The sequence below is a fragment of the Aythya ferina genome (assembly GCF_964211825.1).
Source record: "Aythya ferina genome assembly, chromosome: 1".
NCBI lineage: Eukaryota > Metazoa > Chordata > Aves > Anseriformes > Anatidae > Aythya > Aythya ferina.
Window position 1 is genome coordinate 102,127,010 of NC_140296.1, and position 72,089 is coordinate 102,199,098.

At 41.2% G+C, this 72,089-nt stretch overlaps 1 protein-coding gene across 1 annotated transcript; it reads right to left on the reverse strand.

Annotated features, from left to right (window-relative positions):
* Window positions 1-49,644: 49,644 nt before the first annotated feature.
* ADAMTS1 (ADAM metallopeptidase with thrombospondin type 1 motif 1) lies at window positions 49,645-58,152 on the reverse strand. The gene is made up of 9 exons (XM_084528209.1): window positions 57,002-58,152; window positions 56,441-56,793; window positions 55,867-55,999; window positions 55,262-55,429; window positions 54,678-54,964; window positions 54,236-54,422; window positions 53,958-54,133; window positions 52,883-53,058; window positions 49,645-52,502 (listed from the first exon to the last, which is right to left on the reverse strand). The coding sequence occupies exons 1-9, from the start codon at window positions 57,558-57,560 to the stop codon at window positions 51,761-51,763; spliced, it is 2,781 nt and encodes a 926-aa protein (XP_084384335.1). The 5' UTR covers window positions 57,561-58,152; the 3' UTR covers window positions 49,645-51,760.
* Window positions 58,153-72,089: the final 13,937 nt, after the last annotated feature.

Sequence of the window (72,089 nt, forward strand, 5' to 3'; positions counted from 1 at the left end):
TTTTTTACGGATTGTGTCATACATCTCTTGCAATGCTTTATTTTAATCCTACCATTCATCCTAGAAGGTCCCAGACTATTACCATCTGCTAATCTCTCCCTGTCAATGGAGGGCAATATCTCTACAAAGTAAACTGTGACAAACACTGCACTGTGCAACACTGAGAGAGGTGGGAGGAAAATCATCATTTTGAACCAAACATAAAGGTTGATGACCCCTTTTTCTCATTAACTCTGTCACAGAAGTTTTAATAACGATCCAGAAAACACAGCAGCTAAAATATTAAAATCTCTTAAAAGATTCTCCTTAATAGCTTCGGAACTGAATATCTAACCTTGGAGCAAAGCTGATCCAACTACAGTATGAAAACATGGTTTCAAGGAGGTCTTCCCCTGGGAAAAGTGAGAAGATAGTCACTTTCTGCCCATGACTATTGCTGATTAACATATATATATTATTCACATTTTATCTTCTCCTTTATCCCTGCCACTTCACTTCATTCATTTGCTGTCTCTCAGCCTTATGGTGGTCATTTTTTCTTGGTTCTATGTGACATTTTGTGCAAGTTACTTAAAAGTTATTTTGCTTATTCGCAAAATGCAGATCTCAGACAAAGAACATATCAATTGAGGAGAGAGGCTCTAGTGAAGCTAACAGCCCTGTCCAAGGGAGGTGTTTATGTGGGTGGGAAGATGCCTTAGTGTAAGGGCATCTGTCTATCTGATCTCATGTAGCAAGAAGGTCATTCAGGTAGAAGTGATATGACGATGGTAGCAGAGACAGATGGTGGGTAAGATGAGGGAATCAAAAGGCAGTCTTATTTCAGCACACTTTTGTCTACTTCTGCTCTGATCCCTGTCTTAGAGGGATCCTGCTGTGAGAGACCTGACCAGAGCATCTCCAAGAAGTTGTCCATGGCCACCAGGGCAATGGAGTTACAAACACCAGAAGGTATCACTGGGGTCCTGTTTCTTTGCCACACAAAGCCAGCCACAGTGGGAGTTCTGTCCTCTTAGCCACAGCATCAGGCACAAATAGAAGTAATTTCAGTCATTTGATTTTTATTTGCTTTCTTAACTGTCATCTCAGTGATGCCCTAGTGTTTCTATGTATCTGCGATACCACAGGCTGAGTGCAGAAAGATACAGACAAGGGTGTGTCCTCTGTGTGAAATTGCATTTAAGGTGAATGTTTTCCCCCTCTGACTGACTTTTAGACTGTAGAGCTGGAGGATGAAGGAATTATTCTTTCGGCCATGCCTGCACTCCACTTATATTTACCAATGCCTTAATACATATTTTAAAAAGCACACTGTGGCAAAATCTGTTTTCAACTTTTTTTTTTTTTTTTTTAACCTTTTGGTTGTCATGAACTACTAGCGAGTGTCTGTTCCATGCTACATAAGCAAAGCACCTTACACAACCCCCACGCAATCATACCATGCAAGTTTGGAGCTGTACCAGACAGAAAGAAAAATGGGGAAGACAGGCTAGAAAAATAAAGGTGTATGGGAGAACATGCAGGAGGTGATTTATTATGATGATTATTTCACATAAAACAAAGGCTATCCAAAAAAGGCTGCCTCTACTCTTGTGTTTATAAAAGAGTTCCAGCAGCATACTAGAAATTTCCCAAATCTCTTATAGCTCATACTGGGCTGCACTCTTCTCACACATCCTTAACAGCTATCTCTGTTACTATTAAAGATGTGAATAAAGTCAGGAATAGAAATAGGGAACAGTCAGTTCTACACACTGCAAGTTTTTCAGAGCAGGGACTAACTTGTTAGTGCTCTTCACCTGTATGAACGTGCCCAGCATGGTAGGTCCTACTACCAATTAGAGCCCATGGTTGGCTGCTGCAATAGAAAGACCCACACAATAGAAAACCATAATAACACCAGGGTAAGGAAGAGCACTAGGGAAAAGAAAGAAAAGTGAAAGAAATGACTTTGAGGAAGGCGTTGGAGGAACAGCAGAAGGTTGCTTAGCACTGCTTTTCCTGTGTGCCATTTTTGGTGCAGGGAATAAAACAGTAGTGCCTATTTATTAGATTCCCATTCTTGCTAAGCAGACTAAATCTCAAGTAAATAAATAAATAAATATTATTTTATTGGCAAAGAGTTAGAGATTTGCTGAGACTTGACATTAAATAACTAATCTTTATTTCTCATTATCACCATATGCAAAGTGTTGTCTATACTACAGTTTGGTCTTGCATATGCTAAATAGCTGTATGAGTATCTGCTGGTGCAATAGCTTCTGCTGCAGTGATTCAAAAGTAAAAAAGGAAAAAGAAACAATTTAATAATTCTGCAGCCTCAGATCTGAGTCTTTTCATCCCTGGCTATATTCATTACCCTTCTGTTGCATTCACATTAGCAGTAGAAGAACACAGCATTTGATTCTCACTTATGCCACATTTGTGCAGACAACTAAGTCTTAAAACATTCATTTGTTGAACATGGCATGATCCCACAAATAATAGTTATGGCACTAATTTCAGAAAAGATCACACAGCAAGCACTAGCCTACAGCAACCATACATTTCATTTCCTAGTATCTTTTTTTTCAGTACAGGCTGTACTAAATGACCTAAATGGAAGGCTTTTGATGAAAGAAAAGCTAAAACAAGAACCCCAGATAGTTCAAACAGAGCACATGAAATACTTAAAGTCTGGAAAAACAAAATCCAAACCAAATGGCACCATACTGAGCACTGCTAAACCAGGTTGTTTTACCTTAAATGGCACTCAGCTGATCTTTCTGTTTGCTTGTTCTGGCTTTGCAAAGTGCATTAGCTGCATGTGATTTCATATTGCAACCATTGATCTCTCTTCATAAATTCTTTTTTATCATTTATGACATTTATTGTGATTATTTTCTCTCTCTCTCTCTTTTTTTTTTTTTTTTTGGTTTTGTTTATTGGACTAGGAATAGGGGGAATGGAAAAGAAGTTAGGCTCTGTAACACCTGTTCATCATTTTTTACATGGGACAAAGACATTTCATCTTTCCCAGACAGACAGAATCTAAAAATTCTGAGTATGAAGAACAGACACACACATACACACACAAAATCCCTATATGTTTCTAATCAGTGATTTATAGATTTAATCAGCAACTCCTGCAAGCCAATTGAAATTCACTTGAAGTTTGTCTTCTTAGGAAGCTGAATTGGAAGCTTCAAATCAGCTTTCAGTCCTGCTTTTAAGCACTTGTTACCTGTAAATTTAAAATCAATCCCTCTTTTTCTCAAGCACTGATGAGTCCTCATAGCGAGGCTGAAAGGAAAAACATGATGTTTTTTCTTTGAAACTCCACACTTGAGAAGTGCTAATGGTGGAACTTGAAAGGAAAATTTACATTTTCGACATGGCCTTGCTTTTAGTACAGAACAACACCTAAGGAGCAGAAGAGCTGATTTTCACTGAAGTGTTATTAGACTAGTATGAAAAATTCTACTTCAGGGGAAGAAGAGTTTTGTCCAAGATCAAACCTCATCCATGAGCTAACAATGGTTTATTAAACTCTTATTAGAGATTTCTTGACCTATCTGTATCCAGTGCCTGATGACTTTCTCAAGTTGTTTAAGAAGCATTTCAGGTTCAAGTAAAATTTATCAGAAGATAGCATAAGTTTCAACAACTCAGTTTCACAAGTTTGATGATCCTATCATATGTGACCAGCAAAGCTCCTTTTTGAGACAGAGAGAAACAGAATTATAGCAACAACCTGACCCAGCTGAGGAGAAAAAGAGTAATCAGATAAAAAAGTAATTTCCTCTGACTGTCTTAGTACTTATATCTGTGTTGTGGTGGCCTTGTGTACCGTTGCTTTGTGTAACTACCCCAGTTTTAGCACTATCTTAAAAATAATGTGAACAAAAGTATGAAATAAAATAAGACATTTTTGTAGGAAACTTCCTTTCCCTTCCTAAATCCTATCCTATCTCATCTACAATGCTTTCTCTCTCTGTAGCTTTTTACAAGCTTTGGGAACTTTACATTTTCAGTTATGCAAATTAATAATAGTTAGACACTCGCTTGCTGACCTGACTTGCTGTCTTCGCAGGTTTGCTGCTACTGGGAGTAAGGAGGACTCTAAACTGGGAAAGGCAGGGTAGAGAGATTAAGGCTCACAGTAAGGTGTGGTAGCGGCAGTCACTTGTGGAAGCCAAGGAGTGCTGGGTGACAGTGACAGGGGAGATCTCAGGAATGGTAAAATAGGGCAAAATGATGCCCACTTCAAGCTGCAGTCTGGGGAAGAGGTAGAAGGAACAAGAGCTCCACCAAATTATGATATTATTGGGATAACTGTGATGTCATGAGATAGCTTGCTTAGAGGACTGCTGTGCTGCAACAGGTAGATACCAGCTCTTCAGGAGAGACAAGCTAGGAGGACAAGTGGGACTTGCCCTCTACGTGGTGGAGCATTTCAGACACAGTGAACTCTGCTATGGGCTAGACAACAGCCTGCATGAGAGCTTTTGTGTCAGAACCAGGAGAGGCTGGCACCTTAGCAGGGCTATGTTGCACTGGTGGTAAGGTTAACAAAGCCTTCTTTAAATAACCTAAGGAAGTCTCTGGATCACAGATCCTGGTAGACATACCAGGAAACCAGTTTGGCTGAACAGGGAACTCATGGCTGAGCTCCAATGCAGAAATGGAGTGTGCAGGAAGCTGAAGAAGGGACAGACCAGGAAGCAGGCGTTAAGAAACATAAAGACGAACAATGAAAACATGGGTTCGTTGATGAATGGGACAGGTAATTTAGTGACTGTAGGCATAGATAAGGCTGAGGTACAGCATGCTCTCTTTAATTCACTTTCCACCAGGAAGGTCTCCCATGTATCTGTGTTCAGAGGCAGGCTTTAAGAAAGGAAAATTAAATTCAAGAGTTTGAAGAGAACTGTCTTCAAGGCAGTGGAAGAGAATGAAGTCAGGAATTACCTGACAGGACTTGAACCATACACATATGCAGCATTTGAGGATGCTGAAGGAGCTGCCCAGTGTCACTGCTACGTTACTTTCTGTCATCTTCAAAATGTTGTGGAGATCAGGAGAGGTACCCAATTAAAAACTATGAAGACAAACAAAATGCACACGCCGAAAACAAATAAACAAAAAACAAAGTAGCAAACAAACAAACAAAAATAAACCCAGAGATCTATCCTTCTGTCAGCCTCATTTTGGTCCCAGGAAAATCAAGGAGTGAGCGAGTCATCTGCAAGTACTTTTCTGGGCACATGGGTGAGAAGATGTTAAGGAACAGTCAGCTTGGACTGAACAAGGGTATGATCAATCATGATTGACTGGCCTGAATGGCTTCTGTGGTAAGATGACTATCATGGGAAGGTGACAGATAAGGTGATAAGGATGAAGGGAAAACAGTGGACATTATTTATCTTGACTTTAGCAAGATTTTTCATCACTCCCACATCACCCAGTATCTAGTTTGGGATCTTGTGTCTTGGATGGGTGAAACAGTTGAACTCAGAGAGTGTCATATGGGATGTATTCCACCTGGATGCCAGTAACAAGTGGAGTACTTCAGGGGTCTGTCCTGGGGCCTGTCCTGATTAACATCTTTGTCAATGAGCTGGGGGAGGCAATGGAGTATACTCTCATCAAGTTTGCAGATGATGCCAAATTTGGAGGAACATGTGATATGTTCAAAGGCAGGAGAAATGGACTGACAGGAACATCATGAAATTCATCAGGGATACAAGTAGGGGGAAATTCTTTCACCTGGGAAGGAATAACACCTTTCAGTTATACAAGATGGAGGTTTACTCACTGAAAGAAAGGATAGCTCTGTAGAAAGAGCTCTGGGGATCTGGGTGGACAACAAACGTAGTGTGAGTTAGCAGCATGCCTAAGCAGTAAGGAAGGTCAATTGCATCCTGAGTTGTATGAACAGGATCTGAGCCAGTATACCAAGGAGATTGGTCCTTTTTATTTAGCAATTATCTTTTCACATCTAGAATACTGCATCTGGTTTTGGCCTCTCCCAGTACAAGAAAGACGTGGTTAAACTGGAGTGAGGTCAGCAGTGGGCCACCAAGGTGGAGCACTTGCCCTTTGAGAAGAGTTTGGAGCAGGTAGGGTTTACTCAGCCTGGAGAAAGGATGTCTGTGGGGAAACCTGTTTGCCACCTGGCTGCAGGGGAAGCAAGTCTGCACATATGGGGAGGCCAGCAAGAATATGCAGCTGAACTCTTCATAGCAGTGAGCAGCACGAGAACAAGAGGAAAGAGACAGAAACTGAGAAGAGAGGTTCAGACTGGATATAAAAAGAAACTTTTCCCCCATGAAAAACAGTCAAGCAGTCAGACAGGTTGCGCAGAGAGCCTGCACAGGCTCCATCCTTGGAGGTTTTCGAGACATAACTGTAGGAAGCCCTGTGTAGCCTGGTCTGATCCCCGTCTGATCTTGCTTTAGGCAGGAAGCTGGATCAGAAACATCTTAATGGTTCTTCCTACCAGAAGGATTTTGTTGCTAACTAGACAAGGTAGCTGAGGATAAAGCTCGTGTCTCCCTGCATTCAATATCCCTTTGTTCAATCTTTCCCATTCGGTAAATAAATTATACAAAGGGCCACACAGTAGCTTTTCTAAAGAGGAAAAAGCAACAACAAAGTGCTCAAAATGTCTGAGTGTTTAAATGTGTGTTGTCACAGCATCTGAGTTGTCTGATAGAGGAAGAGTGATGTGGGGCATCCAGAGTTGGGATCTAAATATTTCAGACAGGTAAAAAGTACTTGAAAGTTCAAAAGTGTTTTTTTTTTTTCCAGAACTGCACAGGAAAATAATTGTTTTATATGTGTAGCTTATGAGACATAGCATCCTAGCAAGGAAAAGGTTATTTACATGCCAGTTAATATGTGTACACTACACTCTGCTATGAATTACAGGTCAGAGTCTTGTTACTTCCAACCAGGTCATATTACTCTATAGTGGAACAAAGCAGCCAAAGCATGTCACATCCCATGGTTCCCATATAATTAAGGGTATCACAGTCTTAGCCTATAGGGAATAGAGAATCACTCTACAGATGGTAATTCACGGAGCATTCAGTGAAATTACCAATAGGTATGTCAACTCCTACAAAATGCTTGCAGTATGTTGTAGCTAACTTTAAATTAAACCTGGGAATGGTGCTCCTTTTTTAATGACTCCTGAAAAAAAAAAAGGGGGGGGAGATTCTCTGACATTTACCCTCAGTAATCACCTTGGGGAGTTTGGCAAGTCTTAGTCTGCAGGAAGATGAGGGGCAAGATATGGCACATAGCAGGCACAGGGCTGCCACCAGCCAGTTGGGGTAGTGGCTTGGAAAGACCTGAATTTTCCTCTAGATTTTTTTTTTTTTTTTAATTTAAATGTTTGTTACATATTAAGAGTTTGGGAAAATCTGTTCTAGGGAGTGTGGAACAAGGAACTTTTGTGTTCCTATAACTTCAGTGCAGCAAGAAATCTGATAAATGGGTCCATAGGTCCATTCAGCCTTTTTAAATGATTTCCAGTGTCTCCACACTAGACCTCTGAAGGGAATGGGTAGAAAGATGTGGAGTTTCAAGACACTGATGTCCACATCACTTCACCTGTTTGAATCTTACTTTATTTGGTTAATGGAAGGATGGCACTGGGACTGTAAGAACACAACAATATCACGTAAGTTGCATTCTTTCTTCTCTTCTGAACAGATCTGCGTATTTGATGCCAGTGGGCTTTTAAAGAATGTATTTCAAAACCTGCCAGAATGGGTTGAGAAAAGCATACGAATGAAAAGCTAGCATATGGAACACGTTTGTAATATCAGTTCTCTGTACCACAGAAGACAGAACCGAGAGCCAAGTTTTTAGAGTTTTGGAAAACATCCTATTTAGTCTAATCTTTGCGAAAATTTTGGGTAGGAAATTTTTTCCAATCGAGATTAGAAAGAAAACAAGAAAAAATTACCAAGTTTTCCATGCTAGCTACCATAGTATTTTTATCCTTTTTTATCCCCTTTTATCCATTTTTCATCCATATCCATTTTTATGGTTTCCCTTCTACTTCCCTTTCTCTTCACTTCCTTGGGGGAAAAAACAAAAAAAAGAAAACAACGAAAAAAAAAAAGAGAAAGAAAGAAAAGAAGAGAAAAAAAAAGAAAGGGAAAAAAAAAAAAAAGAGGCATGAGAGCAAAAGCAAGAAGAAATGGCAAAGAAATGACACATGCACATTTCAGAAAGGTACTGGTTGCTATCAGAAATGCAGGACATACAGGTACAGAAATTACTAAAGCAAAGGAATATAAGAATCTTCATCACAAGTCAAAACACAATTACCCTTTTGTTTTGAATAATTTCATAGGTGGAGTTTGGTGAAAATCTAATACTTCACGTTCCCACTTTGCATTCACACACGTACTCTATTTCTTTTCACCCTCATTATGCAAGTCTTCATAAAAAAAGCAACAACAAAAGTTCTGCAAACCAAAAAGAAGGGGGGCAGCTGTATAATACCAGCTCTCCATCTTTGCAACCGCACTGACTGTTACTTGCGGAAACACTGTGGAAGATGTTTAATCTGTCATTGCTTGATAATGCCAGAGATAGTTCCCTCCAGGAAAAGTATCTCCTGGAAAAAATGTGCAATGCCATAAATGGTGATATTAGATTTAGACATCAAGGGATGATAAACGGAGGCTCTTCTGAAAAAATCATATAATAGCTTGGATACAGCCTATTGCAAGACTAGAGGCTGGCTTTTACCACTAACACAGTGCATATAGTATTACAAATGTATGCTGCAAGGATTTTCTTATGTCTATAAAATTGGTTTTTTAGATAAAAATTAACAGACAAACGACAGAGTTTTGACATGTCTGTGACACAATTAACTTTCTCCAAAAGCTCTATTTATGCCCAGTTATGAAAAATCTTTGGTAAACTGCACATATTTCTGCACTTGATTATATTGTCATGCCAGCACAGTCATTTAAAAGAAAAAAAAAATCTATATTGCAATGCTTGTAAAAAAGGATTGGGTTTGAATATAGTTTGATATGTTATTTACTACAGAGAAATTCGCATACATCTAGGAAATTAAATAATAGCATCTAATTCTGTTCATTCAACTATTTAGATTCAGTTTTGTATTCTGAAGTTGTATCCATAAGTATTTATGTTCTTCTGCATGTATTTTTCTTTAATGACCTGTAAAAAAAGTCATGGCAAGAAGCATTCAAATAATAGAGTCATTTTTCCTTTAGCAGAAGTAATAACACATCTGAAAAATTTTCAATACCTTAACCTAAGCGAATACAGGTAAGACCTCCAGAGAAAATAGTGAAGAAGCTACAGTGAAATACTAGTCTGGACAACCAGATATTAATCATTATTGTCTCTTCCCCCTGTTCAAGTGATATTTTTAGGAGGTTTATGAGGATTCAATGCAATTACTTTCTGGACTGGTCATCAATCAATGGACATTTCAATGTCTTCTGTGCATAGCCTACTGAGATACCTCTCTTTAATGTCTTCTCAGATACTTCTCTCACTAAAGGAAAAAAAATAATCCTATCTGTAGTTTATCTTGGGCTACTTGCATAAGACTGACATGCACTTTAAAAAAACAAACAAACAAACTAACTAACAAACAAAATAGCTTTGTATAATCATACATCCCACTTTCTCTTTGTTTTCTAAATAAGCAAACAAAACCCAACAGCCAGCTCTGAGAAACACCTTACTTTGGTCTTATTACAGGTGTTCCAAATCATGAATATATGCATTCCTACTGCCACATTCCCTTATTGTCTTTAAAAGGAAATGTGATTATTTTTGGTAAATTAGTAGCTTCCTGGTTCTTCTATTTCTATTTACACATTGAAATATGTTTTTACTTTCTAGTTTCCTTCCAGACTCATGAGGTTTGGAAATTTTTAATTTTTTATAAATGAGATTCTCATATCCACATAATCCAGCAGGTATGATATCAAAGCAAAAAGTGGAGCCATAAAACTCAGTAAAATTGGCAGTCAATCACAGCACTGTCAATCAAACAGCAGGTGTACTTACAAAATTAAGTAGTGTGATTTCCCATGTGCACGGAGGTGAACTAAAAAAGTACAGTAATTCTCTGGTGCTTTTAGGAATAACGTGTCTGATCTGATTGCACTGTTAAGTGTTGCAGAACCCCTCACCAAAATGAACAAAGTTAAATGAAAGGAGACTGTGCAGGATCACCTATGTGTACCCCTAGGAACAGTAAAACAATGGACTCCAAAAGAAGCATTCCCTTAATCTAGTACCAGTTGTTTATAACAATGGAGAAAACCTCAGTCTTGCCCTGCAACCATCCTGTTTTACCTGAGAAGAAGGTCAACGTCATTCATTAAAATTTGTCTCTGCAGAGAAGAGGAGATGCAGGTATAATCCAGAAGATTGCAGAGGTTTTGCCAGGGGAGGCAGTTGTGAGTTTAGAGGCAGAGGTGGGGCAGGGAGAACCCACCTCAGCTATTGCTGGGGACTTCATCTGAAGAAAAGGAAATTATTAACCTCGTTTTTTCATCTTGGGTTCATTTTGTTCTGCTTTTTTTGAAGGAGCTGTCTATGCCACCTGGCCAATTATCAGAGCTCCAAAAGCCAAACCTGCAGCTGAGGCTGGACCAGCTGAGCTTGTCATGGCTGGGAGCTGCAGAAGGGGAGGGAGGAAGGTGCAGCCCAGCCCTGGATCAGAAAAAAGGGTCGGAGAGGTCCATCCAAAGCCCGCAGCCAGTGAAGATAAAGGGACAGAGCCTTGGGACTGGAGAGCTACTTTTGATGACACTCAAGAGGCAACATCCAGCAACTACACTTCCCATTACCAAACATTTAAAAGTTTTGCATTTTACAATGTTTAACTCACCTTGAAATAGGAACTTGACAAACTCATTTTGTCAATGCTCAGGTAAAGTGGAGAAAATGGCCATAAAATATGAATAAAGTAAAGCACTTGTGTAATGAGTAACTCCAACGATACATACAGAATGATAAGCATGTAAATACCTCAGTACAATGGTAGGCACATAAAACAAGAAGATCTAAACTGCTTCTGGCTCATCCCCTCTTTAAACAGAAATGTTAGAGCAGTATCATCTGTAAATGGGCTAAATACTACTTGGGTCTCTTCTGATGAAGCTTTTCAAAAACACTAAGCCCTGGCCAAATTCCGATCTCTCTGAAACGTTCAGTAGCTTTCCATTGGTGTACAATGCCAGGTAACACTGAGCATTCAGCAGTATTTCAATAGAGTGAAGAATGTCTTTACATTTTACAAAGGATCCATTCTGCAAGAAGAATTTTGAATGACTAACATAGTCTGAGGCTATGCTATATTTAATAAGCGTTTTTTCATCCTTATTGCACAAACTGCCACATGTTTACTTACAGACTATCGTTTACTATAAAATATGTATATGAGGTGACTACAAAGACACATTCAATCTTTTGAAGAAATAGCAGTACAGAATAGCTGCCTCTTCAGAAACAATCATCCGAGTGCTAAATGCTATCATTTAGTGCGGTGAATACCCAAAGCTGAACATATTCTGGTACTAATAATATCAATCCAATTATTTCTATATGAAATTACAGTAATTTCAGGAGAGACCATTTTTAAGAAGGGAAACTACAACAGTAGAAACACTGAGAACAGAGCTCTGCCAGCTTGAATGCAAATCTCAGGCAGGAGAGAGGTATGGATAAAGCTGTGTCATGCCGACTGGCTGCACAGAAATGCAAGTGTGGCTGAGCCAGGCAAGCATATTTTGCCACTGGTCTCATAAGGCTGTAGTCTCTGTAGTTATTTCCCTCCCCCCCCCCCCAAAGCGAAGGGCAAACATTTACCAACATCGGAGCCTTCTGTTTCTACACAAATTGTTTCCTTCTTGGCTTGACAAACTGAAAAGTGGGGTGGCCCCCACGCCCACGTCAGAACAGCAGATCAAGCATGGAAGCAAGCATGAAATCTGCCTGCAAGGGCACTGCTGCCATCCTGAGCCGTGCCCATGTTTGTCACGCAGCCCAGCACACGCTGCACACCTACGCACTGCCATAGCCACGTGCAGCCTTCGGCAAAGCTCTTCTCTCTGCTCCTTTAATTTCCGATTTACCCATATTGCTGATTCCCCTGACCACTTACAGAGATCCTGTAATTAAAATGGCCTCTGAGATCACTCATTTCATTCGAAGGAATTCAGCGGACAATATTTACCAGCTGAGGTTGCGCTGCACTCCTGGTATTTATCTGGCATTCACTGTAATAGGAGGTGATATTTAATGCTCTATTGATCACTGCAGCAACAGGTCTCATTCTGGGGAGAGTGATGGGATTGGGTTTCACTGTATTCATCCAAGTTTGAATGATGGGACCTCAGTATTCAAATGCTCTGATCCTCTGGTATGTGTGATACACTGAGCATTGCAGAAAGGTGTTGCTGCAGTGAAGCTGGAAAATGTATATACTCTTTGGGAAGGAAAGCTGATGAAATTAAAGAGACTTGACGTGGTTTATCTCCACTGATATGGCACAAAATTTACTACATCTACCTACTAATATAGGTTCATTTTTATTTCACTGAACTCATATGGAGGCTCATCTTTAGTCCAGATATCAGTGGGAGGGTTTTCATTAATCTCAGCAAGCATTAAATCCACAGTTCTCACCGTGCTTTTCTCTGCGAGAAGAAAGCAATTGCAGGTATTAGACATTCTGCAAGGGAGGCCGTGGGACTCAGCACAGCATTTCCTGTGATCAGCTGAATATGAGAGATCAGTTCAGTTTATAAAAATAACCTTACTGTAACACACAGTGTGTGTGTAAACTAAAATAAATTCAACCTTCATCTGAAACCATGGGAAATGAAGATTTTCAGAAATAAACAAGGGATTTTTTTTCAGGATTTTCCATGAGAATCAGCTAACTGTCCTGTGAAAATGTATCCCCAGAAGTATATGCTACTTCTTCCATTTCCATACACTACATCATTTTCATTCTTCTGAGCTTCGCCTTTTGATCAAATTAATCAGCCATTTTACTAACAAACAGCTGTGGAAAATATCCTTATGTATGTTTTCAATATTAGCTGAATCAAATTAATTAGTTTTAACGTTCTCTCCCCCACAATTCTATCAAATCCTCTTCCCCTCCCGTCCCCCCCCCAAATATCTTTAGCATCTATTTTATTATGTTTAAAATCATCTGTTCTCACCCATGTGGGAATTTTACTGGGAGTCTTACATCTCCCCTTGTTTAGAAGTTGTGCAAGCAACCCTCTGAATTATTAAATGGGACTAGACGTGACCTGACAGCTTCAAACTGACAGTTTCTTCCTTGAGCAAAGAGTTTATTGCTCCTCCCAATCTAGAATATAACTGCCTCTTTGCACTTGTAAAGTTATAAAAACATTTGGAAGGACTTCTTGACTTCTCTGAGCTCCACTGATGTAAACAATTGGAGTATGAAGATGAGAAGAGTGATTATTATAAGAAAACTTAAAACATTACATTGAAATTAAAGAAGTTTCCCCAAGGGAACAGGCATTGCCAGAGTCATCCAGTTCAGACTGAATCAAGTACTTGAGAGTACACAACAGATACCAAACTTTCTTGATTGGGTGACAGGATGCTATAATTATAAAATATTTGGAAAATGATGAATATCCTTAAATTCATTACACAGTTTTCTTATAACTGATAATTGGTACTAGCACTACTTTTGGCAGTGAAGAGAGGTAGGCAGGGGTAAAAGGGTGTCCTGGCAGACAACTGACACTTTCAGGCACTTCACAGCCATCCCCCTAGTGCTATTGTATATATATATATATATTATTATTATTATTATTTTCCTGAAGATCTCTGTAGCACTGTGGAGAACGCATTAGTCCCGTGAGTATTACCACTGCTGGATATGTACCAGGGACACCCAGCTCTATGGACAACCTTTACATTTTATACATTTTAGCAACAGTTCTGTTTCCCTTGTGTCAATGCTGGTAGTTCCTTCACAACAATGAACCTGACAGCCATTACGTAGATTGCTGAAAAGAATTTGATGGATTAGTTTAGTCCAATGTTAAATTATTCCTGAACATCTTTGTATAGAAGAAATCACCACTCGAGCAAGAGAGTAGGTCTCATCTATCACTCAGTCACCTTTTTCTACAACTCCAGAGAAGATCGTCTGCAGACAGAAATAGATGCTGGGGAAGAAAGGTGTGGATTGACTGGTGGGCACCTAACCACCAGTTAGTGGGGAACACCAATGACAAGGTGAAAACAAAATATCCTGAGATTATTTTACCAAATGTCATTTAAAAACCACCACCACCACCAACAACAAAAAACACATTTCAAGTGTCTCTTGCTGTAGGCTGTTTATAAAATCCAAGCTTGGAAAACTGGCAGAAAGGCAGAGCCTTTCTCATAACCATAGCTACCATAGCACATGCCACCATACATTATTTTGCAACACAGATACACAAAGAAATAAACAAATCCATAACCTACTCCAAAACTGATGAGGGGAGGAGTTATCGCTCGGCTTTATAGGTCCTTTACCCTAAATACTTTCCCTATCTTCATGTAACAGAGAGCTGTCAGAGCACTTAAGATAGGAGTCCCTTTGAAGTTCACATGTATGGTTTGGATCTCCTAGGTGGGTACTGCTACATTTTTTACTTTGTTGGTTTTCTAGATACCTCTCTTTTCCCCAGCAGTAGTGATTTTAGTACTTCTAAAAGCAAAAATATTGAAAATAGTATACAGTTACTACATTTTTACTGTGCATGACCCATGGAGAAAGCAAACTAAACCCCAAAAGTCCATGCTTGCCAATCAGCTATTATACTTAATTACTCAATTCACACAGCTGGGCTAAGGAGGCTGAGATGACCGGCTTCTCTAAGATGAAATGGGCCATCTAATTATGCAGCTTTATATCTCATTATACCTCATTTTGAACTTGAAGCACAAATTAATTCAGAGGAACTTAGTGGCTGTGTTAAACTGAAGGCCATGTTATTTAACCATGAAAACCCTGGTCGGTATTAAAGATATGAATTTATGAGTCTAACTTAAATCCATATGCCTTGACATTCAGCACTACTATTTTTAACAACGTGTGCCTTGAACAAGCTTTTTGAAGCTGCAGCCTGGTTGGTCTCTGTTTTTTGCAGGCATGGTATGAGCATGTCTTGCTGTTGCAGAGAAAGGCAGCCCTTGTCCCAGAGGGCAGCTATTTATCATCCAAAAGGCAGTCACTAAGTGGCCAAAGAGAGAGGTTGTGCCAGGGAGTAAATGAGGCGTCCTGCCATGACTGTACTACTGCCAGATACTTCCATGGTAATTTACTACCTGTGTGATGAGCCAGGCCAGTGGCCTCAAGGCGTAAAGCCAACAGGATGACCAGCTGCTGCCTGGCCCTCCCACTTGTCAGGTCACTGTGCTCCATGGGTTGCTCCCGTGGTGGGAGAGAAAACTGTTTGCCCACCAATTTGGTCCTCACCTCCTGTGATGTCAAGGGAGGGGTTGCAAGCAGCAGGCATCAACCCTGAGTCAAGAGTCTCATTGGGTCATAAAACTATAGAATATTCTGAGTTGGAAGGGAACCACAAGGATCCTTGTGTCCAACTCCTGGCTCAACACAGGACCACCCAAAAATCAGACCATGTGTCTGAGAGCATTGTCCAAACACTTATTGAATTCCATTGGGCTCTGTGCCGTGACCACTGCCCTGGGAAGCCTGTCCCAGTGCCTGACCACCCTCTGGGTGCAGAACCTTTCCCTCACACCCAGCCTGATCCTGCCCTGTCCAAGCTCCATGCCGTTCCCTTGGCTCTTGTCACTGTCCCCAGAGACCACCTGCCCCTCCGCTCCCCTTGTGAGGGAGCTGCAGGCCACCATGAGGCCTCCCCTCAGCCCTCCTTTAGATACTGTCTAATAGTTTTATATCCTTTTTACACTGTGGCACCCAAAACTGTACATACTGTACACAGTGCTTGAGGTGAGGCTACACCAGCACAATGCATAGTGGGTGTGGTGGTTTTACTCAGCTGGGCAGCTGAGCTCCACCACAGCCACTCTCTCACTCCCCCTCCTCAGGGGGGAAAGGAGAAAAAATATGATGGAAAGGGCTCAGGGGTTGAGATAAGGACAAGGGTGATCACTCAACAATTATCATCATAGGCAAAACAGACCCTGTGTAGGGAGATTAATGTAATTTATTACCTATTACTAACAAGCTAGAACAATGAGAAACAGAAACAAACAAACAAACAACAACAACAACAACAAAAAACCACAACCAAACCAAACAAACTAAAAACACCTTCCCCCCATCCACCCTCTTCTACCTTCTCCCCTCAAGTGGCACAGGGGAATGGGGAATGGGGGCTGCAGTCAGTCCCTGACACCTCCGTTCCTTCACGGTCTCTCCCTGCCCCTGCTCCCTGTGGGGTCCCTCCCACGGGATGCCGTCCTTCCTGAACTGAGCCTGCGGGGGCTGCCCACAGGCAGCAGCTCTTCAAGCACTGCTCCCACACGGCTCCATACCACAGGGTCCATTCCCCAGGAGCAAACTGCTCCAGCACGGGTCCCCCACGGGTGGGTGGCAGCTCCCCCCAGACTCCCTGCTCCTGCGTGGGCTCCTCTCCACGGGCTGCAGCTCCGGCCCGGGGCCTGCTCCTGCGGGGGCTCTCCATGGGCCGCAGCCTCCTCCATGCCACATCCACCTGCTCCACCTGGGGCTCCTCCACAGGCTGCAGCGTGGAGATCTCCTCCATGTGGGACCCATGGGCTGCAGGGGGACAGCCTGCTCCACCAGGGGCCTCTCCGCAGGTCAACCACAACATTGGTCTCCCCCTGGGCAGCGGGGTCTCCAAAGCCTCTCCAGCAAAGGCACATGGTAGCTCGTGTCTTGTGCCCACCAACACACAGTGCTTGGAGCAGAGGAATTGTAGCAGGGGTCAGGCTGCTGGTTGGAAGGGTGCCACCTGGAGCATGGAGGGGCACAGTGCTTTGGCATCCATTTTGCGCCCTGAGTACATAGGTGTCATTGGGTTTCTGTGGTGGCTCAGTCATTTTGGAAAACTAGTTTCATTAATTTCTGTTTCAGCACACAGTAACATAAAAATGGATTTTTGTTTCCATGCCCAAAGGTGTAGTGATACCAGGTATGACATTTTAGATTTCATTGTTGTGGGAAAAGATTTGCTGAAAAATGTCTTTATGAGCAGAATGAATGGATTGCCTTCTCATCAAGCAAATTGAATGTTTCAGTTTTAACATCTGAAAGTCCAAATTCATTTATTTATCCTTTGAGAGCATGCAGTTAAGTTTACTCAATGCATGTGATGTTTATCATAATTTTCTACATCGATTAAACTCAAATTACTCTTAGACTTTCTTTCAACAGCTTCTGAAATGCGGATCGCGGCCGGTGTGCTACAGACCGTCACAGTCCCTGTGCGATTTCTATCTCAAATGAAGATTTCTGGAGGAATCCGGGTTCTGCTGGCCGGCGTGCTGGCGGCGCTGCCGTGCCGAGCCGAGCCGTGTGCGAGTCCCGTGTGCCACCCCGCGGCCGCTGCCGTGTCCTCCCCGAAAAAACGGGGCTTCAAGTGCTCCCGAGACTCCGCAGCAACCTTTTGAATGAGTCAGCACTGTCCTCCTCCTCCTCCTCAGAACGGCCGAGATTGTCTTTAGTTCATTAACAATGCACTTTGAAGAAAAAAATGTGGAGTCAGGGACACCAATCATATAACTCTGAATGCACAGCCTTCTCTTTTGGAAAATAAAAATGCTGTATATGCACTAGTTTGTAGCTGTTAAGAAAAAACACAGTCAAATCTGTGAGCTGAACCTATTACTTATCAACATCTTCTGTGCATGTAAATTGTGTATTTTATAATTTCTTATGATTAATTAAATTTGTACTGATTTAATTAGAAAGAATGAGTGGATTCGGTTTGCTGAGATATCTAGCTGATTCTACAGATTAAGGAAGGTTATAATGGTGAATGTGTCACCAATACAGCTGTGTGTGTGTGCATATGCTTGCGTCTGTGGCTTTCTAGGATTTTTTTCTTCCCTCCCACAGCTAAATGCATCACAGCCATTTGCAACCACACTTGAGTAGACAACAGCTGGGCCCATTTCAGCAAGCTCTGTGCAGTGCATGTAGATGCCTTGGGTAAGAATTTATTATCTGTACACTGACTATCTGTCATGAGCACTTCCCTGGACTTTCCTTTTCTAGTCCTTGCCACGCAGACATTGCAGGAACATATTTTATTAGTTATGTATCAACATAACAGAAAACAATTGTGACTGTATACTTCATTACTTTGCATCAAAATAGATAAGTCAAAATATACAACTAGTCAGTGATTTGGGGAACGTACTTGAAACTTAACAAGAAAAATCTGGTTACTCACCTTGCAAATAAAGCATTTTTTGTGTTTGATTTAAAAGCCATGCTGCTGTCATGAACTTTTCATGTGACTACCTTAAATAGAGGCTGAATAGCAACCAGATCAGCAATTAGATGCCAATGAACAGAAGCGAATAGAACATCTGCCTTTCTTACATGCTTCGTGTGCAGGCATAAAGGTTTTGCAGTGTTTGTGTAGTCATTCAAGCAAATAATGAATGAAATTTCAATGCAGAGGATCCTTTTGCTTTATTTACAGTTTTACAGTTCATGATGGAGTTTTCATTTTGATAAAATAAATATCAGATGCCGATGCTGTTTACCAAATACCCTCTGTTCAGATTATTATGCTACAAAAAGCTACAGAGAAACAGCAGCATTTGCCGATAGTGGTTAGTATGACAAATCCTCTGTTTGGCAATAGTAGATGAAGCTGTCTCAGAAAGCTCAGAAGCTCTTTTCAAAACCTGCAAGCCTCTCTACAGCAGAATTTTTATCATTAACTTCACCCAAGACCAAGGAACTACTGAAACAGGCACAACACCTAAACAGACAGTGATTGCCACGTCCATATTGATTGGTTAGTTTTGCTGTCCGAGGGGAAACCAACCATCATTTCCAAATTTGTTCAACCTTCTTGTGAGCAGACATCTCGAGCCACTTAAGTTCTACTGAAGTTCAGTGTAAGTGATAAAACCACAGCTGGTCTGAAAATTCATCCCAAACCCACATGAATCACTATATCTTAGGCTAGTTGTTGAGCAGCCTGTTTACAGGTTTTCTAAGAAGTACTTTGAAGCCAGAGAGAAAAGTGAAGGCATTCCCTGTCTCACACCTGAATAAAGGGACATGAATAACTTCAGGGCCTTGCAAGTTGCCTATGTACAATTCACAGATGTTTCATCAGTCTGACCTGGGTGAACAACTCACTCCCCAGCTTCCATTTGTAGTGAATGCATTACTTGATGCCAGCTGGGCTTTCCTGTACTAGAGGCATTGCTGCCTCCCTCACTGCTTGCTACCCAGTAACACAGCTAACAAAAGCCACTGAGCAAGGGCACTCAGGTGACAGAAACTGACACAAAGCTGCAGTACAACCCTCATTATTTTCCTTCTTCTCTCTCTCCTGAAAAGACAGCATGGATGACTTTGCTTGTCTTTGATGCATGAGTATCTGTATCTACAAAATTAAAAACTCAAAGTCTATGCTTAAACAGTTGATGTTATCTATTCCATTTTTAAAAATCTTTCAGAAGCTGCAATGCATTCTCAGCATCCTATACTGCTCTTTCAGAGCAATTGATATTCACATCCAAAATAATATATATGTTTGTTATTGGCTGCAGATGAATAGCTGTGTAGAGAAGTCTAATAAAATACTGCTTAGATTTCAACAGATACGATTTTTCCTTTCAGAAGAAACAGACTTCTCCAAGGCTCTTACTGTAAAAGTTTGGATCTTCATTTTCAAATGCACTTAAAAAAACTGGAAGAAGCCTGTTACTGAACAAGCAAGGAAAAGAAACAGAACAAAAATAAGTGCATGTGTGGGTATTTCTCAACAGATCTAAGAAGTCAGCACTTTTTTTTTTTTTTTTTTTTTTTTTTTTTTTTTCTTTCTCTCTGTTTCTTGTTTTCCAGTTTTGTTTTCTTTCTCTGCAGTTTGCCTCATTCAATTTACAAGTGAGATATTAGTCTGTCACAATTAAAACAGAAATGATGATGTAGGACTTTCCTTCAAAATCCGTGAAGGATATGTCTCTGGGTGTACTGCTTCTATCACATTCATATCCTCATGCCTACTAAATGAAATTGTTTGACAGAAGCAAGTATGCGTCTTTTTTTTTTTTTTTTTTTTTTTCCTTTTTTTTCCCCCTTTCCATCAGCTAACATAGAATATACATTGTGAATAAATTCCTTAACTTTATGTAATGAATAAGCTTCTGCTATGAAAGCTTACTCCTATCTCATGTGTAATGTCTTCTACCTCACAAAGAATGGAAGTGGAAAACACTGCATTTGTCTAGGTATAAAGTTTCTAATCAGAATTTCCAAAAGAAAGAAGAAAAAGACATGCAAGAAATTAGTGATACAGATCTGCTGTGCTTCTGCCTGAAGAATTTGCTGCCCAAAGTAGAGTGTTTTAACAGTGGTAAGCTGATGGTCCTGCCCTAACTTATTAGTGATGCAAAGAGGAACTCTCATAATAGCTTTCTGAAGCATGCAGATAACCATAAAATACATGTATATCCTAGAGGAATGATTTTTCAAGAGCCATTTACTTACTGAGACTAACGGATTATGGTAATAAACTTTCATCTATTTATTTCTTAAGTCTTAAACAACAACAAAACAAGTAAAAAAAAACACCATGATTTTCTAAAATGGTGAAGCAAAGTACGTGACAAAAATTTTGCAGTCATTACAGAAATAAAGGCGTGCACAATATATGCAGATATAGAACCATGAGTATCTATGGTGATATACAATGCTTGTAGAAAGAGGCCATATCTTTTACTAGAACAAAAGACAGCTGGAAAAAAACTCACACAGGCTCTTCTTCAGGTTCGAAATGGATAAGAAACTTTGCAATCCTGACTAGAGTTGGCAAACTTCTACCAGCAAATCGTTTATTTGTTGAAAAATGTAGTTTTAGGGCAGACAATGCTCTTTGCCAAATCTGAACTATTCACCATGAGTTACAGCCAAGAACAGAAAACTCTGGAATGTCAGAAGGATTTATCTTATTTTTTTCTGAAAAGGAAACAGTGACTGAGCTCATAAACAAAAGTCCTGACACAGCCACATGGCCACACGCTCAGAGTTAAGATTCCATTCACAAAACAGCAGACAACCCTCCACAACATAAAGCAGGGCGTATGGGAAGCTTGTGTTCAAATATTGTTCTCATGTTTGGTACATCTGAGTTTTCCATATTCTAGAGAGTATCCTAATGATATTTTGACCACTTTGAAGTACAGCTTTCCTAATCCCACTGATAACCTGTGTTATATTTTAACCTCACTAGACCTGTGAAGGGGACTGAGCCAAAAACAGATTTCATGTGATATATCTGACAGAGGGAAACAAAAGGAAGAGAAAAAAAATCACAAATATAAGAACAGACAAGCAAAGAACCTCACCCCCCAAAAAAGAAAAGGGCACAAAAAACATCACACAAAACCCCCAAACAAGCCAGCTTCCTTGCATTTCTGTACCACAGATTAAAAAATAAATAAATAATAATAATAATAATAATTTGGCTTAAAACAAAATAAAACAAAAAAAGTAAAAACAAAAAAGTAAAAGATTTTGTAGAGGCTTTGACTCTTAACTTTCCTAAGTTAAAAATATATTTCAACATGATGTTCTAATATACAGGCAACCAAACATCCATATGCAGCAGTTTCCTTCTTAGACTAGAAAATAAAGATTTCTTTTTGAAAAATGTCCTATTTTCAAGCCAGTATATAATTTCAAATATTTTAATATGATTGGAAAGAAAAGAGAGTCAAGGTGAACTAAGAAAGAGCATAAAAATATTAGACACTTAGATGACATGATTTATTAAATAAGACTAAGCGATTTACTGTTTGCAGTTTGTAAGAAGGAAAACAATCACAACAACATTACAAATCTTGATTTCTGCTGTATTTTTAATCTTAAGAGATAAATGATGTACAAAATGAACAGAAATAAAAACATGCAGCACATTCAGTAGTGAAATACAACTACCCCTGGGATGGGAAGCAGTGAATGCAGATTGGGACAGTAAGAACAAGTCTCAGAGGACAACAGGGGTGGTAATTGTAAATGCAGCAACACCTGCTTCGACGGTACAGGGCTGGGAATGACTTTGTCAGGCCCTAGACTAACCTGAAACACTGGCAGTGCAGAGACAAAGGCAGACAGTCTTCCTGAACCACTAACTCTTCTTCCTCATCTGGCACCTGTTCCAGCTCCAACAATGTTGAGATCTAGCTAGGGAACAGAGATGCAAAACTAGCAGAAAATAGCAGGTGAAACTCCCAGAGATACTTTTCTACAGCTCAGAGGGTGACCTCCCCTGACAATGAGAGTGCCAGACCCCTAAAAACAGGGTTTATTACCTGGAAGGTGTTTCTAAGATACACGCTAGCTGCAGCTGAACCCATATCTCCTTCCCACCGGTTCACTCCCCAGCTGGATCTATTTCACACACACACACACATATATTTATGTGAAGTACATATAAATATATGTGATATATATATTTATAATATATATAATACATATATATATATAATATTTATTTATTTATTTATTTATTTTTTCCCAGGACTTCAGACTAAGTCCCATTTCTCTGTAGTGTAAGAAATAGCATTGGTAAGGAGGACAAGACCTTACCATGCTGCCATGTGGTAGTAACAGAGGAAGAAAGGGACAAGTGAAATGGGACGCCAGGGACTCCAACCCACAACTGATGGACAAACCTCACACCTTGTGTTTAACATGTCCTTCTCCCGTCCTGTCTGCTGGTTGGTGCCCCTTTGGATATGTGTGTTTGTGATGTGTGTTTTTTCTTCGGGTTAAACACTTACATGATGATAGAAGCGCAGGAACATATCAGGTAATAGAGCGGGCTGCAGCTTTGCCTTGCTGTTTTGCCCCAGAGTTTTCTTCTTGGCCTCCGAGCAGCTCAGTATCAGAAGGGAGAGCAACTGTGCAGCAAAATCTTGCTCTCTACACCTCCAGCATACATCAGATGAGGAAATCAGCTTGCAATAAGAAGAAATATTTCCTGACCCAGATTCAGGCATTTTATAAACCTCAAGCCTCTTTCCAGCTGTAGAGATAAAGCACTGTAGCTGAAGCAAGAAGCAGTGATATCTGTCAGAGACAGACATCTTCGCCCTTTGTCACTGTGTGTGGCACAACCGTTCAGAAAATTTATACGGTGTTTCACAACAGAAGTGAACATGTGTTCCAGTCCTGAAAGCCTCTCTACTTGATTTGTTTCACTGTTTCTGCTGAGCAACACACTGCTGACTGAAAAGCCAGGCTGCAACGCAAACTGTTACACAACGAGGCCTTTGCCCAGCCCTCCAACAAAAAGACACCTAAGTAGGGAAATGGCATCCTCCCAGTTCTAAAGTCCTTCTGCAGGCACAGACTGGCGCCTCCAGGCTTACTGAAAGGCTCCCACAATATCTCATTGTGCGCAGTGCTCGTTGTCACCCTGCCTGGCTGGGAGATGAGCAGTGCCTTCGTGCCTGCTGGCCCGGAGCGCGGCAGTGACATCCTCTGCAGCTGCTCAGAGGCCTCTCTTAGGAAAGACCAAGAAGCCTTTGAAAGACAAATGTAAGGGTTTCTTTAAAACAAAAATCTGTATTAAGTAATCCCCATAAATCCTGGATAACAACTTTCTGCAGATAGCAAAAACGCTAATTGCACAAGACTATGTTATACTTTATTTTAAAGCAAGAAATTACATTTAATTCCACAACATTTTATTTTTTTTAAAATGTCTTCTAGGAACAGATGTCCACTTTTTTGAAGACAGTGATGTGGTTCATTATTGTCCTCTTTCACTACCCATAACAAGAGGGTCTTTATACATGGATACAACACAGATGATAATTGACACTTCAGAGAAATACTGCTAGAGGGAAAACTCTATGGAAGTGCTTCAAAGTTTTTTTTTTTTTTTTTTTTTTTTTTTAATTAATAAAGTTTTCTACAATTATTCCTTCAAACCAAAATGTCTTTTTAAATGAAATTCTGATGATACTGCTGATGGTACTTTCTCCTAGATCATGCACCTCGAACAAGCAGGCACTACATTTTGCAGTCACAGTGCAGAGTCACTGCTTGTTGGACACATTTTATGGCATCTGTTGTCACCGCACTGACATCATGCCCTCTGCTCAAAAACTATGCAAGGGCAATCAAAGGGCAATGCTAAATGTCAACCTTAACTCCAAATTGCTTTTGCTAATTTAAAGATTGAGGTGGTGGGGTGGCAGCAATGCCACTGGGGATTCTGGTGATGCTGAGCAGTGGGGAGCCGGCGCCACATCCCTGCTGGCTTCCAGTGGGAGCCCACCACAGACAACTGTGGCCATGAGGGTTGCTGGAGCACAGCCATATGTCAGCTCTGGGAAAACTCCTCTTGCTTTCCCCATGGCAGGGATATATATATATTCAAATAAAATCAGAAGAAAAAAAAATAAACACAACAAAACAAACAAACAAAACCCAATAAAACAACAACAACAACAACAACAATGCATCAGGGGTTGAAAATGACCCAGCTGAAATAGTATAATTTGATTTGGAAATGGAAAGCCTGTTTCAGAAGAAAATTCCTGAGATGCTTGTTTTTAAAGTGGTAGAAGCAATCTCAAGAAAACAACAACGTGTCTGCTAGAAAATGAAGGGTAATATAAGGCCTGACCTCAGGACTTACCTCAGGAGAACCGAGCTTTGTACAGTTCTGTTGCCCTGCAAATACCTCACGTAATTGAGAGCAAAATCATAATCAGAATAACAAAATCAAGGTAAACTGCTGCAGACATTTCTAAGCACAATTTGTCACACAATACAATTCCTACTGAGGTAAAATGGGTCAGGAAGACAACTTTCAGACAGCTAAGGCAGGCAATATTTTTGGGCAACTTTTTAATATACTCTGAGATGCTAATAGCTTAAACAACCAAATTCCAATGCTGCTTTAAAGGTTTATTAATTTTTATTTTCTTTTTCACTTTTTTCTTTTGTACTATGCAGATGAAAGAACAGAACTCTGTTTATATGGCAATACTATATGCTGGCTTCAACTGAGCCTGGGGAACTACTGTGCTAAACACACTATAAAACAAAACCTAGAATAAAAGACAGCTTTCCTGAAAGAGTTTATAAGTCTGAACAAACAAGATGGTAAAAAGTATTACTAATAATGCTCTCCGTTCAGAGGAAGGGACTATGGCAGATGCTGTCTTACATCTAAAATGAAAAAAAATTCTGGGAGATGGCGTGGTTTTGTTCATAGAGAAATAGGATGAGCCAAAATTAGAGACAAATTAAGAGATGGCAATGTGCTGAATGTTTCTATTACCCAAGTGATTTCTTCAGAGGGCCAAATTATTTCTAGCCTCTGGAGGGATTTGGTTTATTTCACAGTATCTGTAGTCTGTATGAGAAAGCCAAAGTTAAAAGGTGCCTTACTGATGGATTCAATGAGTGTTTCTGCATATCACTGACTTTTTTGAAGCTGAAATATTTGCTTTTGTATCAGCTGATTTGCTTTGAAATCCTCAGATCACATGTGTTAATGAGTTTTTTTATTGTACATGAAACACACAGAGGGTTGTTGCTACTCGGCTGAATAAATGCACAGAAAGACTGAATTTTCCTCATGATGTTTGTTCCCCTGAAGCCATCACCTGTAAGCCAACTATATATGACACAAACTGCAAATTCATAAAGGCCATGTAGACAAAAGGAATGCTGCATAAGAGTTTTCAGTCTGGACATGAAAATACCCTGTGTTATACAGAATTTACTAGCACTAAGGGACAGCTCTGCAAGAAAAGAAAAAACAATGGATAAATATATGGCAAATACAGACATAATAAAAAAGAAAAGGATGATAAAATCTCTGGACACCAGCAGTTCCAGTGTATGGCTTACATTCACTTTTTACTACACCCTCTCTTCCTGTTTGCCTGAGAGCTTATCTTTGACAAAAAACACAAACATTGTTTAAGGTCTGACTAATACCCACAAAAACAAGGACAGTCAGAGAAGGACAAGATAACTCACATTTCTTTGCATTCTCTGGTGTCTTATGAATTGGACAACACTGCTGAATGAAGCATTACATTTTGATCTGAACCAAAAAAGATCTGCAATTGCTCAAGTTAGATGTTTCATTTGCCTGGAATAGGATCACTTTTTACAAGTATAGCTAAAATTTATCACCAATTATAAGTGAATCACTCTTAGTAGATTACTTGCAATGACTAATAAGTATTCAGTATTCCTAACACCCTTTGGTTTGTATTTAGGATGACATATAAAGCAGGCTTTTTCTTTTAAGAGCTGAGTGACATTTAAACTCAAGCATCTCAGCAAGCTCTTGTACTTAGGATTTCAATATTTACTTTCCATAAATAACCTCTTTAAAATGTTCTGTTTCTTTGCACTTCTCTGCAGGAAAAACAATTTGCTAATATCAAGGTAAATGTGCATGAGGTCAGGCAAAGTAAATCTCTGTTTTGTTCAAACAAGACAGTCCCTTCCTCAATTTTTGACCTCCTCCTTTCTTTGAAGACCTGTAAGCTATTAAATTTGATTTATATCTTTTGAATTGAATGAAGCAGAATTTCTCACCACCACCTCCAACTACCCAACTTTGGGAGTAACCACATACAAATATACACCCAATCATCTCAATATATATATAAGAGTTTAGCTCCAACTATTGCATATTTGTCTTAAATTGATCTACTGCTGTATAAAGTTAAATGAGTCTCCAAATATTTAAAGAATCAGAGGCCTTGCCACTAAGTTTACAACAATACTCCATTGCTTCTTTGAAATTCTTTCTATCCTCCTTGGTACGCTGAATGCATCAGCACGCCGTGTTCTCCATCATCAAACACTGCACTGCAAAATCATACTGCAATGTGACTTTTCTATTTGCAGTCCCTTTGATAGGTTTGTTATAGGACATGTAATGAAAGGACCAAGATACTTCACCAAGAGTGAAAAAGGCGTTTTAAAAGAGTTCTGCACTATGGTTAATTGGATCATTCATCACTAAAATTTGTCTTTAGAGTATAGTTAGTATTTGCTTCACAGTTGATCGCTGGTAATTTTATGGGGATGAATGCATTTATTAAAAAGATTATTGGTCTATAATTTCACAGATTTCTGCATGCAACCAATTACACAACTGGTAAGTTACTATTAATAAAATTCCCTTCCATAAATCAACCAGCTTTAAAAAATATTTCAGTCTAGCTTCTGTATTTTAACATTTCTAATGTTTTTGTACTCTGCATTTTTGCAACCCGTGTTATTGATGGGGAAGGAAAAGTAGGACTTTGACCATCTGAAACATGCTCCCAAAGTTGTGATAGCTAATCCCTTTAAAGAATAACCTAACTGGTCAGGGCAATCCTATAGCAAAGCAAAGACTTAGTAAGCTAACTTCATGGTGCATCTAGCCCCATCAGTTCAAGGGGCAAGAGACCAGAGGTCATTGCAGAACCTTAACCTCTCTCACAATGGCATGCAGAACTGCCTGGCCAATTTCCTCTGGGTTTTATTTAGCAGGCATGTGGCCAGCATGGGAAGCAGCCTTTCCCACAGATGTTTAGTATAAAAGAAGCTATTTGTCAGTGTGAGTTATACAGTCAGACTGTGATCAGAATAGATCAGGTCTGTTTCTTCAGCATGTAACACAACAGTTCCCATGTTCTCTAAAACAAAGGGCTACAATGACTAAATTAAAACTAATTTCTGCCTGAAGACTGTTTGCTTGCATCATTGTCTTTTAGAGGACACTGTTTTACACCCACTTCTCACCTGGATTCATGCTGACTGGGAGGACATGAAGGATCACAGGGCAGATGGCGGTACTGTCCAAGGTGACTGGCTGTACAGACCTCAGGAAACACCAGGGTTTTTGGACAGACCCAGTCCTATCTCAGCTAGCCCTTCCAGCAACTCCCTTTAATGCAAGCATTTTTCTTCCCTAAAAGTCCTCTAATTGGTGGTCTTCTTGCTGTCTTTTTTGTTTTAAAACAACAACAAAACATATGCAAATCAGCCAAAGTTCCTTTTCTCAAACACCAGACTCTCTCCTCTCACATATTTGTCATGTGTTATAAATACCACTGTGTTTGTTTCATATACAAAAAATATCTCAGATATAAGTCATTAGGTTCCTCTGGGACCAGAAGGACTAGAGGTATTAGCCCATGGTAAGAAATTGTCAGGCTGGACATATTTGTCATTAGTCCTATAAATGTCTCTGACTATATGACTTCCATCAAATGTAATGATTAGATATATTTCTGATGTTTATCTTTGCAGCACATTGAAAAGCATTTAGATTCAGTCTGCTGTCTCTTGTTTATATTTATGTAAGATAGGCAATTTTATTTCATTGCCATACCTTTGTGAAGGCAGTGGTGTTCAGCAGCCCCACGAGACCATATTAGAATCTTTCTTGCATGTAGTAGAATCATAGAATGGTTTGGGTTGGAAGGACTTTAAAGATTATCTGGTTCCAACCCCCTGCCATAGGCAGGGACACCTCCCACCAGATCAGGTTGCCCCAAGTCCCATCCAGCCTGGCCTTGAACACCTCCAGGGATGGGGCATCCACAGCTTCCCTTGGCAACCTGTGCCTCACCACCCTCACAGTAAAGAATTTTCTCCTTATATCTAATCTAAACCTACCCTCTTTTAGTTTAAAGCCATTATACTCCTTGTCCTATCACTACACTCCCTGACAAAGAATCACTCTCCAGCTTTCTCGTAGGCCCCCTTTATTAGACTGGTACTGTTGCATGGGTTATTCTTAGATATACCCTTCACTCTAAAGCCACATGGGTTATTTATCACTTTTTTTTTTTTTTCTTTGAGATTATAAATATAATCAAATTTTATGTAATTGTACTGATTAAACTAGAAGCATTGTAAAATAATGCTTCTAGCAACTGATGTGAGTTTAAGCAGCACACTTATTTCTGGAACTGTGACTGAGCCATCCTAAGACTGGACATATCCAGAGTCTGGTTTTAGACCCAGCCCTTGCAGGGAGAATTAAGGGATGGATGATTTTTACCTTCATTTTCTTAATTTCTAACACTTTCAAAATTTTCAGGCTTTATTTTGAGTTAGAAAAAGTAGAGGTTCCTGGATGAGATGTACAGAAATCTCCTTCTTCCTGAATCAAACCAGCTCTATCCTTTTTTTCCCCCAAGGACTCAGTAATCCAGTCAGTGCTTATGTTCCCCACACTTAGGCCGGACGGTCCCTGCTGGTTCTTGGTCTGTTAGAGAGACTGTGAGACCTGGGAGAGCCACAGGCTGCTCCAGCCCTGGATCTGTTGCTTGATGCAATGTTGCTTAACTCTGAGCCTCTGAACCCATGGAGATGGAGTGTCAGAGCTTTGGCCAAGAAACCCTAGCGAGTTTCAAATTAGCATAGAGGAACTGAGATGCTTCAAAGGCTTATGCATTTGACCACATTTGGGCAAAATTTCATGAACAAAGCAGTTTTTCCGCAGAGACACACAGGGCTCTCCCTGTCCAGAAGTCAAGTTGCTACTACAAAGCACAATGATCTTTGTCCTGTCCCAGTAGAACACTTGTAAGAATTTGGGGACATGGGAAAATGCATCATGCTACAATTATCTTGAGAACAGACGATTTTTTTCTTTCTTTCTTTCTTTCTTTTTTTTTTTTTTTTTTTTTTTCAAAAATGTAAAAAACAAAACAAAAACACTTCAGTAACTGTAAAACAAAATAGCAAGTATTCACCCTGAGGCAGAAGCCTGGCATAAGAAATTTCAGAACACTGAAAAATAATTTAACCCAGCAGAAGCAGGATTATACAATGGAAATTGCTGGCCAAGTGAAACTTTTGGCAGTATTGCCAGTTCCGCTTAGAAGAAAAAAACGTGCTTATGCAAATCAGCCAGTTCTCAAGAATCTGCAAACCCCAAATGTTATACCTAAGTCATATAGCTAACAGGAAAGTTCATTACTTCAAGAGAGGCTAGCCATATTTTGAGTAATGTCTTTTCAGGAAAAGCTTATAAAAGATTATGTGAAAATAGGACTCACCTGGCAGTGTCACTAGAAGACTTGGTAATGCCTCTAGCTGCTCCCCTACCTCTTTTTTCTACTCTCCCATTTTCAATAGAGTCATGTCTTTCAGGATAAGGCCCCTTCAGGTTGGGACTGCTACCATATAGTATCTATCTCCTCTGTTTCAGCACAGCTCTGTCAGCTCACCTTGAAAGCAACCATTCAAGCTTCTGTTGCACTTGAGCCTACCCTCAGCCCATGCATGTCACCACAGTGTCATTTCACAAAGGACCATGGAGAATTAGGGCTAGGGCATGGTTTGGTCCTCCTCATATGCAGACACCTGCCATGACCGCTTCCTTTGTGGGTGTGGGCCCCAGTTTTGCTCAGAGGGAACAGTGAGCATCATACAATCCCTTTAGCACTTAGAGAAGCAAGACAATATTATCTTTCTCTTATTTTCTCTCCACTCTCTCGTAGTATGCATAATATACAGAAAAAGCACTATAAATTTCTACTTTGTCAGACATCAAAGGATACACTAGGGCTCACAATCAAGGTACAAATACATGTGAAACTCATTGCAGAGGTTTTGCCGTGCCCTGCTATAATTTGCTTGTTACTTGGGAAATGTAAATGGTGGTGATGTAGGCTAGGGGTGCACGGGACTGCACTTTCAATTTTTGCCAAGTCCGGACACAAAAAATCTTTCATTCACTTATCACTGACCACCAGGAGAGTGCCCCATGTAATAACTTGTATCACAGGACATCATGTTCCCACTTCTTTGGCAGCTTTTGTACCTGCCCATATTACTTCCCACTGTGTTGCAATGAGGAGTTGCTAAGAAAACAAATTTCTTGGATTGACCTATTTTAAAATACACTTCTGTTCTCTTGCTTCTAGCAGACTCAGTGTAGCAGGCACCTGGTCTGTAATCTCCATAGGTTGGACTCTTACCCATTTATGAAGTCTGGAATAGTAGGTCTTTGTCTTTTGCCATTCACCCAAGTATTTATTGTATATTTCCACATCTCTATCCTGCTTAAAAGAGTCACCATAGAAAAACCATGAAATAATAAAGGGGAAAAAAGTCAATAAAGGGAGAGGCAAAAAAGAAAAAGAAGGATCAGCTCATTTTTGACAAATAGAAAAATGTAACAACTAAAAACTCTTCAGATCCTGAAAGCAATGAGAATAATTTGACAAAGATAAAGCTATATGTTTCAAGGGTAAAATAGAATGCACTTTAATATTTTTAAGCTAGCTCATCTTTCTTGTGTTGTATTCTTCCAATAGACAGACACGTATTGTAGCATTAAATGCATTTTCCCCAATAAGCGCTTTTATATTTTACACACAATTTGAAACATCTGGTAAATGAGTTGTTTTCCTGAAGCACAGCAGAGAGCATGCTTGGATGATCCTCTGCTGTTTGTAAAATGTTTCTCTCTGTGGAACACTTCCCTTCTTCCATTTCCTCTCCATTTTTGCCGTTTGCTTATTCTGAAAATAATAACATTAATGTGAAAGCACCATAACAGATTAGAATATTGATTGCACCGTACAAATGAAACAATAATATGTAACAGATGCCTTGCTTTACTACCGAAAGAATGCATTCTTAGACTGCAGTCTTAATAAGATAGGTTTTTTAGAAATATATATGGTTCTCTTGGGAACGATGAATTGAGATGCCGCACTACTGAGGTACAGACCATTGTGCTATAGCTTATTTTGAATTTGTCATTTATTTTAGAGTGGTTATTTTTAGAGAGCTGGCTTGGTATGGAGGTGTTTTCTGACTCTTATCATTAAGGCCATGTCATTGAATGACATTTGTCTTTTAATATATGCTCTTACCAGCTTTCCTACTCATTTCTCAGATACCTGAGAAATTTCAGTTTTCAATTACAGTTACAGGTAGATTTTAAAATTAGTTTGACTTTTTGTTGCAGTAAAACATATAGCCTATTATGTATTGTATAACCTAGTAATAGATACTGTTTTGAGAATGCCACCATCAGCCTTGCAATAACTGAGAAAGAACATAATCATGAACAAGATTGGACTTACTGATAGCTAGCACTGATGAAATATGTTAGGCAGAATGTTGTGGGAGCAGTTCCCCTCTGCCTTTTGACTAGAAACACCGTAAGAAATACTGGAAAAAAAAAATAAATCTCTGCAATACATTTATATATCTAGCAAAGTGTTATACTGAGTGCTCATTCCACTACTTAAGTCTTACAAGCCTTATACTTATTTTTTTTCTAAACAATTTTAATTTTGAAATTTGTTACATTGTTAGCAATAGAATTATATCAGTCAGCATGCTTGAAGAAATTGCATTCCCGTAAGGCAAAATAATACTGACCTTATAAAAGACTGTATTCCACTGAGTCAAATTAATCACTTCAGTTATTTTAGTGCCACCTACATGCTAGCATACACATTTTTTGGGGCTAGAAGAAAGTAAGAATAAGGTGAGCAGAAAGTATCAGCCACCGCAAGCCCAGTCTTGCAATCTCTTCAGGAAAGATCCTCTCTTGAAATGAGCAATTTATAGCAGTGGGGTTTTGCATGTATAAGTCCAGTGAGTGAATAATCTGAGCACGTATGTTTCTGGCCAGAAATTCTTTTCCTTGTATTTTTGTGAGAATATTTCCAAGCTAAGCTAACATTAAAGGCTTTTACCACCCCGCCCTTTAAATAAATATATATATATAAATATGTATTTTTGCACATGACAAACAGTTCAGGAACTAAACAGGAAATGCAGAAGTACAAACATTTCCCCCTAATGAATATGACCACTACATCAAAAGCAAAGTACATTTATATGATTATTATTTTAGAAAGTCTAGGGCCAAAGGGAGGGGTAGGGTGTGTGCAGGGGAGGGTGTAGGCAGGGCATGTGTGGAGTGAGGAGAAATTATAAATATATATGGCCCTTTAGGCAAACAATGGCCTGTGAAAAAAAATTACCCAAACATTAATTACCATGAAATTCACCTGGGCTGAGTAATGACCATAGCTACTCTCAGGTTATGTTTCAAAATACAAACATACTTTCAGAAGTAGAGCTAGACATGAGAGGAGAAGTGATGAGGCTATTGAAACAGGACAAGGAAGAATCTAAAGAATCACTGTCTCTCTACAGACCATGACAATTAAAGAAACTGAAATCACATAACTGGATTGCATTTCCCTGGTTAAAAAAAAAAAGAAAAATCTGATGAGTTTTCCCAGATTGCATATTTTCTGACTTGCAACTGTTATCTTCAAAAACATAATGAAAATAGCACTTCAGACAATAGGCACTTGCTATTAATTTTATGTTGTGAATGTTAAGTTATTCTCTTACCAAAGTCTGTAAAAATAATAATAATAATAATAAGTGGAAATTTGAGAGTCTAGATGAGTTTTAAATGTTCCAGATATTTTCAGATGTTTTGCAAAGGCAAAGAAGTAATCTAAGAACTTCAGGTCGTTGTCAGAGAAATGGGCAAAGGGAGGAAAGGGAGTGAGGGCAACCACAAGGACATCAGACTTACAGAGTCCAGCTTACCCTGTCCTCTCTTTGTGCCAGTTGGCACACTGAAGTTGGTGAGAAACAAAGGCCAGCGATGAACAGAAACAAACAGAACGGAACGTAATATAACAATTTCAAGCTGAATAAGAGATCTGAAGGGAGAATGCCATATTCTGCATATTTCTCTTCAGTAATCTCTTGTGTCTCATGGCTCAGAGACAGCCCATGTATTCTAGGCAAAGCCAGATTCCAAATTAATTGCCACTCTTTTTCTTATGAACCAACCATGCTAACTTAAATCAATACCAAGTTTCGTTGCTGTTATGACAGATTTCTTAAGAGGTCCTTGATAGTACTTTTATTCCGTCAAGTCAGGATGACAGTTTATTACTCCATTTGTTGTTAGAAATGATATAGACTATTGTGCAGCAATCTAAAGCTCAAAGAAATGGTAGAGATATCAATTAATGTTGTATAGACTACACCATAGATAGAAAACTAAATTGGTGGAATAACTTACATTAAACAACACAAAACAAACAACAACAAAAGAATACACCAAAACAATCAAACAGGAAAATCCAGAAAGACTTTGGTTAGAGGAGTATATAAATTTAAAAATAAATCTGTAAACACTTACAGATTAAGAACTGTGAACCTTAATTATACTAAAGCACAAAAGGAATTTATCCCCTCACTGAACACTACCAAGACTCAGTGAAGTCTTCACTCAGTTCCAACATGAACTAAAATTGTTTTCTCTGTAGTTGAGGGCACCTGCCATGAAGCTGACCAGTCATAGTTCTTTGAAACTGCTTGTATAAATAATATACCTACTTGTCCATTTTCCTCTTTGTTTCATTTTGCTGTGGACAATGCGATTGAAAGGGCTTCCTTTCCAAGCTGTAAGTGGGTCAGAACAGCTTTATCTTCATGTATCTTGTGCAAGCACAAGAGGTGAGTGAATTATCTGTAGTGGCAGTAATATGAAAGCCAAGATGTGTAATTAGGAAGGAGTGAAGTCCCTAGGTGGCAGCTGTGTTCACTGACTAGAGCAAGATTTGGTCATTGGAAACCTACAGAGATGATTTGTAAGCAGAAAACCTCAGCTTGTACGTTTTTTCCATCTCAACACACAGATGTGGAAACTCTGAAACAAGTTGTCATGAAAATATCAGATAATACATTGAATGGATTCATAACACTTAACGAGCCCTGTCAGAGGAGTCAACGGTCACTTATCTCTCAACAATCCAGAAAGGAAAATGGAAATTGCTGTCAGAAACACAGGGTAAAACCAAAACTTTTGATATAATCAGTCAATCACTGTGGAAGCTGGAGGGGTACATGAAAGCTGTCCAATACCAGAAGCTGTCAATCAAAGAGCTTGGGGGAAAACTTACAACTTGACAAGGTGCAGGATGTGCAGAGGGGAGTCTCAGTGAGGAGGGGCAGCAAAACCTTGTTACCTCCTCAGAGACACTGAAATGGGAGGAAGGATTTAGGCTGGGAATAAGAAGTTACAAGGATTCTCTGCTGCATGTGCATACAAGCCAGGCGCTCTGCCCCAAGAGGCAGAGTACTGTGAAATAACTACTCAATTATCTAAAATTAGAACCAGTGACATGGTTAACATTATTCTGCAAGCTGCTGCCTTAGGACATGCTTGAAATTGAGAAGATTCATTTCCATTCATGTATTTTAGCCTACCAAGCAAAATTTTAATAAATAAATGTTGCGGTCCTGAACTTTCCTATGCTTTTATGCAGATTTGAAAAATCGGTTTGCCATACTGCATGGATACAAGGTTATTTGAAACTGAATGCACTGGCAAATTGTGCAAGACCAAGTGATGAAGAAAATAACTAGAATTTCATATAAGTACTGGTAAGGGGGAAAAATGATGTAACTACACAGGCTGCATGCCCTTCACAAACCTTTGTAACTGGAAATACTGATAGCTTTTAAGGAAAAAAAAACAAAAACAAAAACAAAAACCAACCAAACAAAAAAACACACCATGGAGATTGCGAGTAAGAAAACCATTAAAGGGCTTTTCTTCTCTTCACATATGGCTTTGCCTACACTGTGGATTTCATGTTGTTTAGCTAAATCCAAGAATATGGAGAAAAATCACTTAATATAAAGCAAAAATATTAGAAACAAAGTCTAGAACGATAAATGATATATCTGTAAGATTACTTCAGAGGTTGATTATTCATGTTCACATAACCTTTATTATTTTACTTAGCTGAAGAACAAACACACACAACCACCAGACACAAATTGAAGTGTTTCTAGAGTACAAACCATTAGGTGTGAGCTTAAGACTACTTAGTGAGCTGATATGACAAAACTAAAAGTCACATAAAATCATATAATGTGTGAAGAACTGCTGTCATCTCCCTTTCCTGGTTCTAATCTATTCCATAGACTTTTAAGTATTTATTATCACAAACATAAACATATTATTATTTTATAATATTTAATAGAAAAGAACCTGATGCTGGAAAATTGAAACATACCTGACCATAACTGCAGTGTGATCCCCTCTATTTGCCAACAGTCTTCCCATGGGCTTGTCTAGCTTTGGACAAGTCTGAGAAAAAGAACTGAGGTATTTTGCATGAAGTTTTGGCACATGAATTTTAAAGCTTGGCTTTCATGTGTTGATGCAAAATCATTCTTTGGACAGTTGTTCCCAAAAGGATCCATTTTTGCCAAACCTTTGTCTCTTAGAAGAAAGTAGAACCAGAGAAAGGAAACTGAAGACACTAACGCCTAATTCTGCTCTCAGACTTTCTGCAAAGTTATTTTTCTCTCTCCCCTGTTCCTGAGACCATATGTCAGTGGGACAGGGGAGTGGGCACTAACATCATGAAAATACTAACATTTGGCCACTCCCCATGGAAAGAGGACTTGCATGCCTGAATGTGGCTGGAGGTAGCCACCTGTCACACCAAGCCTAAGCAGCATGACCCCAGGAAGAGGAGACAGGTGGGGACATGCCTTCATGGTTTGAATTACTTCATCTCCTAAGCCACCTCCATCTTATTTCTAACATGCCCATCTTTTTCTGTTAAGCATACTGGGAACTGTAGTTTTCCATAATGCACCTAAACACATTGCCAAGAAGGTAGTCACAGTATCAGCTTCTGGATAGTCCTGAGTGTCAAGCAATCTGGTATCCCATAATTTCTAAGAAATTGGGTATCTTCCTTCTTCTGCAGAGGCTTTACAACCACGCTGGAGTCCTCATCGCCAGCTTAGGTACTCAGACGTCACTTTCCAGAGTCATGAGGCCCCATATGTGAATACTATCTGATTCTCTCCTATTGCAATAGACTTTGAACTCAATCCTTTTGCGTTTAGCACGTTGCCTGGGGCAGCCACAATGAATGCTCAGCACCACCAACTATTCTACAATAATTTTTTTAACCAAAATTTAAACTGCTACTGGGTGATCACACAGTGCTAAGGCATGAGCATCCCATCCGTGGTCTGAAGCATCTTGGTGCTACATGCTGTACTCTTGCCTATATCCCAAAGACCTTTCCTTGCCATTTGATCTGAGGGCAGTGAGTGTGCCAGCACTGCTTGGCCTGGAGCTGATGAACTAGAACATTTATTTTATGACTGTGTGGTTGTATAAGTTTTCGGTGTGATCAGCATCAAGTCAGTGAGCTGCTCAGAGCCATGGTGGGTATGTTACTCATGCAGTGCTCAAGTTGGCAGAGGGAACCTGAGGCATGGCAGTATTGTGTAACAAGTTCACATGAGCTTGCTGTGTGTGGCATGTAGCAGATGACTGAGTCGCAAAGACATATCTGCAAGAGGTCTGAGATGTGATGACCACTAGCCATCTGGATAACATGAAATGCAGACTGAAAAATCGCAGTGTAATTACTGCCAATGAGGCTTTTCTCCTGATAGGAAGTTCTGTTAATAGGAAGCTAAAGTAACATCAACAAAAACTGAGAGAAAAGCAGTACCTTCAGGCTCAGTCTGTCCTATAATCCTGTAGGTACAGATAGGATTTCCTCAAAGCATTTTCTATTCTTCACTTTCCATTTAATTCGATCCTCCTCTCTTCAGTGCTTGTGTAAGGAAAGGGACTCCTGCCCAGCTGATTTACCTCTTCAGTTGTTCACAGGCTTCATAACCTGCTCTGGAGCATTTGTGGACAATTTTGTTCAACAGATTTCCTACTTAACAGTCTTAAAATTTTTCTCCAGGAGAAAAGAAAAAAAAAAAAGTATTTTGTATTCATCCTGCTAATGCCTCTCCCCACCAAAAAAAAAAAATAAAAAAAATAAGAAAATAAAAAAATTAGGTACCTCTGCTCTTGGTGGTTATAAGTGGAACTGTATGCCCAGGAAATTTAGAGACAAGTACTTGGTAATTTCAATTCAATGTCTCTGAATTAAAACCTTCTGAAAAGCAAACTGACTGCCAGGCTTCATTAATTCATGTTATTGTCTAAGCTTCTCTTCTCTTTAGAAACAAGATTGTTAGATACCATCTGTGCTTCCCACCCCCACCTCCTGAAATACAATTTGCCACTTGCCTTGCTCTCCACCAACAAGCAGAAGCATGGTGCTTGTTTCCATCCTCACAGCTTGACCTCTGTAAATAAGGACTTGGATGCTATGTTTACTACTTTGCGTAAACACTTTGTGGGAAACAAGTACCAGAGAACAATGGAGAGGTCTCCTGCGCCTGCAGCCAGGCCTCTCCACCCCACTTTTGTGGCCCAGAGCCCACCTCCCAAAGGAGGTGTTACCTCCTGCCTCCTCAGCCACACTCATTCCCTATCTGCCCTCACCAGCCCTTGAGCATCTCAGCACGTGTCCTGCTTTGTTCTCACTGATTTCTCTGGGCTTGCTTGTGTATAACACAAAGCATACATGCCCCTGTTTGCTAAAGAGGATCTGCCCTGGTTTGGTTGAAGTGGAGAATATCAAGGGATGGATATTGCCCATTTTGGTTCATTTTAGTGAGCATCATCCAGGCATCTCTTTACCTGGTTAGGGCTGTCCTTCCTGACTTTACAGTTATACCAAATGGGGCTTCCCACCCTGTTCAGTTAGGGGAGACCAGAGAGACACAATGGCAGCAGAGATAAATTACCCCACGGCAAACATGAAGGGAAAGGAGGAGGCAGGGAAGAGGCTACCTGACCGGCTCCAGCCGGCCTGACAGGTTAATTTGTCCCAGCCCTCATCCTGGGATCAAAGGGATTATAAAGCACCAAAGGCCCCTGCCGCCACGAATAGGGAGGAGGAGGTGGGGGGGGGGTCACAGAGCAGCCCCTAAGACACCAGCACTGAGCAGATGTGGTGCCCAGGCTGGGGTCAAAGGGCTGGGTGTCGAGTGGAGCTCGTGAAGAGCAGCAGCACCCTTGCTGCAAGCTTCACAGTCAGAAAGTGTGGATGGAGGGGAACGAGATGGCCGTACAACCTGGGTGCTATGGCTGCATGCTGTGCAGCATGTGGGAACAGGGCTTTATGCTTCACTGTTATGACTGAATAACACTAAGACATTAGTTAACGTGGATCCCACTGCAACATTTGGAAGACCTACACAGCCCTTTGCAAATAATGTTATCTTTGCCAATTTTAAACTAACAACAAAGTTGAATGTTTGCTTATTTGTGCAACTACTGAGACTCATAGATTTTTATAGATTCCTAAAAACAATAAGGAATAAGTTATCTGTACTCTGTACTCCAGCAGTTATAAATGAGCTATTCACCATTTCCTCTAGCACCTGTTAAAAGCTTTTCAAAATTCCTGAAAATTCCTGTGTTTGCAGTGCATACACCATTGCACAACGTTTACATTTCAAACAGAAGAGATAAGCTTCCTGCTCTCAAAAATAGTCAGTTCTGATAACGCCACGTAAAATAATGCTCTGACTCTTGATCTTAAACTAGCCAGCAGGATCAATTCACCATTTATTACACACATAAGAGAGCATGCAGGTTGTAAAGGTATGAAAAGGCAGGAAATTTAGTAATTAAAGACTGCATCACAGCACACCTTAACCTCTGCTACTTACAGCAAACCTTGGCCTATAATTAGCTGTGTTATTGTAGTAGCAGAATACACAGACTTTATAGACAGGAGAGAAAGCCCCTGCAGCCAGCAGCTCCCCCTCTGTCTTTTCTTGCAGGGCAGATTTCTTGCCTCTGCCACCTGAGCCACATTAAACTAATTGGCATGGACTAAGGACAGAAAGCACAGGCAACCTGGTGGCCTGGGATGCCTGGTCCTCACCCGTGTGCGCTGCTGTCCCTGCCTGTTGCTGCCTAGGGAGGCACTCTGCCTGGTGTGTCCCTGCTCTTCCCCTGTGGCTGTGCTATCCTTGTACTGCAGACAGTTTGGGAAGATTAGGAAGTAAGAATATTTCAAGATCTCCTTGATAAGCATTTCCAGTTGTAACTGTGGTGGTAACAGTTGTGGGCCCAAACCTCCCTGTGGTGATTTGGCTAAGAGACACAGACTACACTTACCTTGCTTGTAGGAGGCATCTCACTGCCCTCACGTAATTTAACTGTTATAAGCATATCCAAAGGCAGGACACTAGGGTTTGCGTTTATCATTACTGTGTACTACTAGCAAATGCATTTCATTCCCCGTTCTCTCTTCATCTGCCAATATGCTATAAGAGCAAAGTGTTGTGGAAAATCACTTCATCAGGAAGGAATCAAACCTTGTTGCGAAATTTTCCTTAGAGTAATCCCATAATCTGGCAGTTCTTTGAAGGAGTTGTGCATCTGTAATATGCAGCCATCTCATTGCTAGGGAACACAGTTTGCCTGTAATGACTATACAATGTTAAATTTAAGCTTAAACAAGATTGTTGTTACTGTTGCTTCTGCATGACAATATCTTCTCATTTGGATTTCAAAAGATTGTAATATTAAGTTGTTTAAAAATAGCACTTATTGTCTCCAGAAATAATGCTGCCATCCTCGGATTTTAAAGTGCTGCTTGCAGTACTTTGTCTTCTGAAGATTTGTCAGCTTTTCCATCACAGACCCCGCTGAACTGCATATGGAGTAGGAATTATTATCTCCAGCCAGCTGAAATAGCAAATGAGATGAAAATTTCATTCTTCCTACTTGTGTTATGTCAATTAAGTTTTTTTATTTGTTTGTTTGTTTTTAATTTATTTTTATTTTTGGTGGAGGCATTGGTAAACCCTATATGCTACCCAGTTCTTGAAATATTTTGAAATCTTCTCCAGGTTTCTGATGATCCAAGTATCTAAAAGTAGTGGGTAACTAGCAGGGACATGGAAATATGTAAGATAAGAAACATAACATCCAACCTCTTTTGCAGACCCAACACATTGGGACTACAATCCCACATAGTTGTGGGAGAAAAAGAAGAGCTCTGCCTGTGTGATCTCCTGCACCTCTGGCCAGCAAGGAGGGGTATGAGAGAGAGTAGAGGTATTGCTTCCCTTTTCTTTCCACGCAATGTGAAAACCAAGAGGGAGAAGGGGGACTGAGTTCCTAATGTGCCCAAGGCAGAGAAAGCTATTTAGTGCTTGTCTGTATGTAACTGGGTTTGCCAACATGGCTTTAGCCAGTGGGGCTATTTCTGTACATGTGAAAGTGCAAAACCTAATTTAGATGGGCGAATGAAACTTCCTTGTTGGTATAGCTTAGATCAGTTCTCAGAATAGAATAAAGGACTTAGGTCAGTATAAATGCTTCTTCGTTAGGATTTTTGCTGTTACAGCTATAACAAATTGGGTTGTGTTTTTCTTTTCCATGTTCTTCTGTGACATTACTATGCCAGCAATGCTTTTAAGAGCAAGCCTTACTTAGGCAGGTCTTGTGGGAGTTTGTCAAACACCCCCTAGCAAAAGCAAACAAGCTTTCACTAGTCAGACGCGTAGGCAGACCCAAAGCAAGAGGAGAACTGGCTGGCTACAATATTCATCAGACTCCATTGAAGGATAACGTGAAGTAGATTTAGTCCACTTGACATTCAGGATGTCAGAAACACAGGTAGATGGAAAAACCCATGACCACGTGAATTGTGCAAAAAGCAGCTAAACAGCATGCCTGCAAGTTAAAAATTCTCCCCAAGAGTCTCAAAGACACATGTGCCAAACACTTATCTTTTTGTAGTTCAGGTCTTGAATAGAAAATCATTTCCATTCTTTGAAGCACTTTCCTGGCACCCAACTGAAACTGAATGCAAATGGCAGAATACATTTTCCTGGCACTGAAAATATCCACAATCTTTTTGTTCTCCAATACACAGTTCCCTGCACTGCTCCACAACAGGCCAGAGCATCATGGACTGCAGAGCTGGGACTGTCTGGATAATAACACCAGGTCAGACCTCACTCTTCAACCCAATTCTGTCGAAGGACCTTCAATTGTCACTGACAGTAAGAAGAAAAGTTTTTTTCCCCCAGAACTGACAGCTGGAAACACCTGGATAATAAGTACAGCAACTTCATGCAATTGTATTTTCTCTTCTCTGACACATTGTTCCTCTTCCGGCCAAGTCACTAAACCAAGTCTCTGCTGGAGAAAATAAACTAGATTTTGATTTAACGAAGGCCTTTGTAGGGTTGCCATGGCAAAGCTGTTTGGGCTGAATGACTGGGACCTGTCCACTTCTCTTGAAAGTTATGCCTTATGCATCCTTACAAGCACCTTTGTTACTGCACATCAGGTAGTCTGCAGTCACCAGATCAACCATTTCCAATGGGAGGCCTTCCCCTGGTATCTTTAGGTAATGTAGTGTACATGTCTTGGCTTTATTTTTCATGCTTTGAACAAAGAATTTGCATGCTACCATGTGTCTTGAGAGAAAACAGCAGCATGTAGAATCAATAACTCCAAATGCACAGCTTAATTTGGAGCTCAGATCAACCTTGTCCTGGCCGTGGGGTGTGTACAATTCTGCATGGCTACCCACCAAGTGTGTTTCAATGGGTTTGTTCTTCACCAGCAGCCCCAGAGCCCGGGGAGAGCTGCTTTGCAAACCACTGGCACTGAGATGATATTATTAGCTTACTTTAAATCAGCTGCTGTTCCCAGTATCTTCATCTTCTTCTTCAAGTCTTTACTGACTCTTCAGTCCTAGAGAGATGGGGGTGCCTGCAGCAGGACAGTGCCAGCCTCTGCCCCCTCTGTGCTCTGCAGGCAGGGCTCTAATTCGCTGGTTGCAGTTGAAGCTGTCATGCAGTGCTGAGCCCATCTGTGGTGCAGACTTAAATACTAACAATCTACTGATTTTTAAAGCCAGACCAACAGGAATCTAATTTAAAACCTGGGATATAGTTGTAAGTATTGTGACTTAGACTTACTGATGCCTATGTCTGTATGGGGGTAATATCTATTACTTCAGATGGAGCTTTGGGAACAGGCTTATATAAAATTTCGTCCCAGTAAAAAAAACAAAACAAAACAAAACAAACAAACAAACAAAAAACACATTAATTGCCTGTGAATTGCCTCTGAATTGCCTGGCTTTTGCTAGCTTGTACCAGATTTGAAATTATTTAATGCTGATTTTTTACATGTAATGCCTCCAACCTTCTTGTCTGCCAGGCAGCTGTTTAGTGTCCCCTTGGATCTGCTCCAGCTGGACCTGAATTCAGATATCACTCCGGGTGCTCTCCTCTCTGACATCAACTATTATTCCTTAAAAAGTGCAAATAAATAAAAGTATAAATTAAAAGAATCAAGAGGAAACACGTGCAGAGATTTTTTAATCTTATTTTTGTTGTTTGATTCATCAAAGGCAGCTGAGTCCCTCTAGTGCTTCCGTGTTGTGCTCTGCACTTGTTCCAGGAGGAAGATAAAGAGAAATGGAAAACATCACTCTTCATTATCCTAGCATATCCCCAAATGTGTATGTTGGTTCACTGGAAGAGAAAAAGGAGATGAACATTGCATTGCACTTAATTCTCTTCTAAATCTGGCCAGGTTTGATTGTGAAATCCAATATCTGGTATATGTTTCAAGAGTTTTCACAATTAACAAGCCTATGTAAATTTTTTGTTTGTTTGTTTGTTTTTCCTTCTCTTGTGGATTTCGTCTGCAGAAAACAGTTTTACCTGTATGAAAATCTTATATTCACAGTTCGGCCTCTGGAATTCAGGGAGGACACCAACTACACCACTCAGATACCCTTTTAGAGACACCAGGGTGGTACTTACATTCAGTGTTCTGCAAATGACTAAAGAATTCAAAAATATACCTAAAATCATTGCTAGCAGCATTTTTTTTTTTTTTAATAAAAGATATGTTTGCTTAAAACACAACAATATAATTAAGAAATCAAATATTTAAACTGTAGCCAACCAATTACATTAAGCATTATTGGTCATCCCAAGTATCTAGATAGCAACGTGCCTAAACATGAACCCCTGATAAGTTCCAAAAATTAATGCAGTTAATTCAACGTGTAATTAAGATCCAGATTAAACAAAAGAAGGCAACCTTTTATTTTGTGTCTCTAAGGTTTACTCAGTGCTGTCTTAAATAACAATGGGTGTAAGAATGAGCTTAAACACCCTGTTGAATGACAGCTGTAACCACAAGGCCATTTTTCTTTTATTAAAGTGGCTACAGACAAGGCTCAACAATTTTGTGTCTTGGTTTAAAGAGTACCTCATGGCTTTGGTGCTTAAATGAATTATTCAAACCTCTTAGTCTGCAAAAGTGGATCATATGTGCAAGAAGCATAAGAAGTATGGTCTGTAGTAGGTTGTGATTGGCATCTATGTAACTTTGAAGTCATTTCTAACATAAATAAATGATGCCCTGGTGATGTCACGTTTAGCCACCTCCCATCTGACAGAAATTACAGAATGACCCACTCTTTTTCTTCTTATCTGTCTCTTCAGTGTACGTCTTTGAGTAGTGCTCTTTTGTGATACAACAGCTCACAGATTTTCCTGCCAGAGTCCAGATGTCAGAAAATTTCAGTAGACAGAATGAGAAAAACAGTATTGCATTGTTTTAAAGCTTCATATTTTTTTTGTTGGCATTTGATTTGAATTATAATAGAAAATTAGAAAAGTTTCTCCATTAACATGTTTTGCTTCACAGAGAAATTTTTAATCCAAACAACTGAACTTCAGTTCATTTCTTATAGATAATACCATCTCAATTTTCTTACATGAAAATCTTATAAAGTGACAGTATTTATTTAATTTGCCTGTGAGAAGGCAGGCATATTGCCTTAGTTATACTGAAAAATATATTGGTGCACAATTAAAACAACCAGTGCTTTCAGCTTGCCTGATTGTAATCTCTACCATATGACTTCGCTCTTTCCCCTGTATTGGAACAACCCACTCCTTTCTGTGCTTGTAGGAAAATATGTTATATCTGAGTGCAACTAAAGCTGGATAAAATATTCATTTTCAAATGGAGTATCTGGGAAGAATCATGAGCTGATAGAAACTCAAATTAGTTTTGTAGCTTTCTTGCACAAATGCTGGGATATAAAGGATGACAGATTTTGTAGTGGTTTGACTTAGAGTTGGGATGCTTAAGTTTAATATTGTCAATGCATGGTGGATCCCATTAGATTATGGTCACAGGCAGAAATAAGACAAAGGACTATCCTTTAACACATTGAAGATATCAAGCAAATGTAGCTAGCTTACAGGGAAAGGTGCTGTATGAAACAGTACTTCTGTTGCCCAACACTAAATCTCTTGCACAAGACCTTCTTGTGCTGTTAGGTACCATAAAATAAATCTGAGCGTCCCGACAACACTGTGTGCAGTGCCAGCAATAATCAGTCTGCCCCAGGCCTTGAGATCACAAACATCTATTGAAATACTGTGTTTATACCACTCTTTGTTGTGAACCTGATAGCTATGTTTTGACTTCCCTTCCACGGATATAAGTTGTTTTGTGATTTGAGGGAGAATACCAAGCTTGAATGCATATTTTTAGCTGTTGTTTAACAAGGAAAATATAAAGGTTTGGAACAACTACACAACAGATTCAGGAAAGGCAGTGCTAGGAGAGGTGGCAATACCCTGCTCTGTCCTTTCTCTGTGTCCATATGTTATAAGAACATATGCTGTTTATGCAAAACAGGGCAGCATGCTGGATGGGTACTGCTGAGCAATTACACTCCTGTTGTAGCCTAGGCATGTCCTAAGGATTTGCCTCTGTTTTGGGGGGAGCGGAGGAGGACAATTAATTTGCTATCTTTGGGTGGCCTTTACTAGGAAAAGCTTTTCACCTAATTATACCCTCTTTGCCTGGAGGACTAAGCAGCCGTGACCATATCACACACAGGATTTGATCTTTGCTCCAGTGGTGGTTTGCAGGCATGTTTGAAATTGCATGGGATGAAAAGCGTTCCCAGGTGTATGAGGCCCAGAACAACACCAGGCTGCCGAAGCAAAGCTGTGCTAGCAATTTCATAGCCAGCTGATGACTAGAAACCAGACATTAAGGTGGGAGTGTTTGCTAAGGAGTCTGGGCTATTCTTCTCATGCTGCCTTTCTATATTTCTTCTGGAGCTTTTTCTACTCCATTCCCTAACCTAGCTAGTGGGTTTAGACTTTTTTTTTTGTTCCTTTTTTTTTTTTTCCTAGATGAAATCATCTATTTGTCCTACAGATTCCAATAAACCAACTAACATCGCTTTTTGCATGTGTTTACCTGCTTGTGATGTGACAATGACAAAAGAAAAGGTCTCACTTGTTTCTCTGTACAAGGTGTGCCAGACTTTTACTGAAACTTATACAGCACTGGGAGATATTGATTTGAGTGAAAGGTGCTGTAAAACTACAAATGATTTAATTTAGTTGTCATATTGCAGGCTACATGGGCTGTGTTTCAGAGGTGAAATGTCAACTTTGCTAGTCCCTGACAAATCACAAGTGTTGTGCATATATGTAACTCTGGAGAGCTTTATTCTCTAAGTCAATGTCCCGATGCTAAAAGTAACAGCTCCAAATGCACGCAGGCAACAGATGGCTCTAGAATGCAGGTATCAGCTGCTAAAGTACATAGCAGCTCTAGGCAATTTCAAGATTTTTCCATCCCAGATGCATACAATTATTTCTTTACTGTGAAAGCTCACACAGAGACATCTTCTGTAATAGCAACCAACCTTTCTCTGTTCTGATACCACATGTATTACCATTAGTGGCAAAATAATTATCTGGGAAACACCCACACTCTTGCTTTCATAACAACTGTTGGACTAAAGAGAGGGGAGCACAGCAGCTTAAGAATCCTATCACATACTGTTTTGTTCCTATTTACTACTAATGCAGTTCCAAGCAGTAAATTAGATTAGTTCTGATCTTTACAGCAGCTACTCCAAATTTTCTAGTAGCCACATTTACAGTGCATATCCAGCATGGATGCCAAAATTTTACATCCAAATCAATCTGAAAAGTAGTTTTGAAGAATAACTTCATATTTCTCCTTGAATTCCCAATTATTTTCTAATTTACATGATCAATCTTGAAAAGTGGGTTCTGGAGATCTAGCACTCAGTCTGGACTCAGTTCCAATTCTAATCTCTTTAAGGCCACTGGAAGGCTGGAGAAAGTTTTTCTCATAATCATAATGACTGAAATGGCCGAGCTACCAATAGCGACTTGTTTTCATTTGCCCCTCTGCACCAACAGAAAGACTTGTAGCCTTACGAAACACCAGAAGATAGCTCAGCTTCAAAAGCAATAAAACCAAGCATGATTAAAGAAGACACATTTCAGTCATTCAGACACCTGCCTCTGAAAGTATTTGAAAATAGGAATTTCATCTACCAAGCTCACACTACTCAGCTACACCTTTACTTTATGGTGCCAAAATATTTAAAGAAATCTATGGCTTTTGGATTCTTTGAACTTGAAACGGAAGGCAGAAAAAAATGGCTCCAAACTGGTGGGATGGTGGGAGATTGTCCTGAGCTGAGACACTGGGCATTGGAAACCTCCCTCCCACCTTGGACAGATAAGAAAACCTGGCTGAAAAGAACAACCTTCGTTCAGGGTTTGAAGCCCATTTGGACATCAGTGGGGACAGCTGCCCTGGCCTCGGTGAGCACACAGGCACGTAGTGGGCTCCTCGGCAGGCAGAGAGCACCAGCTCTTATATTCACTGATGTCCCAACATAAGCTTCAATGCTGTTTCTGCTCCCAGGAGTGTGCCTGATGAATCAGCGATAATGTGTTGCAATTCCTGCTGACAATAATGAACATGAACACAAAAAACACTTAACTATCCAGCCCCTTGTAATAAAAGCTATTAATATCCAGACTCTTGGTACAGGGGGCATGTTTAATTCACGTGTGGTCTTGACCGCTAACCAGCTGAACCATGTCCATTGTTTTTGCTAGTTTTCCTGTGTTGGGACACACAGGGCAAGCTTTCTTGCAACTAGAGGGAGCTTTGGAAGGGAGCAGGCCTTTGACTGCACTGTTGAATTAAAACATTATTTGGAGCATGTCCTCTGTAGCTCACCATTATTAAAAATGGCATATATTTTCAAGAACAGATGCAACTGCTCTGAATTTAAGGACCAGTCAAGGAGAAATATGTAGTCAGTAAACTACAAGTTGGAAATACAGCCTTGGTCAACTATGCTACAACTATTGGTAATAAGCTGGCCTGCTGCTACTACATTTATGCTCTAAAGAAATGAACAACACCATAGAAAATAGGCTGTCATTACATCATAACCTTTTATTAGTCCATCACTCATTTTATTATGTAATCATTTGCAAGAGTGTAAAAAAGTTGTTACGACTGCCATTTCTTAGTGTAAAATACTAAATATCTTTAATTTCCCGCGCAACTTCTGACTCCTCACTTAGCTATGGTTAACTACACGGCTGACTGATCTAACCCAGGTAATACAGGTGCTTTGGAAAGGCAGAACACTTCAGCATCTTTTGTTTAAAAAGGGGAAATTGCTGCGCTTACTTGGATCCAAATTCCCCTGAGCATAAAAGGCGGTGCCTGTGAAATACCATTGCTCTCTCCCAACAGCCTCAAGTGCTACTGCAAGATGTCGAGTATGTCAGCACCTTGAGCTTGCTTTAATTGATATGGGTAGGTATGAGAAGCTGTTTCCTCTGCAGACCTTTCTTAGACCTACTGAGTATTTCTTCTAGGTTGAGAACAAAGTTGGGCATCAAGCAGAAGTTAATTGCCAATTCCATAGATACAGAACAGCCTTGTAGTTTCAGGACAGTAGCTCCTTGGGCTCTTAAACGGAGTGTTTCAGGTAACACCAACCAACAGCTATGTGTTAGAATATGAAGTCTACAAGGAGTAAGAGCAACAGCAGAAAATGAAAATAAAAATGAGTTTTCTTTCTCTTGCAAATGTATATATATGCCTAATTTAAACCTGCTGTAGTAAAATATAGACATACAGAGAGAGAGAGAGAGGATAATTTAGGTTGGAAAAGACCCTTAAGATCATCAAGTCTGACCATCAGCTAACACTACTAAGTCCACAACTAAACCATGTCCCTAAGCACCAAAGCCATACAACTCTTAAGTATTTCCAGGGATGGCAACTCCACTGCTTCCCCACGTAGCCTGTTCCAATGCCTACCAACACCTAACCACCCTTTCTGTATGTAAAAATATGTAAATAAAAAGCACTGACTCTTAGGTATTTATGAAAAAATAAAGTGATTGACTCCTAAATAATACTACGTATAATACTAAGTAAAACTTTCCCCAGCATTTGTGCATGTCAAAGACAAAGTAATACTCAATGAAGTGTGACGTGATGAGAATTTTTCTATGTGCTTTAGAGGGGCCAGGATTTTATCCATGGAATAAAGTGGGAACAATTTCTTCAAGACAGAGTCCAAACATTGGCAAAGGAAGTTTTAATAGATTTTTACATGACACAAAGCCAAAAGTATCCATAAATGACTGATGTCTCAAATTCCATGGCAAGAATCCCACTGAGCTCAACAGAAGATTTTCCCTCGACTTCAGTGGTCATGAGATCAGAAATGAGGGAGCAAAAATCAGTTTCTTAATGCTTAATATGTATTTCAACATTATAAAACGTGTTACTAACAGCATTAGAACAGTTCATTCATACAGTACTTCTAATTAGAAAAGCATGATCCTGAGGCCCTCCAGAAATTTGTGAGGGAAACCTCTGACTGCTAGTTAATGGTTTTAAATTTTGAATACATCTTTCCCAGTAGGGTAAAGCTAAGTGGAGCAGGTAAAACTGCTACTTTTGTACATATTTTGTTGGTTATAAACACCACTGACAGCAATATTCCCTCTGTAAGCCATTATTAAAATCAGTGGCATCAGTCTAGTGGCAGGTTTTTTTTTTTTTTTTTTTTTTTGAAGATGAAACAACAGTGCTGAGCACCCAGTTAGTGGTTAAGCAATAAAATACAAAATTACTCGTTTAAACGTGGTATATGACATTATGGGTAGGGTTTTCCAAACCCCTTAACTAACACAGTCAATTAGTAGCCTAAGCTACCAGTATTTTTGAGAAACGTGGTTTAGCTTTTTTTATAACAAAAAAAGCCTTAGAATTCAAGCTCATTCTGCTTGATAGACTAGTTTTACTCCAGTGAAATAACGACACTCCACTTCCAAAATTTATAGGGTTCATTTATTACCTCTAGTAACATATTATACTGTATAAATACTCTATCCTTGTTATATGTCCTTTTAAAAAAGCGATAACTTAGAAGATCACATTAGACAAGAAGTATAAAAATAAATACGCTCATTATATGCATTTATTACAAATTATAACCCTTCCCAGAAGGGAAAGAAATATAAAATACTTATAAAGTATGTAACATCTATAGTAATATATTTTACTATATACATATGGAAAGCCATATTCTCTCATTGTCTATGGACTGGCACAAACTTTAATTATGCGAATGTTGGCGTACTGCTGTGGATGGACCTGCTATCCTTCAGCTTTGTCTTCCCGCCTTATCAGTGATTTGAGCACTACAAACTCATCAGAGGCCATTTAGGAGAGGTTCCCATGCATAGCGGGATTTCTTTGATCTCTTTTTACCCGAATGCAAATAATTGCTATTGGCTGGTGTAAAGGAAAAGACTTGAATGTCAAAGTGTTGACTCAAGCGCCCACTGCCAAGAGTCTGGTTGACAGGATGGCAGGACCAAGCTTGAATCCAAGAAGCTCATGGAAGGTATGCAGAACGCACAAAGAGCAACTACTCATAGACGCTACCTGCTCCATGAAGTTTTCCACTTTTTCTAGCCTCTGGACTACATATGTCACTGCAACGGCATCAGAGTGGATGAGAGAAATGGACAGACACGTTGGAATGACATAATGATGCTTTAAAAAAAAAAGAAATTCTAGTTATTTGTGGAATTGACTGTTCTTGACATTTCTTAATCTTTACAGGTAGAGAATATGGCTTTATTTTTATATAAAACTATTCTCTGAAACAATAGCAGCCATTAATGACTTAGTTAAAGCTCCTTTTCTAATCCTGTTTTTTTTTTTGCCCTTCGTGAGGTAGGTAAACCCTGACCAATTATTTTAAGCTATCTTTTCTGCTCCCCTTTCCTACACATGGGGACTTGATCAGTACCACAATATAAATCCAAAAGAAGGGAGAAATAACCAAACCCCAAAATGTTTGCTGAAACATGCTTTGGCCACTGCTCCTGTTTGGTTTAATTTGTAACAGACTTTAAAAAAGGAAATTCTAATGCCCTAGGGCCTTATCTGCTGAAGATGAGTGAGTGACATTGGTCTGCTATCCTATCAAACTTGCAATTGGCAGGATAGTTTTAGGGTGCAATGCCAACTAAGGTTATTTGCACTGTCCCACCTCAATGGATCCTCACCGTGAATTTGTATGCAGAACGTATGCGCTGCCTCTAACCCTCGTATATTCAGTGCATTGTTCTGAAGGAAAAAATAAAAAATAAAAAAAAATTAGCTTTCCCAACTTATACTATTTAACTGCAGTCCGTAATGTTGCAGAAGTCTATCAGGTGTTTCGGTTTCTTGGAAGGCTCACAGCTTTCTTGGGGCAGCACGCTGCCATCATAAGAAATACATTTCAACAATCTCTTCTTGAAACCCTTCCCGCATGTCTTAGAGCAGGGTGACCAGTCCCCCAGCTGCCACTGCTGGCAGGGCATGTCAGCGCAGGGACGGACATCGCTGGGCTTCAGCTCCCGGGCACAGTCGGCAGCTGGCCGCCCCCGGGGGTCCCGGCACTCCACTGCCCGCCGCTGCCAGCCCGAGCCACATGACTTGGAGCACTCGCCCCACTCCTCGATGACCCACTCGGAAGAGATGATCTCCTTGATGGCGTTGAAGGACTCTTTCTTTTTACTGGGCACCTTCTCTGACCCAGGCTGAGCAGGTTTCTTCACGAAATAGGTGAACTTGATCTTGGGCTGTGGCAGGTCCCCCACCGTGAGGACCTGGATGGTCAAAGGCTCCTTCAGAGGGCTGAAACTGCGGATCCTCTCCAGGGCAGCAGAGGAGCCGCTGTATCTCAGCACGCTGCCCTTGTAGGTGATGTCCTGCTCCAGCGTCGACAGCGTGTAGTCACCATTGAGGATGTAGGTGCCATCCATGGCTTTGATGGCCAGGAAGCTGCCGTCATGTCTGGCACCCCGGTGATTTCGCTGCTTCACCTCAATGTTCGTTGCCCCAGCTGGAATGGTGACGACATCGTGGTAGCCAGGTCTGTCCAAGAGAAAAGAGAAAGACTGAGCCCTCTGCTCATCCCTGGGAAAGGGAAGAAGCTGCCTGGCACAAGACTGAATTTCATTTGAAGCTGAAGCATGAAGCATGAAGCTCACGAGCTGCTGACCTATTCGAGCCAAGGGATTAAGGGATTTGCAATGCCACATCCCACGTTATTGCTATGGCAGAGGCATGCCCGCATGTCAGAGGCTTCCGTCCACTGGGATCGCACTGTGAATTATTATCAGCCAACTGTCTTTGACACATCAAATCTCAGTTCCAAGGATAAACCGAGACAGTATCTCACTGACTTGGAAACCAAAAGCTGACACCCGCAAAACATTCACCAGAACAGAAAGCAGCTGCAGTCATGCACTCACTTTGCTCTCACGAGTGTGCCAGACACTTTCTTGCACGTGGATCCATTGCCACCGCAGATGCCGCATTTGTCAAACTTCTTGTTGGATCCTATCATACGGTCACAGCCAGCCTTTACACACTGTCCCTGGACGCACACAGAGGTGGAGTCGGGGCTACATGGGGTACCATCCACAACCTTAGCAGGAAACAAGCAGTAGGGCATTTGATTAGAAGATGCATACTTCTTTGAAAATGCCTAATACAGATAACATACAAAATGGAGAAGATGAATAGCGAGAAGACCTACGGCACCGGTATTTTCAAGGCTAAACTAAAAACCAAGCAGCCTGTAGACAGTTGGAGGTATGCAGTGCTACTTGAACTCACTTGAAAAAAAATAAAATGCCATGGTGACAGGAGAAAACAACCAATTTCAGCTTTTATTAACTCCCTTCCCAGCCTGGAAAAGAGCCAACACAGAACTGTTTTAATAATTTCCTACACAGAAAGAACATTTTTTCTCTAATGTCACTAGAAGGTAGTCATGTCCTCAAAGTACAGGACCAAAATTGCTTTTAATGGCGTAATCAATCCTTTCTTTCTAGGAGTATTGCTCGACAATAAACATCTGTGTCATCACCCTGGTAGTTACTGGCTCTCAACATCTTACGACAGTGAGTTCAAGTAGCTACGCAGGACGAATTATTTTTCCTTTTGTTTACTTTAAGCCGTCAACATATTAGTAACTGGTATGAGAAAGCACCAAAGTTTTGGCAAAGAAACACCACAGTTTTCCAAACATATCTCAGTTTAATCAAACTCGTGGAAGGAGCGGAAAGGAAACTAGGGTGGAGTGGGTAGATGAGGTGGTATGTGTGAAATAACTGTAGGGACTGTGCCAGAATATTTAAAGCATGCTTGCACTGATCAGATTGTACATGTAGGGAGAAGAAAAGTAAGAATCTAGCATACATACAAGAAGAACAAATATAATTTCAGAATTCTACATGTCTCGACTCTTAATTTCACATGCAGAGTCAGATGAAATAAAAGTCTGATTCATGACTAGGTAGATGAGGGAGAGTTTTGAAATACCTTTGGCTGTAAAACAAAGAAATATCCTGTTCCTTTTGCTCGGCAGACCAGCTTGCATCTGTCCTTTGGAGAGACACCAGCAAACTTGGGTGTCCACTCCACTGCAGGTCCGCTTCCAAAGGGAGACTTGGAAAACTCATTATGCTTTTCACATTGTTCCTCTCTAAAGGTTTTGCCTGTAGGCAGAGGAAAGACAGGTGGACATGAGATCATCTTCTCTACATGGTCTTCCTCTACAAGATCCCCCTTTTCCACCTCAAAAATAGGGAAAAAATTACCATCATTATCCGGACAGTCCTCGATGTTACACGACCTGTATTGCACCCGCTTCCCTTCGCAGTATTTTCCCCCGTTCCTTGGGACGGGGTTGTCACACTCCCTGAAGGAGTACTGCACTCCACCACCACAAGTCCGGGAGCACTCTCCCCATGCTCCCCAGGAGCCCCAGCTCCCATGCACCGGGGTCTGTAATGACAAGAAGGAGAACGAAAGTGTTAATATAGTAAAAACAAAACCACAAAACCTGCAGCCATGCTCATTTTTTTTACTTAAGCCACTTTTTAAAAGAAAAAAAAAAAAAAAGCTCTAAGCCTGTTTAATTAGCTATCTACCGCCATTTATTCAAGCCCTTACAACTGTTTGATTGCTCTCACTGAAGCATTATCTGTGCTACTCTGCAACCCAATATATATATATACACACACACACATTTATACTTACATCATAATGCTTCTTCTCAGTTTTATTCACACACTTGCCATTCATGCACCATTTCCCTTCTCCACAACTGGTGCCGTCCGCCCACGGGAAGTGTTTAGTTTGGCACACAAGCAGTCCTCCCGAAGTGCCGGTACACCACAACGTTGTGCACGTACTGGCTGCATCAGGGCAGTGCTTGGACTCATCTCCAAAAGTGAACTGGCACTGCCTGTTGGCATCGTACAATGTGCCAGGCAAGTCAGAAGGAAGCTGGATCGGTTTATGGGGCTTGTCCAACAAACACTCACCTGAAAAGGAAGAAAAAGGGGAAAAAAAAGAAACAGACTCTGTCAGTGAGTTCAGTTTCAGCAGGGAAAAATGTATTTGCATCTCTAGAACTACATTTGCATTGTAGCATAAGTCTTCAAGCCAATTTGTGCCACAAGTTTTGTAAAGTTAAGGTCCTTCTAAAATCATTGGCAGCACATAAAAGGTTAACACTATTCTTTAGCAGAAAGCACTCCCTCAAAAGAAAAAAAAAAAAAGCAAAGCAGTAAAACACAAAACCATAAATGCCACATGAATGGAAAGCTTAATAATCTTACCATGACCATTATCCAAAAATGTTGTAATCATGTAGGCACTACACGGAGACCAAGGCTGGCTGCGATCCAGATTGGAAAGCATAGATGCCATCATGTGGAAATCCCGGCTTATTCCATTAATACCAGCACACTGCTTTGCATCGTCATGAGGCATGTTAAACACGTGGCCTTAAAAAAAAAAAAAAAAAAAAAAAAAAAAGGAAAAAAGTTGGTGATTTTAGGAAGTCTGTCCTATGCATTACCAAGGCTATTGTATGTATAACCCTAGAGCTACTCAAAGCCTGGCCTTTAAATGCTGAAAGAATATCCTGATCTGGACGGTACCAAGTTTTAAGCAGATTACAGTGTATCCTCCCTCTCCTCAAAGGCTTTTTTCCTGCAGCCACAGTCCAGCACACGGCTCTTGCAGACTGGATTTGCTTTCCGCAGCTCAACCCCACTCCACAGCAAAGCTCTGCCTCCTTCTGACTGTGCCAGGGGAGTGCAGGGGCCCCGCGCCCCGCAGGGCGAGCTGAGCCGTCAGCAGGGCTGGGGAGCTCTGGGCTTTACGTCATCGAGCCAGCTTCAATTAATCAGCCGGAACCTCATTTCTAAGTTGCAAGTACCTAGCTCATGGGCTGTTGTAAAGGCAGCCTGTAAGCCGTCGTCTTCAATGATAGAGCAACTGCGGTTTAGATCACAAACTGTTCCCACATCGGCCATCCCAAGAGTATCACATGTCTTGGCACCGCAGAGGTCCTGTAAAAAAAAGGCAGTTTCATTATTAATCAGATCAGAGACTTAACCTTGGCAAGCAACATCCAACCCTGGCAGTTTGCCTTTACTTATGGAAAGAGCATAAATATTCAGCACTTCAATGGGTACGATGGCAAAAATCTGTCTTTGGAACATACACAAGGCTTACACGTAGAAGTAAAATGCATAATTTCCATACTAGCCCTGCTGGAAATATAAGGCAGAAGCACGCTGCATATACCGTGAGTTTCACCTGGGACAGCACAAACGGTAAAACAAACGGCTAAATAAAAAGGGACTCATTCCAACTGCAGCCTGCTCTGCTGAACCTGTGATGCCACTGGATCGCCCCCGAACACATTTTTGGGGGACTCCCAGCAGACAGAGCCTCTGGGGGTAGGGGGCAACGTGCGCAAGGGTCGGTTGAGCCTCCTTGTCCCTCACCTGCCTGGTGAAGAGGATTGCAGTGTCATAGTGCTCCGCGTGCCGGTCACTTGGCGGGTTGTGCTGCTTTTGCCAGCTGCAGAAGTTTCGCAAAGTCAAGGCGGCATTGGAAGAGATGTCAGGTCCCTTCCGCTCCTCGTAGATGACCATGATCTTCACCACCACCAGGCTGATGGAGTTGCGGATGCTGGGGTGCTTGTAGAGCTTGGCCGCCACGGAGAACAGCGTCAGGAGGTAGTGCTTCAGCCCGCTGCCGTGGAACTCAGCCATGGACTGGTCGGCCACCAGCATGGTCTCCACGTAGCGAGGGCTGGACACGAACCGCTTTTTCCTTTTGCTCCTTGTTTCTGCCTCTGGAAAGCAAGGGAGACAGGGGCAAAGCACACGTGAGCGGCACAGGGGATGGCCATACAACCCCACACTGGGGAACCCGACACCCACCGGGACTCAGCACCCGACCTCGGGGCACCCTTAGCCGCGTTCCCCCCGAGGCGTGGCTGCGGCAGGCCCCGTCCCGTCCCCCCGTCGGGGCAGCCCCTCGCCCCCCTCTCTGCCGGCTACCTGCGGGCCCCTCTGGCTCCGGCTCCTCCGCCCCCGGCTCGGCCACGGCGCAGCGGGCGGCGGCTGCTGCTGGATCTCCCCGTCGGGTCCCTCGGCGGCGGCGGAGGAGGTGGACGCCGAGGCGGTGCCCGACGCCGGGGGCCGGCTGGATGAGGTACTGGCGGCCCCGCAGCGAGAAGGCTCCGCGCATCCCCGCGCACAGGCTGAGGGCGGCGGCGGAGCCCGGGTCCCGGTTGACGGTGCCGGAGTAGAAGCAGCGGGAGAGGTCGTCCCCCGACGGCGGAGAGGAGGGCGAGGGGGAGGGCGGCGGCCCCCCCAGGTACTGCAGGGTGAAGTCCGGGGCCAGGAAGCTGCTGTCGGGCTCCAGCTCCAGCGTCAGCCGCTCCCCGAAGGCGTCCAGGCGGAACCGCTCCCGGCCGCCAGCAGCGCCCAGGCGCCGCGGCCGCACCAGCGCCTGGCGGGCGGTGGCGGGGGGCTCGGCGCTGCACGGTCCCAGCGCCACCAGTACCGCCAGTAACACCGGCACCAGCACCCCCAGCGGGCGCCCCCCGGTCCTCATCGCGGCCGCCGGGCTCGGGGCGGGGAAGGCTGGCTGCTGCTGGCCTGGCGGAGCCTTTCTGCCTCAGTCGTTAATTTGTAAAAGGCGGAGAGCGAGATTTGCTTATATATATGTATTTTTTTTTTTTTTTTTTTTGGTGGTGGGGGGGTGTTGGTTTTTGCGGGCGGTGGAGGCTTCTCTCCGCCGGCAGTCCCGCGATCACTGCAGAGGCGGCGGCGACTTCCCCATGGCAGCAGCGGGAAGGGAGCGAGGCAGGGTGTGCGAGGGGCAGCCCGGCCCCGCTCTCCGGGCGCCTCCCGGCCCCCTTCTCCTTCTCTCTGCTCCGCTCCGCGCCGCCGCTCCTCTTTTTCCCTGCCCTCCGAGCGGGGAGGAAGCTCCGGCGAGTCCCCTCCGGCAGCCCCGGGCCGGCCTCGGGTGCGCTTCCACAGGGCGGGTGCTGGGGGACGAGTGCCGAGACACCCCGCTTCCCCGCGGAGAGAAGCGGGACGAGAAAGCAAAAAAGCAAAAAAAAAAAAAAATAATAAAAAAATTCAAAATAAAATAAAACAGCGAGCGAGCGGGCGGTCCCCTCCGCCCCGGGCCCTCCGCTGCGATCCGGGCGGCTCCGCCGAGCGGGCTGAGTGCGGCGGCCGGGGCCGGCGGCGGCCGCCCTTTATGGGGTTCTGCCGGGCCGCCCCCACCCCGCCGGGGCCCGCCGCCCCCCGCCGCGCCGCCCCCCGCCCCGGCCCGCTGAGCTCACCGCCTGCGTAAGGCGGCGGCGGCGGGCGGCCCCCGCCCCCGGCCCCCCCACCAGCCCCCGGCGGGGCGGGACGGGGCGCGGCGCGGCGAGGCGGGCAGCCACGGGGTCCCGGCCCCTTCCCCCGGCCCCTCTGCCCCTTCCCCCGCCGCTCCCCGGCAGCCCCGGCCCCCTCCGACGGCGGGGTGCCCCCTCCCATTGAGCCGCGGGTCGGGGGCGCGGCTTTTCCTATTATTCCCCCCCCCCTTCTTTCCCCTACACACACGCTTCACCCGCTCCCAGCATTACTAGGCCGTGCACCTGTAGTTCTGGGAAATGGTTCGTGCTGTAAATCGCTTAAACAGAGGCGCGCACGTAGGGGCAGCCAGGGTTTTTCGGGCCGTGGTGGTACAGCTAATCCGCCGTGCGGCCTGAGCTGCGATGGGCACGGCTGCTTCCCCCTGCTGCGGAGGCCTTTTGGAGGCCGAGGGCAAAGAACTGGCGAGAAACAGTGTTAGATACAAACACAAGTGCTGCTGCACCTATCAGTGACAATCCCCAAAATAAAATGCTTCAGCATCAGGTGATGCCGTGACTTAACACAAAGGTAAAACTCACACGCACCATCCTTGTTACAGAAGCAATGGTTTCACACATCCACCATTCTCTTAGGAGCACCTAAATCTAAACCGAAGGGTTTTTGTCCTAACTCAACGTCAGATAAACGTGGAGCTGTATTTCAGTGTCAACTGCACAGGCCAATTATCTGTCAAGTTCAGATAACACATTTGTTTCCCACGGCGCTGTGTAAATCCTACATTTTTAGAAACATCCAACTTTTCAACTTGTGCAAAAAAAGCACATGGATAGATGAACTGGATTTTCCAGTTACTTACTCCACAAAAGTGCTGTTGTCCCACACAACGATGAGCAAAATCAAATGGGGGATTTTACTTGGGATACGGCAGCCAAAGTCTGTGCATTTTTAGCAGAGCCTTGGCTTTGAGAAACTGCAACTGCTGCCCATTAACAAGTTCGGGACAGAAATACGCGTTCAGTTTTAACAGAGGCCTGATTTTTCTCTCAAGACTTGGAGATGAGTGGTGATCTTTTGAGATCCAGCAGTGTGCACCCAGCTGTACCATGCTTTTCCCAGGACAGGAGACATGACAGAGGTGTGGCCCACTCACGCTGCTAGTTTTGTGTTGCACACGATAGCAGTTATACGTGTTTTGAAGGTTTGGGGAATTATGAGTTTAGTAGTCTAGAAATATGGCATATAAAATGTAGAATTGAAAGGGAGGTCTTGTAACTTATTTTTGAGCTTTAGATTGAAAATAGTTATGCTTGCAAAGAGACCCATTAAAAGTACGGCAACCTCCAGCCTGTCACTGTATGGATACAGTGCATGCATCAGGAGGGACTAGAGCTGGGCCACTTCAGTGGCCACCAAGCCATCTACAGCTTTGTGACAATGTTTTGCTGGTCCTTTTTGATTTAAAAGCTCCGATTTAAAATCTCCTGACCACCTTAAAATATTTTTTTTTTGTGAGTAAAGTCTTCACTGTGTTCCACCAGGTGGCACTCGCTTATAAAAAATTCTCTTGCACAATGTTTTACGGTTCATCTCCCAGGTTTCCAGCTATGCTCTGGAAGAAACGCTTACATTTCAGAACTCTTCTCAGTCCTTCTGCAGTTAGGACAGTTGGTTTAAAGCTTTTTATATAATGTCCAAGAAAGTGCTTTAGGAAAGTGGCAACCACTCAGCAATTGCCTTGTTCTCCTATTGCTGGATGTGCTGCTGTGAAAAAGGCATGGAAACGATTTGCAGTAAGTGAACATGGGTGAAGGAGCATTTACAACTACAAGCAAAAGGTCTGGCTCTTAGCGGACATGTAGTGGCACTACACAATGAGTTGTGTAGTTTGCATAAGACAATGCATTGTCTTGTGCAAGACTAGGAAGCACGTGTATGCATATTTGCAATCCATATCATATCAAATCTGCAACCATATTATGTAGAAATGAAAATCCCTATTAAAATTATGATATTTAGAAAGCTAAACTTACCGAAAATTTGCAGAATTTCACTTAATGAGATTAAAACCTAGAAAAGGTATAAAGCATTTTTTAATAAATCGCTAGTGTTCTAGTGTTTCTCGGGAAAAATTCAAGAACTTGTAATGCAAAGATAGCCACCAGATGGAGCTAATAGATCATCGTATTTTAGTCAGCAGTGCTTTTTTTTTTTTTTTTTTTTTTTTTTTTTTTTTTTTTTTTAAGTGGATTACCCATAAATGTTTACAGCATCTGAGCAATATTAACAATGGTGAAGTTTCAGTTTCTTTTCCAGTGTTTGTATAAGCTGCTGTTTCCAAAATGGAAAAAAAAAAAAAAGACTTTTTTTCAGCCTTTTTGTTCAAATGCTGCAGAATGATAACAGGATAACAGCTTTAAAAAATGATAACAATTTAGTATTAAAACAGCAGATGGCACATTAGTCCCACTGAACAGAGGATGGGAGACAAAAAAATGCTCAAAGGAACACTTCCAATAACCTTAATCCTTTTATTTTTTTCTCCAGAAATTGATCTATTTTTGCAGAACTCTTGTCTCATCACTGCTGGTTACTACTGAAAGGCTCACCCATAAACAACACTTCTATTCCCCTACTCAACATGGAGCCATCTGAGAGGTTTGGCTTCGTGCAGAGAAAGTGAATCCATTGTCACTCAGGATGAATGGCTGTAGCGAACAAGATTGTTTATGGATTTCTGATCTACTCTAATGTCTTTTGTGATATACAAAATTGCAAAGCTTATTACTCTTTTCCATTTATTATAGATTTTGATGTCATTAACACTTAATTTTTATTAAGCAGGATAACAAGATGTTAAAGTGGAATATGACAGAAAACTCTGATTTAATGACTTCAACTTTAATGACTAGTAGGAACTTTTTTGGAGGAGGGGAACTGTGATTCAGTTTGGTTAACAGTTTTCCCATAGTTTCACCTTTTACATGAGCTAACAATCAAAGTTGCTGAAAAATACACAAATTTTGGGACCCACCAGACTTTATTCCCAAATAGCTTATATTATAGGCCTGAATGCACTCAAAATGAAGAACTACCATTTCTTTCTGCTTTCCACTAGTAAGCTTTCATCAGAAACGAACCGAATGGGAACTTAGTGTACCTCTGGCTGCATGAGTCAATAATTTTATTATTCAGCAGATATAATGCACCAGACTTTTGGATTCAGGATTTAGGCTAGTTCAATTTGTAAAGGTAAGGGCAGCCAGGAAGCTTAACTTAATTTAAACCAGTAGAAATTAGAATCCGTTTAGTTGATGCCAGTCCTTACTTAGATCACAAAGATATTTTGCACTGACTTAATGTAATACCACCTCAATGATTTTAATACAATTGCAGGCATTATAAATGATGGCATAATTTCTCTCTTTAACATTTTTTTGCTGAGCACAGGTAGAGGCATATGTAATTGAGATTACTTTATGGATCTCCTAAAGACCATGTTATCAGTTGCCAAACTAGCTTTCAGTTGATTTTTTCTTGAAGCTTCTTTATAAAAGGTTTTACAAGCAGTTTAACTGTTTAACTGTTCCTGAAATTAGTGTGGTGAAAAGTATATTGAGTTTTGTCCACAATGAAATATTTTTGTCCATTTTTGCTGTAGGATAGGAGCAGAGGGAAATTAAAAATAGGGAGGGCAGAAGTCAGCTCTGTGTACAGGGAGTGCAGTAATGTGTCCTAATGTTCCCTTATTGTTTGTTAGGCAGCTGTAAACCCCCTCTAGTCACCTGTTGCTCAGTGTCCTCCTCATTTTACAGCCACAACTCGTAGTTTGCTCCTGGCAGTAACAGTAGGTCATATCCAATGAAGATGATGATGTGGGTCACACTTGAATGGATGTAGAGCACCTTTCCTTCTGTGGTTGACTGCATCCGAAGGAGGATGGCAGTGCATCACTGATGGTCTATGCTGGCTGACACGCTTGACCTGAATTGGCTTGGTGCGGGAGAGTAGGCCTCCATCCTGATCAAGAGCTGGCTCTACTCATAACCATGTATATTACTGTCTACCATAGTATCCCTATCTGATCCAAGACATCAAAGGTTGTTAACAGCTCCTGGCTGTTTGTTGACTGATGTGCTTGTTTGGACCTGTGAGCTAATGCATTTTAAGTGATACATTCTGAGACTAGTGGAGGCAAAGCTGCACATATATTTAATAACACTTTTCTGGCTAGATCAACACCTGAGGGGGAGGGGGCAGCCCAGCATTAAGCTTTTTGTTAATCTCTTCCCCCAACTATTATCAGTCACGTACCTTAGCAAAATCTGTTACCAGAGCACAGTTGGTCTGAATGTTTGCATCAGAATGTGAATTCAGACATGACCATATCACAGGCAAGTGGTTTAGAGGACTGTTGGGGTCTGACACATGTATTTCTCTTCCTGGTGGTAGAAGTATTCCTACTGAGGAATTTGTGTTACCATCTAAATGGCTAATGGAACAGCTGACCTAAATCCAAATTTTCATGGTCAAAACAACTGCTAGTGTCAAATATACAAAAATCTCCCTAGAAAGAAGGGATCAAATAAAAGGAATCAGGCAAAACAAAATGTTGCATTATAGTATGTCTGCAAAATGTTTCAGAAGTTAAATATAACCGTAACCATAACGTTGGCTGCAAAGTCCCTTGGCAACTGGCAAAGAGAACAAAGCACATTCATGCATACCCCGAGTTCCACTGACATTTTGATATTTTTATCACGCTGCAATTTCAAGATACCACACTTTCTCAGTGTACTTTGGGCACAAGTGCTGCAAGAAGCGTTACACTTCCCATGAAAGTTTTCATAATGAAAACTCATCACTGTACCTATATATATATTTTTTTACCTTCAAAACATTCACGTGATGTAGGAGAAAATTATTGTCACAGCAGATGAGGGCATCAACCACTGATTCCAGGGAGCTTTCTATCTTGCTAGACAGTGCTCTCCTTATTGCTGTCCTGGTCTAACTGGACATCCACTGGTCTTTCTTTGTGATGGGAGCCTGATACTCATTATAATAAATACCAAGAAATTTAGACGCAAATAAGAAATATTTTCTTTAAATTTCTAGCTGGGCAGTTCATTCACCCTAATTCTCACACTGCCAGCCGCACAAGCAATTGTGTCAGTTTAGCAGAGGAGGTTATGATGCATCCCAGCAAGTCATGGAAAAGAGCAGCTCAGCCTGGCAGGAGAGAAAGAAACACTCTGATGTGATGTTGCTGTCTTACCATTACTGGGTTTATTAGCTGGTTGCAATACAGCTTCCAGACCTAAACTGCCACATACATGTAATACTATGCAGAGCTTAACTTGCACGAGGACTTACTAATATGAGGATCCATTCCTTTTTCTTCCTCACACTCTCCCTGTATGATTTTGGTAGTCTTGTTTACATCCTTTATCTTCCCCTTATTTATTTCAGCTCTTTCTGCTGCACCCTTCCTCCCCATTATGCTGGCTATTCAATAGTTGGCAGTAAGCATATTTAACAAAGAACAAAAATCATTAAGGAAAGTGCTTAACCACTTTCCACTCCCCAAACAATTTATATACATGTTTAGACTCATCTAATCCATGTCTTGATAAAAGCTGATTTAGATAAGATTTCCTCTTGATGTGCAGGGCTGGGTCTGGCCTCCTTGAACTGCAGTTCTTGGTGCTCCTTTTGGTCTCAATTGTTCTGAGAGGGTCCCTCTCTTTCTCCCTTTCCCTTTCCAAAGAGCCTCAACTTTTCTCTATGTGCCTGGAGATTGCTGATGTTGGGTAAAATGCTTTTGCTGTAGCACCTGCAAAAACTTTCTTTTTGTTTGGCATAATGTTTTTCCATCTTGAATAACCATGCCGTCTAGGAAAAAAAAAAAAAAGTTAGGCCTTTTCTAACTGTGGTTGTATGTGGAGTCAGTGTATAGTATATAGGGTGCAAATTGGACAGAGCCAGACTCTTTTCAGTGGTCCCTAGTGACAGGACAAGTGACAACAGGCACAAACTGGAACACAGGTACAACCTGAACATCATGAAACACTTCTTCCCAGTGTAGGTGACTGAGCACTGGCATAGGTTGCCCAGAGAGGTTGGTGAGTCTCTGTCCTTGGAGATCCTCAAAACCTGTTTAGGCAACCAGCACTACGTGACCCTTCCAGAGCAGAGGGGTTGGACTCATGGACATAATGATGACCTCCAGAGGACTGTTCTAATCTCAACCATTCTGTGATTCAGTGAATTCTGAGTCTTAAGGCAACCCTGAAACAGTTGCCATTTGACAATTAAATGGAGAAATGCCTTCATTGCTCAAAAAGCAGAGCAAAACTTTGGTCAAATAGCAAGTTAGGCATTTCTGCATGAAGCAATTGAATAATAAGCCTTCATAGTTTTGAGTTTTACTTCTCGAAAGAAAGGGATTTTGATGTGGCAGTGCAACTTTTATAAGGCAAAAGAGTAGTTACCCAAGGTTCCCCAGTGTTCTCACTAATCTCAGCACTATCTGCAAGCAATTGTAATGGAGATCAGCTGTTAGCTTCTATCTTGCTGCCAAACTGGACCTATATCACAAGTGGAGAGGTGCTAGCCAGCCAAGCATGAAATACTCTTGCCTACATCTATTTTATTCTGAACTGATGGAAATAACATGTAAGTGAGTAAAAATCTCAGCAATACATACCTCAAGAGGGACAACCTTAAAAGGCAGCTTTACTTAACAGCAAATTTGGGGATTTGCATCAGGATCTTTATTTAGATGCTTTAATCCAGCCATTCATCAATTTATACCATGGCCTAAGCAAATATTTCGGAAATGCTACAAGAGATTATAATGTAAAGTCATGGTTTTAAGTACCGTCCTATGTGTATAGGATGTATACCAAAATTTTTTTTTGTGTATACCAAAATAGGATAAGATGTCTTTGCAGCTTTTGGGAGGCCTAGCTCTGCTACAGACTCCTTCTGAGATGAGGAGCAAATCACCTAAACTTAGGTTTAACAAAAGCCATAAATATGTAGAATCCAGTAGCTGGCTTAACTCTGTTTTTTAAAACCTTGCTGGCTTTCCAGAGCCATCAGTAAAAATTGCCTCCTTCTAAACACTGTATTTTTGACTCCCTCATTGTGCATATGAGACTTTAAATGAGCAACTCAGTCATTAAAGAGTATCAAAAGCCCATAGTGAACCTTATCTTTAATTAACAGGTAGAAAACTGAGGCACAAAAAGATTCAGCAAGTTATTAGCAGTAAGACAAAATACCTTTGGCATTACCAATGCAATTCATATATATCTTCAGAGCCTTGCAGAGCCATAACTCATAACTTCATAAATTCAACTGTAGAGCCATAACTTCAGCTACTGAAGACATTCAGGACAGGGCTCATTATGTTGTTAATCTGTATTTACTTTTTGACAGCAGAACCCACATTTTGAACAGGACATGGGATGGTTACCTCTTAGTTTTTTCGGCTTTTGATTCCCCTTGTTTTCTGTTTATAGACTGGAGCTTCAGATTACTTCTTTGCACTTCTTTAATGTTAGGTAAGGAGTAAGCAAGAAATTGCAGGATTACAGAATCACAGAATGGCTGAGGCTGGAAGGAACCTCTTGAGGTCAGCTGGTCCAACCTCCCTGCTCAAACAGGGCCACCCTAGAGCAGGCTGCCCAGGACCACATCCAAATGGCTTTTGAACATCTCCAAGGATGGAGACTCCCTAGCCTCTCTGGGCAACCTGTGCTACTGCTTGGTCACCCTCACAGTGAAAAATGTTTCATGATGTTCAGACTGAATCCCCCATCTTCCAGTGATGGGAAAGGCCACTGAAATGGCATGTTTGCTGCTGCCACAGAAACTCATATCCTCAGCTTTTATCATTTGCCTGTTTACAGTGTAAGATTTTCCAAGGCATGCAAAATCTAATACTTGACACTTTCTCTGCTCCTCTATAAAGAAGCCTCTTACTGCCCTGCTTCCCTTGGTATATATGCACTTTTTGCATGCCATTGTTACTGCACTCTTCCATCAAATGAGTACAGCAATGAGTACTGTCACTTCTGAAGAAAGTAGATGCCTACGCACATGAGCACTTGGGAGAGTATTCCAAAAAACCCACCCAAAACCAACAAAATGAACAAAAAACCTAACCACCGCCACCGAAAGCAGCGAAAGAAAGAGGGAGTTCCATTCATCTTAGAAAGGTTCCAAAGGATTGTTAGAAACTGTGATCATAACAATAACTTTTAGCTATTTTACAGAAATAGTTAAACCAGTGAAATAATGAGCAATGTGACCACCAGAACAACATGCCAGATCAGACCGGTAGCCATTAGCAGAAAGAATTTGAGCTTTGGGGCAGCATGATCTTCCCTTTGCTACTCCCTCCAGTTTTTGGAAGATTTTAAATTACTGTCATAGTTCACTGCACAGTCACACGTGCTATCTCCCCAGCCAATCTGGAGCAGCTCAAGTGAGCCACTCCTCTGGCACATAACCTTGCTTGCACAACTCCATATTAAGACTATTAATACATTTTGCCCATGTGAGGAGCCGTTATTGTGGTGATGTAACACACAGCTCAATCATATAATGTTAACAAAGAGAACTTGAGCAGACACGTAGACCCCAATCCTGGAAATATTTATAGTTAGGCTTGAGTTCTGGCATCTTATTAACCCCTTGAGTGTTTGCAGAATTGAAAACATAATAAAATGTTGGCTAAAATATTCTGTTTACAAATTATATCAAGAGGAAGCATGTGCAATGACTTATTCAAGAAATGTAGTTTTTAAAACAAAACTCCCTTCCACCCATGCTCTCTGTCAGGTTGTACCATAGAGATTATATGAGAGTACAGCAAGAAATACCCAGATTTGTACCATCACTCTTGTTACCAGTATATCTTCTGGAAAAAAAAAAAAGTTCCTTCTTAAGACCAAACACCAATAAGCTGGTAAACAAAACCTAGTTGTTTGTTTTTTTTTTTTTGGTGTTTTTTTTTTTTTTTTTTTTTTTTTTTTTTTTTTTTAACTTCCATTTAGCATCATTAAATTTCTCCTTTTGGCTGTAATACACATTTATGCAAGTCTTCACTATACATGTGTAGATAGGTCCTTTGATTTCCCTCCCATGGACATAAATTTAAGCATGGGACCTCTGTTGATGTGCTGCCTTTGCTCTGCCACCAGCTCTTTTTTACATAGTGTGGCACAACTATGTTATAGTTTTGGGTATTAAAAAACTGAAATCAGGGAGCAAGCGACATTCATGATACCATTCATGATACGTTCTTTCATATTTCCTTGAGTGTCATGCTGAAGTCAATTTATTTGACTGAATGGTTCAGATTGCCAAATACATGCTTTAAAGTTAAAAGCTATACTTAAGGTAAAGGTAGATATTTGGGTATATGATTAAGGCTCATCAAGAAAAAATTATCAGGTTTTGAAATGTCTCAAATCTGCTAGGAATATGTGGATCTATATCTACCAACTAGTCTCTGTACTTTGTCTCATTCTCTTACTGTTGAGTTCCACCTTCTATTTATTTAAAGGGTTATGTGTTTTAATTCAAAATGTATTTATGTGTGATTAAAATATCATGGGCATAAATTCATCATAGTTTCACATGGATTTTTTTTTTTTAACATAATAATTTTATGCCTACCTAAAATCAGTGATCATTTCTGATCATAAACTGGGCATAACTGGAAGGCAAGTGTCACCCGCACTCACTGGCAATGCTCTCCTGTTGTGAAAGAGAGCTCAGTCTGATGTCTACTTTGGCCTCTGGCTCCCTAGGAGTACAGCTGAGGCAACCCCAGATTCTCTGGAACAGATCTGCTGCCAACCTTTGAAAGAAACCTTGGGTTGCAGCTGCCTCTGCCTGGGTCAGCTGTGTGCTGAGGGACGTTTACATGCCCCTTACAAAATACAAGTGGGTGAAGAAGCAAGAGAGTGACCTCCATGCTGCTTTTGACTGCTCTGGGCTGTTTCAGACTTGGGGGAGCTGCTGGCCCAAGTCACCTGGGCAATGATGGATGTGCTGCTCTTCAGTGGTGCACAGGCAAGAGTGGAGCGTCAGTAAATAACTCCCTGCCTGCAGCTCCCAGCAGGTCCCAGCCCAGGAGCTTTTTCTCTTGCCCATGTAAGTCCACCAGGGCCAGCTCCACACAAGGTGGCACTGGGTTGGTCCAGGGACAGTCTGGGGAAGTCCTGTAGGAATTGATGAGGGGCACTGACTGCAGAGGACTTTCTGATCTTCTGGGGCTGACATCCCATGGTCTGAAAGCTGTTTGCACACCATGTGGCTTCAAAGGCATAAATGAAAACAGCTAGGGAAATTTTTTCTCTGTGACTGTCAAAGTCCCGTGGGAGGGTTCCTGTCTGAGCCTGAACTTGTTCTTACGTGTAAAAAGTAGAACAACACAATTCCTGGTCATCTAGAAGATGGAAAATCTGTTATTGTGTGTTGCTTTTCTCAACATTTTATTTCTTAAACATTTAAATTCTCTAGGTTGTTGCTCAAAAATATTTATGAACTGGGAGTAATATAAAAATCCTAGCTACAGCACAAATATGCACAGCTGTCACATGTAACACACTTTTTAAAACCAAAGCATCACCAGGTAAGTTAGCAAATATGTAAAAAATTCCACTTATAAGACCATTTATTTTTATAATTCTAGTGATGCCAAACGATCTGTCATTGCTTTATATGGTAAATACATGAGCAAAAATAGGTCGTGTAAAGAAATTACTAATGAGACAAAAAACTGAAACCAAATTTAACTGAGAGGGCCCTACCAACTTTATTAATGTGCATTTCAAAGCTTTCCAAGAAAAATGTTGTCGTTTTACCTTTTCAAAAGGATTCAAATTCAAACATAGTATGGGAAACAAGCTGAAAAACTATAAACGCTAAAGCTATGACATAAGACACCAAAAGCTCAGAAACTGTAAGTGGCAACATTAGCTCATGATGTTTACTTCAGGGAGGGCAGAAAAGCAAAAGTCAATTAAGGTGAGGACATCCACTGCTAAAACTGCCAGCACTTGTTGCTTTATGTTAATCTCTGTGGCTCTAATCCCACAGTATTTTTTACATATCGGCAGACAGCTGCGCTTGAACAGAGGCCCATTCACTTCATGTCATTTGAGCATCTCTTTTGCATTCAAGGGCTTTGATCTGTGTGGCTGAAAAGAGAAAGTCTCTTCTTAGCTTCTGTCCACAGCAGCGCCCCGGAACACACACACTGCTTTCTTAGTACAGTGCAGGTCTTTTGTACCACTGCAACTCTGCAAGGGCTATGGAAATACACACATATCTGTTTTAACTCCCCTGTGGATCATTTGATTATATAGTTGTGATGTGAGAAGTACCAAAAGCTGTAACAATGAGTGATATAAATGGTGGCTGTCCACAAGCCAGACATTTAATTGTTAGTGCCAATGAAAGGACATCAGGTTATTGATGTTGGAGGCTGCTGTTCCTGTAGCCTATGTGGACCATTGCAGGTGCAGTTTCATGATAAGACTCGCTTCCAGGTGCACATGGGTAGATATGCTTTCCAAGAGGAGGGATGGAGGTAAAGGGCACAATGGCTGTAAAAGGGCACATGATGAATTTCTGAACTGAATTACCTGTATCTACCTCCTGTCACAGCAGAGGAAGGAATACACTAATGAAGGCAATACCTTCCAGGCTCACATGCCTAAAATGCTATAAACTATACATGCATAAACTCCCTCTTTGGGCTTATTTCAACATCCAAACAAGCTTGTGAGCTGTGTTTGATTATCCAAGGGTTGGGGAATGCAAACCTTCTGACACCTCCAGAAAGCCTCCAACAAGCACTTGGCCTAGGAATTGGTGCCTAGGGAGCATTTCCACACAGAGATAAGTTTAATTGCAGACATCAGCATTTTGTTTGGGAGGCTGCCTTGTCCAAAATTTTGCAGTGTGTGCATATGTCATTTCAAGCATAACAGCTAGCAAAAAAGGGTCAGCTGGTGCTCTAGACTTCAAGGCCAAATGCTGTAAATATCTAAAGTAAATGTTACACACATGAATAATGCCTTTGGCTCTGTCTATACAGTCTCTGGGATCATGAGTCAGGAAGCACAGCGTGAACCTTGACCTGCTCTGTGTGTGCTTACCTTACTGGCAAGGGGATACCCAAAGCCCAGCTATCTCCAAGTCCTGTACTCTTCCTATGGCACACTTTTCCATAGGGAGTAGCCAGTTAGCATGTTTGTCCCAGGGTAGTAAGGGATTAGGAGAAGAAAGGCATCTCTCTTCTCATTAAGGTGGAAGAAAACCCTGCTGAAAGAATTTCATACTTCACTCCATTGAATTTGTTCTTGCTTAAGACAAAATCAGTTGACAACAGGCCTTTTCAAAGGGACATTGTCATCTAATCCTATCTTAGACCATCTGTGGAAGGGCAGTTTTATGGCTAGATTTGGTTATTAGTTACCACTACCCTGGGTGTAGTATTTCATGTAGGCATTTGATTTTATGGCATGGATGTAGGTGTGTAGTTGGATTTTTGGGTGCTTTTTTTTTTTTAAATGTTTGACATATGATCTGTTTTTGGAGGTAGGAAGGAATATGGAATAAAGATGGAATAGAAGTAATGAGTTTACTGTTGGTCTGATGTTAGGAATCAGAAAGAAGAAAGTTTGTGATATAGGGTGTGACTGGGATAAATAGATGATTATCTTATAAAACTGAACAAACACGAGCCAAAGTTGGAAAAAAACAGTATATCTAAATAGGAAAATATTTTTTGGCTTAGGGTTTGGGGATTTGTGTTCTAAGAAAGGGTTAGGGGATTTTTTTTTATGCAGCATGGAAACACTCCCAGCAATTCATCCTCACATTGAGCTTGTCTGTTATCTGACTACTGCCACTCAACCATGTATGGGCTTCACTTAACTGTGGTTGTAGAGAGGGCTGGAAGTGTTTTGATTCTGGAAGAAGATTAAAATCATGTAATTAAAGGTAAGCAATTTTAAAAACAGTCTCCTGAAAATTGAAAAACAAAAATAAAAATGCAGTTTAACATAGGTGTCTGCTACCTATCAGGGTAATTTGCAGTCATCATGAACCAAATAGTCTAAGCCAAATATGACATTTGATTGGTTTTGCAAGTATGGACATATACTTCACCATAGGAGTGCCTTAAAGGAGCTTACAGGAACTGTAATAGCTGTCCTGTTTCAAAGAGGTGCTGTGGGTGAGACTCCTCTGACCCATTTTTTCCCTCAACTCTGCAATTTGGTATGAGACTGGTAAGGCACTTCCCATCCCCAGCAGCTCCACAACACCCTCATGCCAAACCAGAGGTCTAAACACATATTTTCTCACCCAGCTACTGAGCACTGGTCTACCTCTATGGTGTATTACACTGGCTGTGACCAGTCATACCTTGTTGCATTCCTTTCATGGATCCTGGCTGGTTGGTCCCATGGCAGCAAATAGTGACCCCACACTTGCACCCCCAACTAGCACAGCCTGTAACTGGTGCAGCCCCCTTTATCTCTGCACTCTGTCCATTTGTTCTTTAGAGACCTTAAATGCTAATACACTTTAGAAAGCAAAATCTTATAGAGAGCTGTAATCTGAAAATAAAATAAAATAATTATTGTACCCCCAACCCTCCCCACCCTCAACCAACCTCCAGACACTCTAGAAACAAGTTTAAGAAGCTTGTACCACGTGGTTAGGAAAAGACAGCAAATGTGTA

What these genes read in the sequence shown, in the direction of transcription:
- ADAMTS1 (XM_084528209.1), bottom strand. Translation starts at nt 57,560, where the DNA reads ATGAGGACCGGGGGGCGCCCGCTGGGGGTGCTGGTGCCGGTGTTACTG. An exon ending in CAATCCTCTTCACCAGGCAG is followed by an intron (nt 56,000 to 56,440) that starts GTGAGGGACAAG and finishes TTTTTTTTACAG; the next exon opens with GACCTCTGCGGTGCCAAGAC. An exon ending in GGCACACTCGTGAGAGCAAA is followed by an intron (nt 52,503 to 52,882) that starts GTGAGTGCATGA and finishes TCTCTTGGACAG; the next exon opens with ACCTGGCTACCACGATGTCG.